Below are 71,408 nucleotides of genomic sequence, written 5' to 3' on the forward strand. Positions count from 1 at the left end.
AGCAAGCGAGACGGGAGACGGGAGACGGAGAATGAGTTCAAGTGGAATTTATGTCCACTTGGGGCCAGTGCCGAGCACGAAGCACGGCAAAAGTAGGGGCACTTTCATACTGTCCGACAATCGTTACACATTTCTGTTTTAATTGCAAAATGCAGGCGCGCAACATTCGCAAAGTATTTTTCGTTCGCATAACTTTTGTCACAACAATTTCTGCTCTCCCCGAAACAAAGCAAAAAAACTTTACTCAAAAAAAAAATAATAAGCAAATAAAATACATTTGATATAAAGATAATGAGTTATGGGAATTTAACGAATGTATAGTTTTATTAAAATAAACTTGTGTAATGAAAAAACGAAACAATTCTTCTGAAAAATTCATTAAATTGTTCCATAATAAATGCCAAGCATGTTCTGGTCTCTTACAAAAAAACTACCTCTTTTTATACCTTTTTGGTACTTTTATTTTAAATTTAAAATATGTAAGTGCCAGTTGATTTTTTAATCAATTTCTGATTCGTAAAAAGGAAGAGGAAAAAAAAACCATGTGTCTGTAAACGCAAAATAAACATAAGAAAAATGGTTTTGATTTAAATTCCTTATAAATAATAAAGAAAAATAAATTTTATTTATAAATTAATGGTTTTTTTTGGCTGTGCATTTTGTGTGGTCAAGCTTTAATAAGTAACCTTAAGACCTTTGATTTTGTTAAAAGTCTAAAAACGCAAGAAAATACTATTCATCTGTGCTTAATAAACAAATACATAATAAGTAAATAAAAAATAAATTAAAATCTTGAGTAAGACCAAAAATAGGTCGAAATTTGAAATGAAAATAATATATTATTGGAGCAATAGAGAATTAAATCATGTTGTAGCTTCATAATTGATTTTTTTCTGGCATTACTTTCAGTGTGTTTTTATTTCCACTTCTTCGAACTTATCACTTTGGACATAAAATTAAGTGCTTAACTTCTGATAAATTAAAGCGATATTCTGGCTTCTTTCGTTGTCCCACGGGAGGAACTTTGTGCTTTTTTGTGCCCGGGCCAAGCCAACAACTATCGATTGGGCTCCTCTCATTTCTTATTAATGCCGCAAAGAGCCGAAATTCTTTCTCAAAATTAATAACAATAATCGTGAGAGCCGGGCAGCATGGGCAGCAAATCAAATTGAGTAAACTTGCGGTCTCAGGGGGCTTGGGTTGGTTTGGGTTGGTTTGGGTTGGAATGGGGTATTATGGAAACCACAGAATGTATAGACTTTGCTTTTACTTTGTAGCTGGATTTTATTTTGTATATTTTTATTTATTTTTTTTTTTTTAGACTTTTTTTTTCGATTTAGCCCCACTCCGTTTGGTTGTTTGCATTCTGCCATAAATCATTAAAAGCACATCAAGAGGGAGTCCGGGGGTGGGTGGCTGGTGGCTGGGGGCTGAAGGCCATGGCCATGGCGAAATGGGAATGGAAGTGGAAGTGGGAGTGGGAGTGGGTGGCACCGCGAACGGGAGCCTCTCCAAGGACCAAGGACCAAGTCGAGCAATATTCAACAATTTATTTATGTTTACGCACCACAAACAATTGAGAGTATGCTGGAAAATGCTTTCTCCTTGCCACCGCTTTTCTCCACCCCCCCCCCACACTTTCTTTTTACCCCACTCAACCTCCTTTGTGGCTGTTTGACTTGGTCAGGGGCAAAATGGTTTAGAGGGATGTCCTCGCTCGGAGACATAGGACATATTCTATTATTATTTATTTGTTTTGCTTACACGGCAAAAGTTTATGCGACACGGGGGTCAATATTATACAAAGGTAAACACATATTTGCCATATTAAATGTTTCCATTTGATGGAGGAGTGCAGGCTTAAAGACACATCTACCGTATACATATATATTTATAGTTTCAGAGTGAAATTTAATTGTATTATTTATGTGGACGCAAAATAATTCCATTAGGGCAATGTTGAAGTTTGCTTTTATGGCTGGACCATGGCAGTTCTTGTCAAGGTCCACTCTAACAGCCCTTAAATAATACAACGAGTGGAGACTTTATTATGTGATTTTATGTGGCTATTTGACCAACAATAATTGTATTGATTGCCTGAAGTTTCACTGGAAATGGAACTTTCAACTTTCATCAAAGAAGACGCAGCCGATAATCCGCTTTGGCATTAAACGGATTTCCCAGTAAATGTTTAATTAGACAAACAAATCAATTCTGAGAAATGAGAACTGAGAACTGAGAGCTGGAGCAGAGCACCCACATCCGCCATTTTGTCGAGCCGGAAGCCGTGTGGTTCGTATTCCGTATTCCGTATCTCGATGCTCAATCCAAATCCGGATCCGGGTGCGTAGCAGGTGATGCCTTTGTAGCTGCATTAATTGCCGCACAATTCTGTTAAATAAACAATTAATTAATGGCAGTGGGAGTGGGAGTGACCGAGCATTATGAATGATAAATCATGCATGTTTCTCTGCTGATTATTTCCCAATGATTCTATGAATATTTAATCCCCTTTTGTTTCGCCTCCATTTATGTTCATTTCTCCGTTGCAATCGCGCAGTGCCAGTTAATAACAAAAAAAAAAATGCGTAAAAATATTTAACAAAATGTTTTGTTCTTTGCGTTAATTATTCCCGCAAAACTTGTTTTGCTGCGGTAAACTGTCCATCTGGCTTTCGAATAATCGGTAATTGGCGATACTCAAAAACAGCGTATCATCTGTTTGGCTCTATTATTGGGGCGGCTAATGACAATGCCATCGGTTAAATTTCGGCTTTGCATACGCTATAACACAATTATTTGTCTGCTAACAATTATTTGTTTGGCTGGAAAAGGTGTCAAACGACTTTCATTCAATATCAATTTATATCAAAAGGAAGTAGTGACAATCGCACCTTTATTTCAAATTTTGTAACAAAAAAATCATTGTTTATTGAACTACAGATATATATATGTTTTCAAAATTTGAAGAAGCTTAAATATTTTGTGAGAATATTTAGGCAAGGCCTTTTTTTAGATTATTATAATTTAAAGAAAAGTTATTTAAATCTAAATGTAATCTTTTATTTCGACATCAATTATTGTGGCCTTCAGCCATAGTCGGATCTTGACAACTTTCGTTCCGTTACTTGTTAGAAGTTTTCACTGCACTTTCACTGGCGCCCAGTTTTATGCAACACTTTGGCCACCCCTCTGGCCTCTCTTTCCCTCCCACCGCAGGCTATCTCGCTCGCTCTTCTCTGGCGCTGTTGTTATGTTGTTGTGCGCAGTGTTATCAAAGCTAATTAGTTTTGCACATTTCGCACCGAGGGGAAAATTGGGAGCCGGAATAAAAATTGACAGGGGCGTAGGTCGAGCGGGGGTCGGATAATCGTGTGGGTGCGGCTAGAGCATTCCTTTCCAGCTTTTTCATATGGCTGATGGGCAAACTCACATCGAAACCAAATGCAATTTAATGCGAAATTCTATTCAATCAAAAACTTGATGTCAAATCCGACTTTATAAGCCCATCAACACCCAGCCACCCAGCCACCCAACCACCCCCTCAAAACAGCATTGTGTGCCATTAAACAAAGCAAACTGACGGGGCTGTATGGGATAAGCCAGGTTAAATATTACCTAGAGCCTTTGTTCCCGGAGCAGCACTCTGTTTGGCTCGGACAATGCGGCATGAATGCACAGCTCGAGGATACCTGGAATTGCACTGGACCACTTTCAGGAAAGGAGCTGTTCCCAGTTCCCAGTTCCCAGTTCCCTGTTCCCAGAGAAACAGCTTAGTTCCAGACGCGTTTGTGGCTTTGTTGGAGGACAGTAAGCAGCTTATACGGCTCCACTTTTTCCACCCACACTGCCACGCTCCTCATGCCGTCTGTGCCAGCTGCATTTTAATTACCTGACAACATTTAATTAACAGCCCGAAAGATGGGACCACTTCGAGGTAAGCATTTCGAAGTTTGTAGTACCCTTTGTCTGCAAAAACGCCCACTCAAAAAGTTAATTTAATTTCAAGTATCACGCTAAGTTATTAAAGGCAATTAAATACAGTGTTTAGGTCTAGTATATGCAAAGATGGCAAGTATTTAAAATTTATACTAATTGTGGGTTTTAAAGGTTATATGAGATTTCATTCCTCCCAATCCGTGTATAAATTCAAATTAAATTACCAAGTCTTTGAAGTTATTTCTTTAATTTTGTATTTGTTTTATTAAACCATCTCGAAGCTGATGAGTCGTCAAAATACCCAGCTATAGGGTATCTAAATCGAATGGGACAGACTGAAAGAGAGAATAAAAACCATCGGAGCATTTCGTAGTACTTTTTTCTGTGAAATTAAAATTGTATTTTAGCCATAATCTGTGCAATTCAATGAGCACCATGCGAATTCAATTGAATTCAATTTGATTCAATTGGAAGCAAAGCAAGAGCAGACCGAACACGGCCGGAGTATGGAGGTTAGACCGGAGCAGGAGCAGGAGCAGGAGCAAAACAGGAGGAGCCAAAGCTGTCAGGACTCACTCAATGGCCAACGAATTTGTATGGTTCCATAAAAGAGGAGACTACACACACACACACACACACACACACACACACACACACAGAGATATAGAGTGGGCGGTAATGGGCAGTGGGCGTAACAGTTTACAGTTTTACAGCTCGATTTTTTCTTGCCATCTATTCAGTTTTATTTTCTTTTTCTTTTTCTTTTTTTTTCGTTTGCCCCCACAGTTTTTTTTTTGCAAATTTTCTGGCATTTCCACTTGGTTCACTTCGGTTCGATTCGATTAGGAGTAAACGCTTCACCCCCCCAGCTTACACTTTGGATGTGAATCTTGAATCCCTCTTGGTCTGCTGCAAATGCATTTATGTTTTAATTCGCTCAACCGACTTTGTAGGTGAAGGCGACGGCGGTGTGGGCGGTGTGTGCGGTGTGGGCGGTGTGGGCGGTATGGGCATGGTCATAGAGGCGGAGGCGAAGGTGCCTCCACTGCCGTCATGTGCTGCAATTCAGTTAAGTTTTGATTGCTATTTTCGCTTCGCTTCCTGCCCGGCAGCTCGGCTTTTGCCGCAATCACAATGTTGCCAGCGGCAGCAAATGTGTGACATTTCCCGTTCCGCTTGCCGCGTTAATGTATTATGCAACAACACACATACACATCCTGAGCAACTTTTCAGTTGTAAATTGCCAAATAACAAAGAAAAAGAAAAAAATGCAAAACTACAAGGCGTTGGGCGATAACAATGTTATCAAAAAACAACCTCAACGGGGGGGCGGAGCAAAAAATCAAAACCCAAAAGCGGAAGCTTCATTTTGTAAGGGGAAGGCCATGACCATGCCCATGACCATGACCATGACCATGACCATGACTATGACCATGACCGATTCCGAGTACTTGCCCAAGGCCACATCCATATCCTGGCCGCATTTTCGTTGCATGTCATAAACAAGCTTGTCACGAATCTGCAAAACAGACGGCAAAAGAGGCAGGAAGGATGTGGCAACAAGTATAGAGTTTCGAGAACATTTAAAATTGCGCACAGGAAATGGTCACTCGGAATGCCCTAAATGCTTAACGTGCAGACTGATTTCACCAGCTTATGGTCCCTCTGTGGTCAGAATAATTGGTTATTTAAGGTTTTAAGTCGAAACGAGTCGATGCCATAATGTCGAATTAAAGGATTTCCATTTGTGGGTGCATGTTTTTTCCACTAACCAAAGTGCCAACGAACCTTTACTTGCATATATTCCTTTTCCTTTCCCTTCCTTTCCTTCCCGAATGAAATCCTCAACGAAGTTAAAGTGCCACCGGAGCCACCACAACGTATTATCGAATGGGGGGAAGAGAGGGGCTGTGGGTCAGACATGTGTGCACTTCCGTTGCCAGGTGCAACTGCTGCTAACTGCAAGACTACATGTCAAAGTCAGTCAAGAAAGCCGCAATCATGGTGCTGCTCTGCGGAATCTACATAAGCCTGAACAAGGAGTCCTTTGACTACTTCAGCAGCTCAAGACCGTCAGATTGAACCTGTGGATACCCTTTCGAAATATTTACTTTTGTGTACTTTTATGGTTTTAAAGCTTAAATGGAATATTATGGAAACTAAAAGCTTGAGAAAGTTACTATACTCCCCGAAAGATGATGTTCTGAAAAGCAAAACAAGAAAAAAGTAATGCTGGAAGTTGCACGACGCATTTTTCCTCGAGCATTTGAAACTCAACGCGAATGTGGCTCTGAATCTGGAAGTTTTGGTGATGTGGACACTGGACGCTGAACGCTGAATGCTGAATGCCATATGCGGTTTAACCCCTGACCTTTGGCTTTTCAAATGTCCACCTCAGTCGGCACCTCGTTGGTGGAAAATCTATTATTGTCTCTTCAGAAATGGAAAACATATATAATATATGTATGTATTTAACATATATACTTAACGCCACTTCAGCGGGAAAACTCAAAGGCATGTAAAGTGGCTGCGATATATATTGTATGTAGTAAGCAGCAGAAATTATCCACACTCCGGCGGGGATAAACTTGTCCCATGACAATAAAATGCAATTGGCAGGGAAATGCTAAACGTTAATGCCCATTAATATGCAATGTTGCATTAAGCGAGTGCTGACTATGCTGATGGATATCCCTTTGCTGCTCTGCCAGTGCAAAGTGCTTTGTAAACTTTTTTGTGCAAGTCCATTAAACAAAGCTAAGCTGAAATTGAGCGTGGCGCCCAACCAGGGACACTGAAGAGGTGGACACATTGGGACACAGTCGCTGCGTCAATCTGTCAGTCTGTCAATCGGTCGCTGCTCTCGACACGGCATCTCGATCTGGGTTGGCCATGTCCATCGTCCGTCCTCCCTCGTCCGTCGTCCGTCGTCCGTCTGGTCGGAGCCAAGTCAATCAATCACCCACAAAATTGGGTGGCATGCTGGTGACTGAGTGGCGTTGAAAATGTGTGGCAACTCAAATCAACTAACCAAATACACACATCACACGAGCGCAAGAGAAATAGAGAAATAGAGTCGCTGGTTGGAGAATCAATTGAAATTCCATTTTATTTGCCCTAAAAATACGGTACTTTTCCGACGAAGTCGAAGTCGAAGACGAAGTCAAAGTCCTCAGTTTTTGCAGGATGCATGATCAAAGCCGAACCTGTCTTGATTCCACAAAGGAAGTTAATGTACATGGGAGGTGTACTCACCATCATCAATTGTAGTTGTGGTGCTCGCATTCTAGTTCCTGGAATTTCCCATCCGGCTATACGTTGGCCACATTTACTGGGCACTGGGCCACAATGCCTAATATAGATGACCGGTGAGACCGCAAAATGGGCGGGGGGTCCTTGCAGGACCAAAAATGTCAAAAAGGACATGCAATAAAGGAAAATTGAAGCAAGCTGACTGCATGGCGCACAAAATGAACCCTGTTTGATTGTGCTGCATTGGAAAACCGAGTTTTCCGGGGTGTGGGAGGGGAGGGGGGGCACGGATAACCAGAGCTGAGCTTAATTGAAAATTTAGAGGATTAAGAGAATTTATAGCACTTTTTTTTTTCGAATAATGAGTAATGAGCTTCCATTGGTTTTATAATTTGTTTTTTATTTCACTAATTAGTTTGCTCACTACAAGTTCAAGTAGCTTTTCAGCCACCTCAGCTGGGGAAAATAAAAGCGTGAAACGCTTTGCGGAAGTATAATTGGCGGGGGGAATTGGTAAGGGGTTGGTCCTGTCAGTGGCATAGACAGGCTAATTAGCTTCCACACAAAGCCGCAACTTTGGTGTTGATTGCCAATTTACAAGCTTAATGAACTTGCGACTCAGAACTCGGGACTCGGAACGCGGGACTCGGGACTCGGGACTTTGGACTTGCTACTTTGTGCTGCCCAAGTTGCAGCGATTGGTGGTCGTGGATGGCCATTCACTATGCAAGTGGGCGTGGCCTAATCAAATCAAATTTGCGTTTGTTAAAGGCTAAGATGCTTGAGATGATCTCGCCTCCGATTGGCATCCAAACAAAACAAATACACTACAATATAAAACAGCGAATCAATATTGAAATTGTCTAAAAGTTGGCACAATATCATCATTAGTCGCAGGATCTGAAGGGCTTCAAAGTTGACAAAAAAGTTGACATTACTCCTGGCAACGCAGCTGAGGTTTCGGCTTAAGCACCGTCGCCATTAGTCTACGTGTATGCAATGTTAAAAAATTAAACAGTAAAATGAAATAAATGGCTATTAAATCGAAAAATGTATGTTTCATATTTAAATTGCATTTAAAATCATAATGTTAATTACAATGCATAATATATATCATGATTTAACATTAAAATATTACAGCCAATGTGGAAAATCTTAGTCTTAAAATGGGCTCAGTTATTAAATACTATTTTGAAAATTATCAAAAGACTTTACAACAAAAAATTAAATAGTTCCACATTTAAAATAACCGAAAAACCCAATTGTCCACAAGTAAAAGCGAAAGTGTAAAACGTTCCACGTTTTTTACCAGTGTAGCCATCAGCGTCCGCCCTGCGAAAAACAAACTCCTGTGGCATTTGAGTTATGGCGAAATTTCATTTCAACTTTTGAATAATTTTATGCTTATTATGGCAGGGCCGTCCCTAAAAGGGGTTTGTTGGGCTTGTGGGAGTAAGGGGGGAGTTGAGGGGGTTGAGGGGGCTGAGGGGGTTGAGAGCAGTCATCTCCAGCGAAGCGAAAAGTCCCTGGACAGTGGCTTTAATTACTTTGATGCATGATTTTGCTGCCATTTGCAATTTGTAGACGGGGATAATGAGCAGGAAGAGCGAAACATTGCCCCGGCTTTATTTAACCTGCCACACAGAGAAGGGCACACGGCAAGGATTCGCACATGAGCTGGTCCGTTGGACGTAATACAGAATACCGGAATACCGGAATACACTTCGGGCTCGCGGGCACATGCGGTGTAACTGGAAATTTGAGTGCGGGACGCGGAAAAGCGCTCGAATTACTCATACACTATTAAAGACGAAACTATTTATTTGGTGTGCAAAGTGGTTTCTGGGTTTTCCCATTCCTAACTAATTTTTTGGCATATTCGTCCTTGTAATTTAATCCTATTTGAAATGTTGTTTTTCAAAGGCTTTAATTGAAGAATAAATACTGATGTAAGTCTTAATCCTATGAAGCTATTAGTTTGGTGGGCAGCATGGTTCCTGGAATATCGTTTTCCTCGTATATTTTTTGAAAATTTCCCCCTTGTGACTTAAACCCTTTTATGAATGCTGTTTTTCAAAGAATTTGGCTTATTTTTGGCATATTCGTCCTTGTTATTTAATCCTGTTTGAAAATATTGCTCTTCAAAGGGTTTAGCAGAAGCATAAATACTGATTTATGGCTTAGGTCTATGAAGTTTATTTTTTCTTGAGTACTACACACTTTTCAAAACTAAGCTATTCCTTGTAATTTAAACCTATTTATCAATATTGTTCTTCAAAGGTTTAAATTGAAGAATAAATAATGATTTAAAGCTTAAGTCTATGAAGCTATTACTTTGGTGGGCAGAGTAATTCCTGGAATATCGTTTTCCTGGTTTATTTATTAAAATTTTCCTCCTTGTGAATAAAACCTTTTAATAAATATTGTTCTTCAAAGAATTTAATTGAAGGATAAATACTTATTTAAAGCATTAAGTCTAGGAGCAAGGTTTTGGTTGAATATATTTTGCTTTTTAAATAATTATTATTAATAACAATTATTTTATGATTATTAAACACTTTTGGAATTGTTACTCTTTAAATACGTTAATTGAAGAACAAAAATTGACTTAAAGCTCATGTCAGCATAGTGCAGCATAGTTTCTGTTGAGTATGTGCTTATCAAACAATTATTATCCGAGCACTTGCATTAAGAGCATACAGAAACTTGATTGTTTCTCCGCATTTTAAGTATTGCGTTCAAGTATCGTTTATTGGGCATCTGGCTTGTTCTCGATTGCAGCAACGACACTTCAAAGGACAGAGCACCGAGCCGTGAACACCGGAGGAGGAGTCGGGAGCAGATTGTCCAGACCCCGAAGACAGTCGGTAGCGAATTCCCCGCTGGCGAGCAATTGAGCAATTCTGAAAAATGGGTAAGTGACAGGCCGACGAGCCACTAATGAACCACTCAAGCGAACCGTACACCTCTCGTGGCCCGACGCCAAACGGGCATTTTAAACCTGAGTGTCAACACATCTTTTTATACCTCTTGGAAGGCAGAAGAAAATGTGATAGTCGGAAACAGTACAAATTAAAGATGGGAAATATTAAAGTTTACAAAAATAAACTCTTTAACTATGAGTTCCCAAAACGTTGTTTGAAAACTATCAGATATTTATGGGACACCGCTAAATATTAAAATATATACTTATTTAATATCCATTGAATGCCATTTAATATGCACTTGATCTTCCTAAAAAAAACCAGGTCATTTTATATATATTAACAATTTTATGTTTAATTTAGGACCTGTTTTTTTTCGAACGGAATAATTGAATATAAATCACTGAACTTCATAAGTTTGAGTACAAAATAACCTTAATTTTTTTGGGTGTTTAATAAACCCCATATATTTAAAAAAAAGTTTTCAAATGAAAGCTAGGAAATGTATGTTGGGATATGACTTACTGTATATTCTGTACTCCGCAGATGCGCTACGCTTCCGGGGCTCCCCCTTTGCCCGCTTCACGGGCCAGTCGACCGGACCGGGTCATCCCCGCCCACCGCCACACCCCCAGCATCCACAGCATCCGCAGCATCCACAGCGGCCACAGCCGATGGGATCGCATGGGATCGGCGCCCCCGAGCCGCTCATTGTGGTGGAGGAGTCCAATCTGCCGGAGGAGCAGGATGACAGCTCCGAGCCGACGGTGTCGAATCGCGGCAGCCTGGACATCGACTCGCCCGTCAATCCGTACCTCCTGTCGCCGTGGCGTGATCCTCGCGAGGCCCGCAAGCACTCGCTGCCGTCGCAGCAGGTGACCGATGGGATCACCGCCAGCCAGGTGCGCCGCCTCTCGGAGCGGGGCGGCGAGGGGTCCGGACCCACGCCCAAGGAGGCCGCCTTCCTGGCCACCCTCTCGCAGGCCCCGGCGCCCACCGGACGCCGCCACTCGGTGGTGACCATCTCCAAGGTGCCCACCACCATATTCGGACGCTCCCGTCGCGAGTCCGTCGCCGCCTATCCCAACAGCAATGGGTGAGTACACTTCAATTTTCTTTGGAAGAAAAACCATAATGATTCTTAAAGAAGTGGTTTCTTTTCCAAAAGAAATTACCTTCTTCTTCAGTTAAATTAATCAAAAATGATTAAAAAATCAAGAGGCAAAAGTGATCTGAAGTATAATCCTAAAAGAATTCAAAAATTCATTTACAAACGAATCAAATCGATATGATAATTAATTCAAGGAATGTTTAAAACCCTTAAAACGTAACTATTCGTTACTAAAGAACACAGAAGTTTCTGATAAACAATTCCGAAAGGAACAGCCTAAAGTCAAAAATTCTTTTCTTTTTAAATTAATTTAAAATTGTTGAAAAATCATGAGACTAAAAATGAGGAAAAATATAATTCTAAATTAATTCAAGAACTAGACAAATACTTCAATGAATATTCTAAACCCTTAAAGATTCGTCACTAACGAACACAAAAAATGAAACAAAAAAGAAAATCTACTAAAAAAAATTATGTAAAAATTAGTAAATTAATTAATTTTAAGGAATAAACTTTTAAACATGTTTTTTTTTCCAAAGCTCCAGAAATGCAAAATGCCTTACACGTTTAAGCCCAGCGTTGTATCTGAACTTAAAAGCGCGTTTTTGAAGCTGTTAAATTGATTTCTTCAACATGTTTTAAATTGTTTACATCTCATGTTAAAGTGATCTAGATGATTGCCATATTAATTTATTTGTCTGTGCTCCGTGGAACACCTAGACTGATTAGTAAATAATTAACTTAATGTTGTTGAAAGCAATGGAGCTAATCAAAGGAGTGCCCCCAGGCAGATGATACCTGGAACTTGATAACGCTCGACCTTTGACCAGTTCCGTGCTACCCCACACTGGCCATAGCATTTTTTTTTTTTTTGGTTTTTATCCCCTCCCCCAATTTCAGGAGCAGTCGGGTGTTGAATTCGCGGCGCGAGAGCAACACAGGACCCCCGTCGACAGATCCCATCGGGAGCATCCACAATCTGCAGCTGGACATCATGGACGACATCTACTTGCAGTCGCGCAAGGCGCGCTTGAAGCTCTGGACCTCCTCCAACGAGAAGGTGTGCGAGGTGCAGACGGTGGACGAGGCGGGCACCGGTCAGCCGGGCAGACGCTTCACCAATCGCCGCTACTCGGAGTGTCCACAGCCGGGCCTGGCCAGCTCCTTTCGCCGCTCCTCCGAGTTGCCTCACCAGCAGCAGCAGCAACAGCAGCAACAGCAGCAACAGCAACAGCAGAGCTCGATTCGTGCCTCCACGCGTCGCAAGAAATCAGGTAGTGGCATGGGTTTACTGGGCAGTCGCACGGACATTGCCGGCATATTCAGTTCGCTGACCAGCTCCGCCATGGACATGCATCGTCCGGAGCCGGAGGGTCGCGATGGTGGCAGCTCCAGTGCCAGTTCCAGTGCCACGGCCACGGCTAGCAGTCCCTTTCTTAGCCAGACTTTTCAGGCGGCCGCTCGTGGCAGGGCCACCAGTGCCACCCCCACACCAACAGCTCAAAGTGGCTTGCAGGTAGCTGGAGGAGGAGCCGCCGGAGGAGGAGGAGGAGGAGGAGGAGGAGGAAGCTCTGCCGGCCTGCTCGATCCCAATGCCGGACGGTCAACGCGTTCGAACAGCTTCGATGTGTCCCTGCTGAACAATGCCAAGCAGCTGGTGAGCGATGTGCAGGACAATAGCTCGGCCACCCTGTCCGGATGGTTTGCCAAGCGGCACACGCCGTTGGCCAGGAAAAAGAGTGTGCGCAGCAAGAGCTCGGCGGTGGCCCTGTCCAAGGATGTGCTGGAGCGGCTGCAGAAGAAGGACCCACTGGGTGGGGATTCGGGCAAGCCGAAGCTGAAGCCGCGCAGCAAACAGAAGACCTGGGCGGAGTCCACCAAGGCCACTGTGGATGCCACCATCTTGGGCACCGCCATCGAGGGTTTCCTGCGCAAGAGCTCCAATGCCAGCATGGCAGGCACGGGATCGTTGGGCGGCGGCGGCGGCGGCGGTGGCGGCGGCAGTGGTGCCTCCACATCGTCGGCTGCCCGTGGTGCCACGCCCAAGGCAAGCGGCGGCGGCGGCGGCGGCAAGGAGGCGGGCAGCGGCAGCGGCAGTCCCGCCCACGGGGCACGTCGCAATCGAGGCGCCGCCGCCGGCAGTTCCGCTCAATCGCAGGCCGGCCGCGCCGTCCGCTCCACGCTCAACTGGTTCGGCAAGGCCGACGAGGACGACTCCAAGGACACGTGCGACGCCTCGCTCTGCGCCACGCTCAAGGACCTGTTCGTCAAATAGGTCGGGGGCCGCAGAGGCAAGTAAAGCAATGGGTCGAGTCCCGGCTACAGCAGCACAACGGTGAGTGGGCACTGGCAGTCTGTTCGATTTATATTTCATTTATTTTATCTTGTTAGTTATTATTTATTTCTCATCTGGCCAATAATTATCTTACAGTTTTCCATTAATTTTCAAATTATTTTTATACCCTTGCAGAGGGTATTATAATTTCAGTCAGAAGTTTGCAACGCAGTGAAGGAGACGTTTCCGACCCTATAAAGTATATATATTCTTGATCAGCATCACTAGTAGAGTCGATCTAGCCATGTCCGTCTGTCCGTCTGTCCGTCCGTTTATATGCAAACTAGTCTCTCAGTTTTAAAGCTATCTGCATGAAACTTTCCCAAAAGTTGTCTTTCTATTGCAGGTAGTATATAAGTCGGAACGAGCCGGATCGGACGACTATAGCATATAGCTCCCATAGGAACAATCGGAAAAATAAATGAAAAAAAATTATAACTTTTCTGTTTTTTATTTTTTTGTTTAGTTCTTCGACATTTAGTAATGGTTAAATATTTCCGATTTACGGATTAAATTTCATCAAAGTCGGACGACTATATCATATAGCTCTCATAGGAACAATCGGAAAAATAAATGAAAAAAATTATAACTTTTCTGTTTTTAATTTTTTGTTTAGTTCTTCGACATATAGCAATGGTTAAATATTTCAGAATTATGGTTTAAATTTTATCAAAATCGGACGTCTATATCATATAGCTCCCTTAGAAATAATAAAAATATATAAAATAACTATCAAATAATTGAGCTGCAAATCATCATAGCTTCAATGTTTTTAAACATATACGAAAGTAAATCATAATTTTAATGTTTTCAAAAATGTTTAATTCTTGCAATAGCTGCAAGGGTATATGAACTTCGGCTTGCCGAAGTTTGCTTTCTTTCTTGTTATTTTATTTTCTTCCAAATCTATTAGTTTTTGCTTAAAGTCCCAGTCCTAGTTTTTCAGTATTTTTCCTTTTTTTCAGCTGTGAGTCCTCTTTTCGCCAAGTAACAAACAAAAAACATCTAAAATAGTCCTACAATTTTTGTTGATTCCAATTTTTCTAAAAATTGAAACCTGTCGGTTATACTTTTTTATTAACCTAATGTTTTAGAATCCTTCGCATAATTTGTTTAATAAAAAAAAGGTTTCGAAATTAAATTTTAATTTTATATATCTGGCAATTCCAAAGCATTTTATTAAAGCAACTCGTTCTAAATAAACCAAACGAATTATCGACCGATTTCAAACAGGCCCTAGACATACATTATTCTTTTAATTTAAGCTCAGTAAAATGAATAGCTTACAGCTTACCCTTGTATATGTCGTTCTCTGTGCACTTTTAGCCAGCTACTTGCACCTCTGAGATCCAGAAATCCTTATCGAAATTCGAAAACTAAAACGAACGAAGTTGAAGGCTTACACAACCCAGTGAACAATAAGCACACCAGAAGCAGCAGAAGCAGCAGCAGTAAATCACCATTGAAATCATCCCATAACATGGAAACAAAAGCCAAGTGGCAGATTAAAAGCACAGCAAAAAGTCTTGCTTTCGTACACGAGGAGATGCAAATAATTTATGAAAATCAATAACATAATCACAGCACTTTCATAACTCGCAAACAATACATATATACATACATATATAATAATTGACAAGCAAAGGCTTCACAAAACACGTCCGTTAAATCGAACACTTAAAAGCATTGCAATGCAAGAGTAACAATTGCACTGACGGTAACTGAATGAGAAATTAGAACTGCGAAGTAAACCGTATACCTAGCATATTGGAACAATAACAGAGCAGAAGCTATCGATACCTGACAGATTGAACAGATTCGATACATTTGATACTACTACTACCCACAGACGCTAACAATAAGAGAGCCGTAAATGAAGGATCAAATGGAGAAATAAGTACTTAACAGCATTACACAGTGACCTACTGTACCTGAGCAACAAAAAAACAAAGTAATCCACACAAATGCGAAGTGGCGAGAATATGAGAATACGAAACAAGAGCAGCATAAAGCAGTAATCAAAGCACCGGTATCGAATCCGATTAACGGTGAACAATACAAGAGTACAAGAGAGCAACTTTTAACGGTACAAGTAACTTTACGCATAACGGTAATAATGGTAAGTGCGAGAGCGAATGCGAAACGATAAGCGATAAAAACAGTGATCGATAGGCAGATAGTTAAGCGATAACGATAGAGATTAAGGCAACGCTGCAGGGGTGTCAGGAATTGGAATTGTGGAGAAACAGATATCAGGTGGATTCGGTGGAATCGGTGGGAAATGTGAAATAAGTGAAAGTAGGACACAAGACCTCACCCCATCGACCGGACGGGACAGACCTCATATAGCTAAAGATACATATACAGATACCGATAAATATATACCACATATAGATATATATTCTCATATATTTGCATACCATTTGTAACCGAGAGCCGAGAAGGTGATGGGATAAGACGGAGAACGGAAGGCAGAGAATATACAAATATTTTTCTACGTGCAGAGCAATTTAAGCGGGTCTCAGCGAATGGGTAAATCCCGGCATAAAGATGTAAAGGAAGAGTTGTTTACGCATTGCCGATATGGCAACGCAACTACCAGTTTATGGTGAACAGAGTTTTTTTTTTTTTGTGCCCACTGCAGTTGGTACATCTTGAAGGAATACACAGACATATGAGGCAACCGTGTGGCAGATGCACAAATCGGTCGTTATATATCGAGTAACGATGAGTAACAAACAAACAATCGGGTGAATCAGGGCAAAAGAGGATGCTCCAACGGTTGCCACAATCATATCACAATAAATACACACACACAATGAAATCAGCACGGCTACGTGCATATAGACGCGTTACAATATACGAATATATACACACATATATATATATATATATCTTCGGAGAATAAGAAAATAAATGTCTACTGACTCAAGAGTTTTAATCAATGTCAACCACACAATAAATGTAATTTGTATGTACAATCTGAGCTTACTCGAGGCAAAAATCACCAAATCGCAATTCGCAATTTGCAAATCACAACACAAACAGTAAATGCCAAACTAAATCGAGTCGAGCTGAATCGAAAATCGAATATAAATTAATGTTCGCGTTGAATATTTAATGTTAAACGTAAAATAATACGAAAGCGAAAGCAGAAAAACGAAAAAGCTGAAAAGTAGCTGGGGAAGTTTCCCGGGAAGAAGTTTGAAAATCAATTAACGAAGAAATTCAAATTGGAAGTTCGCAATTGCAGACATTGGCAAACAGGGGGGGCGATAGCATAAGAGATAGGGAGAGAAAAATGAGTGTAAATGAACAAACAAACAAACAAGCAAAGAAAGAAAAAAACAAACAAACAAACAATCAGTCAATATTGCAATCAATCAAGTGTGTTTCTATAGGCGGCATTTGGCATTGTCAATTTGTCAATTTGATCAAAGGCAACCAATGGCGTTGATGAAGGGCAATATTACTGCCTAGGGCATGGATTTATTGGAATGGACTGCAATGTAGTTCTGAGACTACTTAATATACAAACAATAACCATTCGCGTATGTTTAACGATTATCCATCTATCAATAATTGTATCTCAATGTGCCCGAAAAATGTGTTTTAGACTTCGATTTCCATGTGCGTGTGTCTCAAGGAGGTAACCCAAAGTTAACTTTCACTTTCAGTGTGTTATATAGTGCTAATATTGATCTATATCTATACAAGCATATGCATATACAACAATATCTACACATAATAATATATATAGATATATATTAAAACTATTTACAAGTGCGATCCTTCTTGGTCGCAGCTAACTAAAGTTGTCCACGTTTTGCTCATCATCCTAACTGTTGTTCTATATCGTTGCAATTACCGATCTAAATACTATGTAACAATAAATGTGTACAAAACGGGGGAGGGGGAAATATAGGGGATCTGGGAAATCTAAATCTATCTAAATGCTACAAATTCCCAGATAGAAGGCCAAACAATGCAACTCTCAAGTTCTATTTGTCCTATTTTTGATAGTTGTATATATACCGAATATACAATACATACATATGTGCATACCATATACACACAAATGCTATACGGATGCAATTTTTTTTCGATTGATTTAGCATTGAATGTGCATAGGTTTATCACTACAATATGCATATTCGTATTTATATGTGTACCCACAGAGATAATAATGCATCCAAGGAACACACACGCCCCGAGAAAATAATCAGCGACAAGTTTGGAAACACTTTAGTAGAGTGAATTTGGATTGACTGTACTCGTAGAATGCAGAATGCAGATGCCTTGTTGCTGATTATTGCCAGGGAGTGCCATTGTCATTGTTGTTGACGTTGTTGATGTCGTGCGATTGTAATTACCGTTGTTCAATTGTTGTTAATGTTTATCCACGTGCATGTGCTTCTCTCTGTGTGTGTGTGTGTGTGTGTGTGTGTGTTGTGTGTGCGTGTGTGTGTGTGTGTGTAAGACGCAAGACTTCATACGAACATACAAGCATACGAGCGGTTACCACCGACTACAGTACTTTAGTAGTGTTAACTGGCGCCCAACGTAATACATTTACTCCTATTTATACACACATCTCTCTTATTGTGTGGTATCCGGTATAATAGTAACATAGTGTGTACCTCGATTCGAGCGATCTATGATTTGGATTAATGTATTTCTTTTTCGGGCTTTTAATGGGTCTATATCTATACAGCACCCAAGGGGGAAAAGTGGGGAAAAGTGGGCAAAACTACGCATAATCTAGTGAGTAAAGAGGCAGGTTTAGTAGTGGAGAATGGCACGTAACAGCTGACATTGCATATATAACTTAGCTATATATCTGTGTAAATAACGGAAGGAATCTTCGGAATACGTTTGTACATAATTATGCGTATGCTAGCAAGGGGATAGCGAACGAGAAGTAGTCTTTTTTTAAAGCCAAAATCCAAATGCAACCGAATGTAAAACAATCAATTGATGACACATAATGTAAACGAAACGAAAAGAAAAAAAAACCAAGTTAAAAACAATACAACTAAACTAAAAATGCGAGTGGACGAACGAAAGGGCAACAAGTACTTATATATATATATATATATATATATATATATAAATATGTGTATGCTCCTTAAAAGGCCAACCTTTCCGGCCAAGCTCCCACCTCCCACTTTCCACCACCCACCATTCAAGGCGAAAGGAGTTCGAGAGGCGAGAGGAGAGAGGAGCGAGGAGCCAAAATCGGAGGGGCTGGAGGATGTGCACCAGGCGAGAGTACTTTACCACACATACAATACCCAATATACAGCTAAAAATATACACCCATATACATCTATATATACATATGGAATATATATATATATACGGAAATAAATAGTTTATGTGTACAGATTGCCTCTGATTTCATTTTTGAAGGGGTTTTGTGAGTCTATCTGCCCTTGATTGATGGCAACACAAGAGGGAGGGGTAGCGGGGCATTGGCATCGGTATCGTCATCGGCATCGGCATCGCGGGAATCTGCCAAGTGAACCAGTGAGAGACCAGCCCACTAGACCACCGACTTCAGCCCAGCGGCAGCCAGTCATAAATCAAAGATCCTTTGGACCCCACTCATCTCTCTGCTTCGTCTCGCCAGTATGCAGCGCCTCGAAGTATGCAACGCAAATTCGGCAGGATGGATGGCCACCAGGTGGGCAAACCAAAGGGCCAAAACCCAGGGCACAGGGGGCACAGGGGGCACAAGGGGACTAAGGGGACTAAGGGGACTAAGGGGACCGGCAGGCATTAAATGTTAATGCGCTTTATGCAACGCTTGACTGGCCAAACAGCCAGCGGGGCCCAACATCAGCACCAGCATCAGCATTTCAGCATTTCAGGATTTCAGCATTCGCCTCCCCAGCCAAGTGGACCCGCAACTTCAAGGAGCCCTCGAACATGTAAATACCCTACAAATGCTTACAAATTTGCGGCACTTCGGCACTGGCATAACTTTAAATGCATTATATTTATAAAATTGAAACCATTTTTATTTCATTATCATGATCTAGCCCCCCTTTTAAAATATGACAATAATTTATTAAGTATTCCTGGGTATTTTATTTTTAAGCAATGGTAAGTAATTTTAAGATCTAGTAACTAGCGTTACCATTAGAAAATTCAGTGTTTTACTTTGGTTTTAGAGTAAGTATATATATTTTTGACCATTTTAAGGATGAATGGGTGCCGATCCTTTTGCTTATGGTTAAAATTTCTAAGAATTTGTGTTTTTTATTTTATTTTTTGTTAATTTGTTAAAGTCATATATACTAAATACTAATATATACTAATATTGAAAGTATTGGAATTGTTTCGGAAAATAGTGCATTATTTTATTGTTTTTTTTTATAAAATATAAGTTTGAGATGAGCTCCCAAATATATGTATAAAATGTTATAATTTAAACTCAACGATTATTTCTTATATATTATAATTAATTTCAAATAAAAATCATATAATAAATAACTCGAAGAAGCTTTGTGTGATAGAGTAAAGTTCATTTGCTACTTCGCATATATAGATGTTGAAGTTAATGTAGTGGCAAGTTCAAGGAATAAGGAATTTAAAAAGCTTTTATTTCCAAATGTGATTCGTAGTCCAGTTCGATTTGGCATGCCTTCAGGCAGGGTGTTTTCGGTGGGTGGTGGATGGCAGGTGGGTGGCAGGTGGGTTTGAGCTGCAGAAGCCTACTAGCCAAATCTGGCCACATGTCAAGCGGAAATTCAAAAGCTGCATGCGAACGTATCAACGCGATTGAGGGACGTAGGCTGAAAAGTGCAAATCAGGAGGGCTAACAGGTATTGAAAGGTATAGCCCACAACTGTTAGTGGCTAATTAGCTATCCAGCTTCCATTGTCATCGCATTGTTGCCATGCGACTCCACAAAAGGGCAAAAACAGTGGACTTATTAGCATGGATGAGTTAGCCTCACAAGCTTTTCAAAGCTTCGGTTTATTAAAAAGGACAATCTGATGTTTTTTTAATATTTAATTCTTTTTTTTTTTTAAATACACTTATTTTTTTAAATTATTTTTCAGAAAAAGGCTTTGAATTGTGTATTGTTGATTTGAAACCCAATTTTTCCTAAACCATAGCCGAGTTTTAAACCATGTACTTCGAAGCAAGATGTCAAACCCATGATGTACCATAGACATGAACCTTAGCACAGTCGTGTCCTAGATAACTGGCTTCCATACAAAGCTATTTGGATTGGCATGCATAGAAAATCTAATTGCTGTCATTTCTTATTAGTAAAACATTAAATAGATTAATTGCATAGAAAAGCTCATGGGAGTTTTCCAAGATTTATTTTGTCAGAATAAATAACTATAGCAGTCTAGTTAATAGTGGGAATTCTGAAAAGAAAGGAGTAGGTGTATAGGGCGGAATTGTGGGTGCTTGTGGGCGGCTGAGCAATTGTGTTTTCATTAGTAAAATATGCCGCAGTTTCTCTGCTGCGACCTTCGCTGCCTTTTCAGCTCCTCCACTCCAGCTGTCGATTCTGTTCGATTCTGTTCGCTTTGTCTCAGTTTATTTTCATCGTTCAACCTCGCCGGTTCAGCTGCGTCCGTTGTTTTTCAGTCGCCTAATTAAGCCCTTACCTGTGTTCAGATCGACTGCTTTTTCGGGGATTTTCGGTGAATTTATTTCGGTCCGTAATTAACGTGGGCTTACCTGTCCGCCCGCGGCAATAGCATTAATAGCGTGACGCCGTCGTCAAAGTTGCCCTCCCAGCAAAAAAGGTGAGTAAACAATGCGAATGGGAAACCGCTTCGAAGATCGCCAATTGCCATAAAAACATGGGTGTTAGACGAAGAGAGAATGAGCGCATGTGAAAGCAGCAATCATCAGAGAGAAAGAGAGAATAAAACTTAACGGGGGCATTCTGGAATATTTTAGCCAGTTAAACGTGATTTTGAATAGAATAGAATTTTACAATGATGATTACTTTGATAGCTCCCAGAAATTTACATTCATAGAAGTTGAACGTGAGAAAATGTAAAAACATTTCAGCTGAAAAGGGCTTGAATAAACTTATTTCCAAAAATAACTATCAGTTAAATTAAATAAAAGTGAATCGAGTTTCTTACCCCATTTGCTTTACATTTTTACTAAGCCTCTAATATAGTCAACAAATTCGTGTTATGGAATATACAAAACAACAGTTAAATATTAAGAACTTTTTTAAAAACAAACTTCTTAGAATTCGTTCTTGCAAATATAGTCTAATATAGCTTTTTAGCAAGTATTTGTAAATTTGTTAAAATAACATATAATTTTACTTTTGGGTAAAAAGAAGTGCCTACTAAAAACTAACTTAAACCCTTTATAATCATTGTTTCCTTAAAAATTGAAGATATTTTTAGCTTTTACTTAATTTTTTAAAAATTTTGGCTAAGTTTAGAGAAAGATGAAAGTTTGCGGGAATGACCCAAGGTCCATTGACTAGTTGCCATCCCCTTTCTTGCAGAGTTCCACAAATAAATCAAGCCAACAAAAAGAATGTGGGAAAAGGAAGAAGAGGGGATCATGCAGACAAGTGAAATGGCAGCATCTCGCTGGGTACTTTGGTTTTCGATCAGAGTCATTTTGGGCGGGACGCGACTGTTAGTGGAGGCGCCTAAAAGCAGGCCACATAAATGTTCCCAGCTTTTTAAAAACTTATTTGGTGAAAGCTTTTCGCCCAAATATTGCCTACTTTTGTGCTTGGAGGGAAACTCAGTGCTTGCATATTATCCAGTTCGTTTGTGACCTTGATCTATTGATAACCCTGTTTGTTTATTTATTGCAGCTCCCTGCCGTTTTCTATTCAACCACTTTGCGTATCTAAACTGAGGTGAGTTCTAAATGAAGTTGTATATGATTAAGTTGTATGTATATATACGTATACTTAATATGGCGTATACTTAATGTGCCCGCTCAATGGCAGCCAGGTAACAAGGCAACAGGAACCAGGTTCAGGGAACCCCAGTGCGTCACAAGTCGCACCTCGGTGACTTGTGAAAGAGGGCCAGTGCCAAAAATAGCCACTTCTCTCACTACTCTGTCCGATCCGAGCCCCTTGTTTAACAATTGTTTGGCTAGGCGGTACAACGACGACGTCGACAACGACGACTACGACGGCCCAAGTGCTTCCCACAGCTCTTCATTCATAATATAATGCGCTGGGCAAACAAGTGAGTGTGCCCCGGACCCCAGATTCGAGATGCGAGGTTCGAGATGCGAGATGCGAGATTTAAAACCCGAGATCCAATATCAAAATCCGAAATGGCCTGAATGGGAGATGACGCGTCGAGACAGAAAGCTAGATGGCTAGAGACCTGGAGACCTGGAGAGCTCGGAAAGCTAGAGCTTCTAAACACAAATGCAAATACAGAGCAACGGCAATCGGTGATTTACCCATCGCCATCGATCAAGCTGCCCAGCGTGTCTGTGGTCAGTTTGGCCCACTGCCAAGCGACAGGTGGCGACTATCTGGTACAAAATCGGGGTATTTCCACCCTGAGATTCAGAGTTCTGCATTTACATCACCGCCCGTTTCAGTCGGTCAAGGGTAGATGATCGCCATCGAAAGTAGGCAATTAGTCTGTAAATACTCTGATTCACTCACAATTAACTAGAACTAGCTACCAGAATCCGACCATAAATCAGTAAAATGATCTAGAAGCTTGTATTGAAGGAATTTATTATGTTAAACGGGAATTCCTTTTTGTTTTATAAAATATATATAAATTAAGTCGTAAGTTGCAGAAAAAATTGATAGGGATGTATTTTTTCTATCGCCTACTGTTACTTTGAATAGCTACTTATGCTACAGTGGCACTTTAATTCAACAGTATATGTACATTATTACATACTTATTTCTTAGCTAAGGTGAACAGTCAACCAATAAAAATCTACCTATTGGCCAAAAGCCAAAGTACCTATAGCTGCTTTCCCCTTTCGTCTTTTAATAAATATAATAAATAAAACTATAAATTTCGAGACACCTATGGATGCGTTAAAACGGTTTTCAAACTAATCGTGCAAAAAAATCTTTAACGATTTTTGTGACACAGTGACCCAATCTTGATAATAATTCTGATTCATCGAAATTGTACAGACTTTCCCCATGTTTTATTTGGCCATTTTCCGAGCGGAAGTAATACCCCTGAGCTTTCATAGCTTCTGAAAACTGAATTATTTATGGAGCTTTGCCTGAAATAAATAAATATAGAAGTCATAACCAAATTGCTTTGATAAAAAACTGTGGCAGCGTCATCCGCTGTGGCGTGTGCCGTAAAAAGCCGATAAGCGATATTTGCCATACATGGTAATGAGGATCCGCAGACTGGCTGGACCTTATTAGCGATCGCAAATGAATGCTGATAGGGCTGAGCGATATTTCCGTCACTGTAACCCAGTGTATTTTGTTCTTGTTTTGATTTATTATTATTTATTTTTGAGGCCATAAACTATTTAGTACGATGCACGTCACTGTGGAAGCACTCATCAATGGACGGTCATTTCTAAAAAGGGAAAGGCAAATAGGAACTGGGAGATAGCGGAACTTCCTCGGCGGATGACGCTGCAAATTTGCAAATTAGCTAAGGCTGAGATTTTTGTGCGTGGCCAGAGTTAGCACCTCCTCGAGTGCGATAATTAACAGTCAACAACAACAGTTGGGGTGAAATAAAAGCAACTCTGGCTTGTGGCGGGGGAAAGAGTGAAAAGCCCTCGAATATTTTTCCCAAGCTCCAGTTCCATAAAAAAGCAATTGGGTAAAAACTGAATCGTGGAATTCGCAACGGAAGTTCCTGCTCCCAATAGGATCCATGTTGATAAGCTGGGATCACGATCTGCGTAAGTTTGGCGAAAACCCCGTCAGAACTTCAATGAGTAACTCATTGGCCCTTGGGATTGTTAATGTGATGTGGGCGATGTGATGTGATGCGATGTGATCGGCATAGAAGAGACAATCTGTCTGGTGTCTCTTATACTGCTACTACTCCGACTGAAGTCCACATTGGCCAAGTCAAGTCAAGTCCACATTGGCCAAGTCAAGTCGTTTCCATTCAGTGTTCGGTGCGCGCACGTGCCAAGCGATCGATCGGAAATGCCTACGGACCAACGCGTCACTTCCATGGCAAGTGGCACTCAATCGCCTCAAAAATCGCAAGCTTAGTAAATAACACAGCAACCACAGAAACGCGAGATATTTAAAAAGTCAACAAAGTAAACGCAACTCTTTGATTTCCATTGAAAAGAGCATCCTTCATAAAGTTGCCTTGATGGATTCTGAATAGGTCTTCAAATATAAAATAATGTTGCTCCTCAGTGATTCAGAATCTTCGGATCTTGAGCCCTTGTAATTTCATTACCAAATGAAACCACTTTATCTGCTAAAATTCCAAGAACCAAGGGGAAAAGTGGCTAAGTGTTGCACTTAGTAAATATGTTTTAAAGCTTAAAAGAAACATTTTATATGTGTCTGTAATTACAATAAGATGTTTATAAAAAGTATCTAAAAGAAACGGCGTGTTTTGGGTTACTAAGCAGCTATATATGCCAGTAAAAGACATGGCTTTAATTGCTTAGAACCAAATAAACCCCATTACATAGTGTAGGGTGCAAGAATTCAATGTGACATCCGTTTTGGGCCATGAAGCGTGTGTGCATAAATTACATATGGGCAACTCACTTTCTGCAAGACAGGAAGAAAACAAAACGTCAATAGCAAGTGCAATCACTACTACTATTACTAAACAGGGAATAGCGATTCCCAGTCTGAGTCAGAGTCGGCTACTTCTTGATCAATAGGCCATTCCAAAGAATAAGTCTCTGTGAATTTTTTTTTTTATTTTATTTTATTTTTTTTTTTTTTTTTATCGAATTTCAGTTAGCACGCGTCAAAATGGCTTGTCGTCATCGATCGTTCACTGATGCTGTTGCCGCTGTGGTTGTTGTTGTTGTTGTTGTTGTTGTTGTTACCGCACTTGTCGTTGTGGCTGCTGTTTTGTGTACCCACCACTCGCGTGTGTGTGCGTAAACCGTACAGCGTACAGCGTACAGAGTATAGAAAGAAAAAAAAAGTAAGCTCGGCCACGCGCTGCGCCGCTCGTGCGGCTTCGGCTGCTGATAGCGCCGGATGGCGGTCCGGTTCCTACTTAAGCAGCGGGAGTGTGCCCCAACTCCTCATTAACCGTAAGATCTCGCAGAGCAAAGACGCCAGCTCTTCAGCTCACTAAGCTTCAGCTAAAAAGACCAAAATCAAATAAAATAAACTCAAAAAGCCCCAATTCATAAACGAGTTTGAAATCGCGATCGCGAGTGCTGATCAATAAGTAATAAGTCACATAAGTCTGAAAATGGCCACCGGTACAATTGCCATCACGGAGCCCTGCTCCGCGGAGCGTCTGCAGCAGAGTCCTGCGACAAAGTCCTGCCCCCAGCAACCCACCATCTCCATCAGCCCACTGTGTAAGTGTCGAGTCCGCATCTCCGCAACTCTGAATCACGTCCGCAATAAAACCGCTATATATCTGCCCGGTATCTTCGTTTATCCATATCTATATCTGTATCTATATCTGTGTCACCGCTTGGCAAACAGGGAAGCGCGTCTAGCCTCAAATAAGTTTACGGCAAACAGAAACTACCAAATCAAATGTGAGGTGATATAATGATTGGATTTCTAGAGGTTGTCTATTTAGATCTAAAGCTTTCAAAGCCTCTGCCTCTATTGTAATCTTAAATGCCTTACTACAATTCGATTCTTCTTTTAAAAACTAAGTTCTTTCTGTTAAGTTTATTTTTGACCTACCAATCTGAGATTTATTTACGATATATATGATTTTCTCTTTACTTTTACTCGGCCTTACTGACTTTCTATATTTTTTCTTACAGCTCCTGCCAAGTGCTGGCTCCTCGGGGTCCTGCTGCTACTCACAATTGCCGCCAGCTGGCCAACGGGGACATTCGCCGCACCGCGAAGGGCTCGAGGACTCTCACTGATCCTGCCGCATCGCCATCACCACCACCAGCACGCGAGGTCTACACCTTCGGAGCCCCCAAGACACGAGCCCAATTTGATAACGAACAAGACTGAGGGCAGGCCCTTTTGCAAGGACATGAATTACTCAGCGGAAAAGCGGTTGGAGCAACTCGAGTTGGCTCGCCAAGTGGCCAGTAACACCAAGAAGGCCGTCATCTGCCTGACCAATGAATACGTAAGTGCATCCATCAATGTCTTGGGGGACACCAGAAATGCTAAGTTTTCTCTTACCCATTCACCAGTTGTCACAGTACGAAATTAACAAAACCATTGCCCAAAGAATGCACAGTTTACATTTTCACGATCTGAGCCTGGAGCATCCGCTGCAATCTGAAGTGAAAAAGGTTGCCTTCAACAAGCAAACGGAGGAGTTCTCCTACACGGGCACTGTGGCCGATGTCACCAACGAGCTGCCCGCCATCATCGAGACCCTGCTCGTCTTGCAGAACCTCTTCGATCAGATTGAGTTCAAGCACCAAAAGTGGCACTGCTACTTCTATCACTTCATGGACTTCTTCAGGCACAACATCCAGGAAGCGCTGAATGTGACCAACACGGAGCAAACGTGCAATCCCAGGGATGTGCATTACAATAGGGGCCACTTGGACCTGCCGTTCGTCTCGGCCGTGGAGACCATTAAGGTGCTGACCATCGTGGAATACAAGTACGAGCAGCTGCTCAACCAGAGTTAAGTACACTAATCCACCGATCCGCAAAAAGCCATACCAAAAAGAATCGCCTCTAATCACCCACTGCAATCTCAAAACCATCGTATTTCGTATCCAGTTTCGAAGACCCTTTTATTTATTATAACTTATTGACCCCAGCCCCCGCACATCCATTCGTATTTATATCGCTTTCGCATCCTATTTATATACATATGTCACCATACTCATGCAACGCATTCACCGCCTCGCAGGCTCGATAATTTATGAAAACTATAAATTAAGTGGATTTTTTTTATACTATTATGTTATTACTATAAATAAATTATTATATTATATAATGGAATCAGGGCTTTGTATAATATATACAACACAACCACTTGTGAATCAAAGATATTTAAAATGCTTTCCACAAACATAAGTTGGGTTAATAAACAATATACATTTTTAAAATCTCTAAAAACTAAAATCAAGAGTTTTTAAATATTGCCATGAGTATGATAGCATGTTTTTTGCTATTCCCTAAACGGAGTTTTAAAATGTAAAATATTTTTCTAAAAGTAATATAATTTATAGAGTCTATGGGGGAGTTCTAACACAACCAATGACTAAAGAATTAAATAAGCAATTATATTGGATCACTTTTATAGTATTTCCCAGTCAATATGGAATTTTGGGGCCCCAACCCAACATGTCAGTAGCACTCCCCCCCATCGGAAATACTGGGAAAATGTGTGAGAATTCCATTTTCGGTCGGACTCGTCACCTGTGCCCTGGCCCACCCCATCATCATCATGGGGCGTTTACGTTTATAGCTCGTGCCAGGGGCACGTTCCGCTAGATATACGAGGTTTTTCACTCGCTCCCCGTGGGCTTGTGGGTTTTGAGAAAACCCCAAGTAGCGCAATCTAATGGTTGGTGACTCATGGACCATTAAGCAAATGTCGGGCAATCGTCGCGTGATCTCTTCGTGTGGCGAAGGTATAGGTATCTGTTCGTATCTATAGTATCTGTATCTGTATCTGTTTTTGGTCTTGGTTTTGGCAGGGGTATTGTGTTGCCTTCGAGGAGGGACAAATTTTACCGTTGCCACTTCGCTGGCTTCTCCTTTTTTATTTTTGGTTTTTTTTTTGAAATTTTTTTTTTTTTTAGTAGGGTGTAATAGGATCTGATCGGTTAGAAGCGATCAAAGATGGGGCAACGCTGAGCTGTTCAAGTTTCGCGTGGCAATGGCGTCAGTCCCCCAAAAACCGGCGTAGCTGTAAATTCCCAGCTAGCTGCGCCGCGTTGAGTCAGCGGCAGAGCATTTGGCTCAGCTGCAGCGGATTTTATGAATGAAAATTCACTCCACTTCATTTCATTCCGTTTCCAATCGAGACAACCTGTTCACCGTTCTCGCTCTCACTCTCTTTCTCTCTGGCAAACTGACGACCGGACAACCTGTTGCCCACTGCTCTTTCACTCTTTCACTCGAGTGTACCGCCACCGCTCTCTATCTCTCTCGCTGGCGCTTCTCTCTATCTTTCTCTTGGTGTCTCTAGGGCACACATTGCCATTGGCCAAACAGCTTCGTGGTCGTTCGTCTTCGGAGTGACTCTCAGCGGGCGGTGGGCCAATCAGCGCCCTCTCCGATGGAGCTGTGCGCTGGGTCAGGCACGCCCCCCTCCCCCGCAAAGCCGGTCTAGATTTAATTAAAAGGGGCAGAACAACGGAACATTTCAACGTACAAATTAAATGAGTCCCTTTTTGGTTTTGGTTTCCATTGCTTTGACCAAGATTTTTAACTTAACTGGCGCCCAACGTAGTACATGTAGAAGGATTGCTACGTATTGTATGTGTATATTAACTGTAAATCATGGCGTTGTTGCGAATCAGAGTTAATGCTTGCTCTTTGTTCTGGTTCTCTCTCTCTCTTGCGTTCTCATCGCTCTCATTCCTCTCTCAGCGAGTTTTGAGGGTTGAAGCGGATCGCGGGTTGCGAGCAGAGTCATTCAAATGCCAGCAGTGATCGCGAGTGGGATTAAAATAATATAAACTATAAATTAATCGCTTTGTAGGTGTTTTACTTCAGGGAGATATTCATATCCCTACAATGTCAGAAATGGGCTGATCTCGAGCCAATTCAATAAAAACAAAAGAAAAATGGATATTAACAATGCATCAATTGCACAATTAATGAGGTGGCTGAGTGTTAAAGTTATCCAACCACGGTTGAAAAAAATTTCATTGGAAACGCGCACTTATGTACTTGGAATCAAATAACGGCGATGACGAAAATGAGGACAAGTTTGAAGTTGATGATTGCGAAGAAGCGACGGAGGCAAAAAGAACAGCAAAGACGGAGGCGAAGATAACGGGAAAGACGGAGGCGAAAATAACGAAAAAGACGGAGGCCACAGAAACGGCGAAGACGGAGGCGAAAATAACGGTGAAGACGAAGGCTACGTAGAAGAAAATTATGTTCCAAACCCATTTGTACCATAGACATGAACCTCATCACAGTCTTGTCTTAAATAACTGGCTTCCATACAAAGCTATTTGGATTGGCATGCATGGAAGATCTTTTTGCTGTCATTTCTTTTTGGTAAAACATTAAATATATCATTTGCATAGAACAAGCTCGTGGAAGTTTTCCAAGTTTTTTTTTCATTTGCATAGAACAAGTTTTCCACATTTTTTTGTCAGAATATAAACCAGTGTAAGACGAAGAGAGAATGAGCGCATGGGAAATCAGCACACATCTGAGGGAAAGAGAGAGTAAAGCTTGACGGGGGGATTCTAGAATATTTTAGCCGGTTAAACGAGATTTTGTTTAGAATTTTACAGTTATGATTATTATGATAGCTCCCAAAAAGTTACGTTAATAAAAGTTGTACGTAACTTCGATACTTCTCTTTTCGACCAGAGGAATTTTGGGCGGGACGCGACTGTTAGCGTAGGTGCCTAAAAGCAGGCCACATAAATTTTCCCAGCTTTTTAATAGCTTCTTTGCTGAAAGCTTTTCGCCCATACATTGCCTACTTTTGGGGTAAGCTTGTGCTTGGAGGGAAACTCAGTGCTTGCATATTATCCAGTTCGTTTGTGACCTTGATCTATTGATATCCCTGTTTGTTTATTTATTGCAGCTCCCTGCCGTTTTCTATTCAACCACTTTGCGTATCTAAACTGAGGTGAGTTCTAAATGAAGTTGTATATGATTAAGTTGTATGTATATATACGTATACTTAATATGGCGTATACTTAATGTGCCCGCTCAATGGCAGCCAGGTAACAAGGCAACAGGAACCAGGTTCAGGGAACCCCAGTGCGTCACAAGTCGCACCTCGGTGACTTGTGAAAGAGGGCCAGTGCCAAAAATAGCCACTTCTCTCACTACTCTGTCCGATCCGAGCCCCTTGTTTAACAATTGTTTGGCTAGGCGGTACAACGACGACGTCGACAACGACGACTACGACGGCCCAAGTGCTTCCCACAGCGTTCCATTCATAATATAATGCGCTGGGCAAACAAGTGAGTGTGCCCTGAACCCCAGATTCGAGATGCGAGGTTCGAGATGCGAGATGCGAGATTTAAAACCCGAGATCCAATATCAAAATCCGAAATGGCCTGAATGGGAGATGACGCGTCGAGCCGGAATTACACACTTATTTCTTAGCTAAAGTAAACAACAAACTCTGAGCAAATTTAATCCAAAACATATACAAAAATCTACAAATTGGCCAAAAGTAAAAGTAGCTATGGTGGCTTTTCCAATGCCATTTTGCTTTCATAGCTCCTTATTTATGGAGCTTTGCCTGAAATAAATAAATATAGAAGTCATAACCAAATTGCTTTGATAAAAAACTGTGGCAGCGTCATCCGCTGTGGCGTGTGCCGTAAAAAGCCGATAAGCGATATTTGCCATACATGGTAATGAGGATCCGCAGACTGGCTGGACCTTATTAGCGATCGCAAATGAATGCTGATAGGGCTGAGCGATATTTCCGTCACTGTAACCCAGTGTATTTTGTTCTTGTTTTGATTTATTATTATTTATTTTTGAGGCCATAAACTATTTAGTACGATGCACGTCACTGTGGAAGCACTCATCAATGGACGGTCATTTCTAAAAAGGGAAAGGCAAATAGGAACTGGGAGATAGCGGAACTTCCTCGGCGGATGACGCTGCAAATTTGCAAATTAGCTAAGGCTGAGATTTTTGTGCGTGGCCAGAGTTAGCACCTCCTCGAGTGCGATAATTAACAGTCAACAACAACAGTTGGGGTGAAATAAAAGCAACTCTGGCTTGTGGCGGGGGAAAGAGTGAAAAGCCCTCGAATATTTTTCCCAAGCTCCAGTTCCATAAAAAGCAATTGGGTAAAAACTGAATCGTGGAATTCGCAACGGAAGTTCCTGCTCCCAATAGGATCCATGTTGATAAGCTGGGATCACGATCTGCGTAAGTTTGGCGAAAACCCCGTCAGAACTTCAATGAGTAACTCATTGGCCCTTGGGATTGTTAATGTGATGTGGGCGATGTGATGTGATGCGATGTGATCGGCATAGAAGAGACAATCTGTCTGGTGTCTCTTATACTGCTACTACTCCGACTGAAGTCCACATTGGCCAAGTCAAGTCAAGTCCACATTGGCCAAGTCAAGTCGTTTCCATTCAGTGTTCGGTGCGCGCACGTGCCAAGCGATCGATCGGAAATGCCTACGGACCAACGCGTCACTTCCATGGCAAGTGGCACTCAATCGCCTCAAAAATCGCAAGCTTAGTAAATAACACAGCAACCACAGAAACGCGAGATATTTAAAAAGTCAACAAAGTAAACGCAACTCTTTGATTTCCATTGAAAAGAGCATCCTTCATAAAGTTGCCTTGATGGATTCTGAATAGGTCTTCAAATATAAAATAATGTTGCTCCTCAGTGATTCAGAATCTTCGGATCTTGAGCCCTTGTAATTTCATTACCAAATGAAACCACTTTATCTGCTAAAATTCCAAGAACCAAGGGGAAAAGTGGCTAAGTGTTGCACTTAGTAAATATGTTTTAAAGCTTAAAAGAAACATTTTATATGTGTCTGTAATTACAATAAGATGTTTATAAAAAGTATCTAAAAGAAACGGCGTGTTTTGGGTTACTAAGCAGCTATATATGCCAGTAAAAGACATGGCTTTAATTGCTTAGAACCAAATAAACCCCATTACATAGTGTAGGGTGCAAGAATTCAATGTGACATCCGTTTTGGGCCATGAAGCGTGTGTGCATAAATTACATATGGGCAACTCACTTTCTGCAAGACAGGAAGAAAACAAAACGTCAATAGCAAGTGCAATCACTACTACTATTACTAAACAGGGAATAGCGATTCCCAGTCTGAGTCAGAGTCGGCTACTTCTTGATCAATAGGCCATTTTTTTTTTATCGAATTTCAGTTAGCACGCGTCAAAAAGGCTTGTCGTCATCGATCGTTCACTGATGCTGTTGCCGCTGTGGTTGTTGTTGTTGTTGTTGTTGTTGTTACCGCACTTGTCGTTGTGGCTGCTGTTTTGTGTACCCACCACTCGCGTGTGTGTGCGTAAACCGTACAGCGTACAGCGTACAGAGTATAGAAAGAAAAAAAAAGTAAGCTCGGCCACGCGCTGCGCCGCTCGTGCGGCTTCGGCTGCTGATAGCGCCGGATGGCGGTCCGGTTCCTACTTAAGCAGCGGGAGTGTGCCCCAACTCCTCATTAACCGTAAGATCTCGCAGAGCAAAGACGCCAGCTCTTCAGCTCACTAAGCTTCAGCTAAAAAGACCAAAATCAAATAAAATAAACTCAAAAAGCCCCAATTCATAAACGAGTTTGAAATCGCGATCGCGAGTGCTGATCAATAAGTAATAAGTCACATAAGTCTGAAAATGGCCACCGGTACAATTGCCATCACGGAGCCCTGCTCCGCGGAGCGTCTGCAGCAGAGTCCTGCGACAAAGTCCTGCCCCCAGCAACCCACCATCTCCATCAGCCCACTGTGTAAGTGTCGAGTCCGCATCTCCGCAACTCTGAATCACGTCCGCAATAAAACCGCTATATATCTGCCCGGTATCTTCGTTTATCCATATCTATATCTGTATCTATATCTGTGTCACCGCTTGGCAAACAGGGAAGCGCGTCTAGCCTCAAATAAGTTTACGGCAAACAGAAACTACCAAATCAAATGTGGAAGTGATTGGATTTCAAGAGACGGTCTATTTAAGTGCTGTACTAGATCGAAAACTTTCAAAGCCTCTGCCTTTATTGTGATCTTAAATGTCGTTTTTAATTGTAAAAATTGCCTTGTTACAATTCATTCTTGTTTTAAAAACTAAGTATTTCTGTTAAGTTTATTTTTGACCTATCAATCTGAGATATACTCTATATGATTTTCTCTTTACTTTGACTCGGCCTTACTGACTTACTTTATAATATTTTCTCTTACAGCTCCTGCCAAGTGCTGGCTCCTCGGGGTCCTGCTGCTACTCACAATTGCCGCCAGCTGGCCAAAGGGGACATTCGCCGCACCGCGAAGGGCTCGAGGACTCTCACTGAGGTCTACACCTTCGGAGCCCCCAAGACACGAGCCCAATTTGATAACGAACAAGACTGAGGGCAGGCCCTTTTGCAAGGATATGAATTACTCAGCGGAAAAGCGGTTGGAGCAACTCGAGTCGGCTCGCCAAGTGGCCAGTAACACCAAGAAGGCCGTCATCTGCCTGACCAATGAATACGTAAGTGCATCCATCAATGTCTTGGGGGACACCAGAAATGCTAAGTTTTCTCTTACCCATTCACCAGTTGTCACAGTACGAAGTTAATGAAACCTTTGCCCAAAAAATGGAAAGTTTAAATTTTCGTAAACTGGGACTGGAGCATCCGCTGCACTCGGAAGTGAAGAAGGTTGCCTTCAACAAGCAAACGGAGGAGTTCTCCTACACGGGCACTGTGGCCGATGTCACCAACGAGCTGCCCGCCATCATCGAGACCCTGCTCGTCTTGCAGAACCTCTTCGATCAGATTAAGTTCAAGCATCAAATGTGGCACTGCTACTTCTATCACTTCATGGACTTCTTCAGGGATAACATCCATAAAGCGCTGAATGTGACCAACACGGAGAAAACGTGCAATCCCAGAGATGTGCATTACAATAGGGGCCACTTGGAGCTGCCGTTCGTCTCGGCCGTGGAGACCATTAAGGTGCTGACCATCGTGGAATACAAGTACGAGCAGCTGCTCAACCAGAGTTAAGTACACTAATCCACCGATCCGCTGGCCAAATGCCACCGCAAAAAGCCATACCAAAAAGAATCGCCTCTGCAATCTGCGATCTGAAATCTCAAAACAATCGTATTTCGTATCCAGTTTCGAAGACCCTTTTATTTATTATAACTTATTCGTATTTATATCGCTTTCGTATTCTATATATATACATATATACCCATACCCATGCAACGCATTCACCGCCTCGCAGGCTCGATAATTTATGAAAACTATAAATTAAGTTTATTTTTTGTATGCTATTATCATATATTATTACTACAAATAAATTATAACGATTGAGCGCAATTTTAAAATGGATTTAAATGGAATCATGGCTTTTTAAAATTTATATAACACAATCACTTGCAAATCAAAGATATTTAAACCGTTTTCCACAAACATAAAATCTCTAAAAACAAAAAGCAAGAGTTTTTAAATATTCTCATGAGTATGAATGTGTTTATACATATTTAGCATGTTTTTGGCTATTCCCTAACCAGAGTTTCAAAATGTATAATAGGGAGGAGTTCTAACACAACCAATGACTAAAGAATTCCATTTTCGGTCGGACTCGTCACCTGTGCCCTGGCCCACCCCATCATCATCATCATCATCATGGGGCGTTTACGTTTATAGCTCGTGCCAGGGGCACGTTCCGCTAGATATACGAGGTTTTTCACTCGCTCCCCGTGGGCTTGTGGGTTTTGAGAAAACCCCAAGTAGCGCAATCTAATGGTTGGTGACTCATGGACCATTAAGCAAATGTCGGGCAATCGTCGCGTGATCTCTTCGTGTGGCGAAGGTATAGGTATCTGTTCGTATCTATAGTATCTGTATCTGTATCTGTTTTTGGTCTTGGTTTTGGCAGGGGTATTGTGTTGCCTTCGAGGAGGGACAAATTTTACCGTTGCCACTTCGCTGGCTTCTCCTTTTTTATTTTTGGTTTTTTTTTTTGAAATTTTTTTTTTTTTTTAGTAGGGTGTAATAGGATCTGATCGGTTAGAAGCGATCAAAGATGGGGCAACGCTGAGCTGTTCAAGTTTCGCGTGGCAATGGCGTCAGTCCCCCAAAAACCGGCGTAGCTGTAAATTCCCAGCTAGCTGCGCCGCGTTGAGTCAGCGGCAGAGCATTTGGCTCAGCTGCAGCGGATTTTATGAATGAAATTCACTCCACTTCATTTCATTCCGTTTCCAATCGAGACAACCTGTTCACCGTTCTCGCTCTCACTCTCTTTCTCTCTGGCAAACTGACGACCGGACAACCTGTTGCCCACTGCTCTTTCACTCTTTCACTCGAGTGTACCGCCACCGCTCTCTATCTCTCTCGCTGGCGCTTCTCTCTATCTTCTCTTGGTGTCTCTAGGGCACACATTGCCATTGGCCAAACAGCTTCGTGGTCGTTCGTCTTCGGAGTGACTCTCAGCGGGCGGTGGGCCAATCAGCGCCCTCTCCGATGGAGCTGTGCCACCCACACAAGCGCTGGGCAGGCACGCCCCCCTCCCCCGCAAGACGGTCTAGATTTAATAAATAGGTGCAGAACAACGGAACATTTCAACGTGCAAATTAAATGAGTCCCTTTTTGGTTTCCATTGCTTTGATCAAGCTTTTTAATTAAGCTCACCGCGCAAAGGCATAATATTTATAAAAGGTGTTATTGATAAGAGTAAAGGAAACATTTCTGCTTCTAAAAAGGATCTATATTCCTGGGTCAATGTCTGTTTGCTTAGTTAAACACTTACTAGACTCTTAGATTTAAGGCAATTTGGATAGAAAACTGTAGTATACATCTTATTTTGGCTAAATTTCAAACAAAAATCTCTCAAAAGATTTGTTTATTTTAAAGAATCTTGAAGAGCGCAGACTCTAAAAAATCTTTTTTTCTATATTAATTAAGAAAGTCGTAATGGTCATTAAATTTCCAATCAATTTGCATTCACAGTTAAAAATGTTTATTTTGAATAAAATTTCGCAAAAAATAACATGTAACTAAACCGTTATGAAAAATGCGAAATATGTTTTTTGTTTAAGTTAAAGTTTAGGTTAGAGGCTTCACAAAACAGTCAGTCTTTAGTCTGTGCGTCTTATTTTGCCAAGCTACATAAAGTGTTCTTATTTTTTTAATGAAGAAAATAAAAAATTTGGCTAAACTTTTTTTTCAAAATCGATCAGGAATGCAATATTTGCTTATCTAATCATATCAAATGGTGTAATTCCAAGGCTGTGTGGTAAAAACAAAAGCAAGAATAAAAAGTAAGTCAAACCTACAACTTAATTTCTTTATAGATTAACCCTTTACCGAACCTATAATTTAAATGTTAGCTCATCCTTGTTTGGACCATACCAATCTTTGATTTCACTTCAAAGGTGTACAGCCGACTGAAGATTTCCTCAATCAAACCCATCCATACGAGATTAAGGTCCATGGCGAATGCCAATTGCAACGGCAATTGAGGATCGGACGAGCGGCGGAAACAAATAAAGACATAAACAAACAAACAAACAAACAAGCAAGCAAATCGACTAACTAACCGTTTAAGTTACCGTTTCGGATGTGAGAATTGCCGTTGGAGATCTTGATAAAGCGAGCGATTTTACGCATAATCAAAAAACATCAAAACAACTGGGCCCCGAACGTGAACGAGAAACTCACACCTCCTTCTACGACTACACCTCCTCAAAATAAAGGAGGGTTTGCTAGGTAGGCGGTTCGGATCGGGTCCTGCCAAAGGGACAGGAGCTAAGCAGCGTGTAATGACGGATGGTTCTCCTCTGTATCCGTATCTCTGTATTTGTATCTGCATCTGTATCTGTATTTGTATCTGTTTCTGTTGCTGTTTCTGTTGCTGTTTCTGTTGGTTAACCTTCCTGCTCGAGGTCGAGGCGAGGTGTTCGCTGTGGCAATTAAAGCGTATCCTTAGCATTCGCTACGCCGCTAAAAAATTACACCATGACAGGACACAATGTATTCAATGCCAAAAGGCCGACAGGACCTCACAGGACAGCTCAATTTTGTAGCAAAATATTTTTGTTGTCCAGAACGAATCGCAAGTAAAACAGAAAGTCGGCAAAGGAGTTGCAAGCGGGGGAGTGGGTATGGTGTATGGTATAGGGGGTAGGGGGTAGGGGGTAGGGGGTTGTGCCTCCCGCGGGGCATTCTGTGTGTGTGTGTACCGACAGCAGCAGCAGGAGCTCATCAATGCAATAATCGTGTCCATCTAGGGTATATCTCTATATATTTATCCAAATACCCACTAGATGAAGTTGTTGCTTCGGGTGCGAATTGTCTGGGATTCAATGTGTGTTTGTTTTTTTTTTTTTTGTTTTTTTTGTTTTTTTTTTTTTTTTGATTTTTTGTTGAGCCGACTTGCCGCCCGTTTCCCAAAGGAGGCACAAAAGGTGTGCTGCTGCCACCTTGATATATGTGCGAGTCCCTCTCCGTGGGTTGTGGGTCCTCCGACGAGTCCTCTGAGTCCTGTGAGTCCTGTGAGTCCTGCCCCGCGGCAAAATCAAGGCGAGTGGCCCCGCTGCGCGACACGGCTGCTTCCTGCAGCAGTTGCTGTTGCTGTTGCTGTTGCTGCACTTACGGTTAGACGCAAGGACGAACTGTCCGTTGTCCTTTGGTCCTTGGTCCTTGGCTATCTGGGCATCTACAGCTGTTTTGGGCTGCCGAAACAATGCGGCCATAATTTCGTATGCGCTGCCCACAAAAACAAATGCGGCGCAACTCTCGATTTAATTAGCCCGTCAATTGTGCAAGCCATCGGAAAATGAAAATGAAAAAGGCAAAAAGGGGAGGCCTAGGTACCGGGAGTCGGGAATCTGGAGTACCTGGCCCACTGGGCGGGCGTCTATAAGGTTTTACAGACAGAGATGATTTGCAACAGTCCAAAGTCAAATATCCTCACAGCAAATCCTAAAAAACAAAAACTAAAGTTTTTCAAAATTAATAAATCAAATAAAACACATCAATTTTACTAAGGCATAAGTACATAAGTAGAATTTGATTTGGAATTCAATATTTTCTTATTATCAAAATTGATATAAAGAAAATTAAGTAATTGAAAATTATAGCTTGTTCTTAAAGGCAAAGGCAAGGTATAGTGTTTATTGGTCTTAAATATAATCTTTTTTTTAATTCACACTGTATTATTGAAATGGTTTAAAAAATGCACAACTGGTTGTTATGCATATATTCATTTGCAATAAACATTTAACCAATTGAGCAGATATTTAACCTGCATAAAATATTATATTGATAAGAATTTGTAGAATGCATTTACATATATGGGAAATTTGTGTGTTCAGCCAATAAACATCCAACCAATTTTATATGTGGATCGTTTTGGAGCAGATATTTAACATGGCTTAGCGAAATGTGACGTTGTCTTGGTAAAATATTATATATTTATAAGAATTTATATAATGCATTAAAGTGGCATAAATAATTGGTTGCTCATTATTTATTATATTATTTTTGGATTGGTTTCGGTTTCGAAAATGTATATTTTACCTGAATTAGCGAAAATGTTGGGCTATGTTGGTAAATTCTGTACTGATAAGAATTTACAAATTTATTTTTGTGGGGGAAATGCACAATTGATTAAATGTCAACTTATTTAACAACCATTGAGTAAACGATATTTGGTTTAGAATTGTATATTTATAAGAATAGATCAAATTTAAGTGTAGAAAATTCACAATTGGTTACATATCAACCTAATTATCTGTGTGGATAGTTCTCGAAGAGATATTTTACCTGGATTAGCGAAAATGTGGTGCGTTTTGTTGGTCATTTCCGTTGGTCGCTTTCTGGTCTCAGGACTTTTTCGGAGGGGTGAGCCCATGGCCGGGTCCATGTTCAAGGTCAGCGTGAGAGTGAGAGGGGAAGAGGGAAAACCTGGTTACCAAGCGGTAAGAACGGGACAGAACCAGGTAGGCAGCGCCTTTTTGGGGCACCAGGTAGCCTCTCTCTCTCCTCAGCTCGCTCGCTCGCGCTCTCTCTCTCTCCATCTCCATCTCCATCTAGCTCTCCCGCTCTCGCTTTGAGTGAGTGGCGCCGATTGGGCCAGCGGTAAATGCCAGTCGCAATGGCGACCAGGCCGCAGCCCTGGCTGGCCTGCAGGAGCAAGAGGGATGGCGAGAGGAAAGCCGGTTGGCAGGCTAACAGGCTGGTAGGCTGGTAGGCTGGTAGGCAAGGCTATCCAGGTAGGCAAACGAATATACGTTCGCAGGTGGCCCAGAGGATATATGATCGGCGGGAGCGGGACAGCCTGTGTCTGTGTTTGAGCCTTAGCCTGGCCTGCCGATCTTCGGATTTGGATTCGGATTCGGATCGTATCGGATCGTATCGGCGGTTTTCTTCTGGACCATGGCGTACCGCTCGGCAATCGTGGCAGCGGCTTCGGGCAGCGACGCCGGCAGAGACGGCCGCCGCTCAGCTCGCCTCAGTTTCCATTTCAGTTTCGGTTTCGGCCTTTTGGCGCTGCTCATCGGGTCGGTAAAACGCTCTGGCCTGCAGCCTCTCAGCGAAGAAAGCTGGTCAAATCCAGTGCGACTTTGGGTTCAGTTCGGTTTCACACTCGGACGCGAGCAGAAGTGTCCGCGAATCAGTCTCAAAAACATCTATAACCAAAGCCCAAAGAACACACACACACACAGTCTGGAAAATAGATCGTCAAGTGCCTCATAACTATATTTTTTTTGCGAGTGTGGTGTTGCAAGTGCCGAAAAATCGAAAAAAAAAAAAAAATTAAACGAATCTCGATCGCCAATTTGGATTAACTCACACGGACGAAACACGAAAAATCATCGGGGATTCCGCGAGGATCCTGGCCGACTTTACTTTTCATCTATAATGCGGTGTGTGTATTATTTTTGATTTGAACAGAACTCAAGAGCAGACTCAAGTGGAGAGTGGAGAAAGGATGCGCCAAAGGATATATCAGCAAGACATCATTCTCCACTCTTCAACTGATTAATTGACGATCAACGATCTAGGGATTAATGCCAGCAACTGCAACATAAGAATTAAAGAACAATTATACAATAATTTCAATTAAATTATAGAAAGTTTGTCTGCTTATAAAGCTGAAAACAACTATATTTCACTATTTAAATAATAACTGAAAACGATCTTCAGTTGCGCAGTTTAAGCAAGATTAGATAATCATAAAGTGTGCGTCACTTAAAAATTTCAAATTTCAAAATTTGCCAAAAATCCAAAATTAGACCTGAAAGTAGCCGGTCTTTTGCGCTTGAAGACACTTGAAGTAGTGACATATTCGCGATCAGAGATTTTCGCTCTGATCCTTTAGCATTCGCTCAGGCTACTCTCGAGTTAATTGTCTAAATTAACAAGTTTTCCCCGCCCCCACATACACATATATTGCCCTGGAAAAGACAAAAAACCAACGAAAAGCGAACAAAAAAAGCAGCAAAACCAAAGGCAGAGAAAATGTAAAAAAAAAAGCGAACCAAATTGTCCAGACTGTTGTACGGATGCAGTTGCAGCACTCGCATCGAATATCTGTCCCGTCACCACTGACCACCTATTAAGTATAACGTAGTAGCACCAAGAACTCACCAGGAACCCACCAGGAAGGAGATTGGGATTCGTTGATCGTGATCGTTAATCGTCTCGCGTTGTTCTGCTCTGAAAATCAGCTTAGTTGATTGACTTTTGCATTCTCGATACTCATTGTGTGTCTATATTTCTTCCCTCCACCACCTTTCTGCCCTTGTCCCACCCATTGTATGCCCTGTTTCGTCATCCTCGGACTTGGACACGGATCTGAGCAGTTGGTTGGCAGTGCGCTGCGACCAGAGCTAAAGGCAGCACCACGGCACCACCAGGCAACGCAAACGGAAACGGAAAGGGTAACGGAAGGGGGAACGCAATCGCCAGCGGAAGTGAAAGCGTCTACCATGCGATGGCTCCTGCCCGTCCGCTGCTCCTGCTCCTGCTCGCCCACCTCCTCCTCCTCCTGCCCCACTTGGCGCATGGAAGGAGCACCACCAGCAGTGGTGGCCTCACCGTGATCACCACCGCCAGTACCGCCATTACCGCCAGTATCGCCACCACCTCCAGCCACTCCACGCAGCCCCAAGCAATCGCGGCCATTTCAAGTCCGCGCAAGCGCCACCGGAAGCGGAACAGCAATTGGATCGACTATCGTAACTTTGATGAGAACACCACGGCCCTCGAATGGGCCAATCCCTGCGGGGGCAACTACCATCCATCGGCGGGGGATCGATTCAATCGCCAGCGTCCCAGGCAGGTCAGTTGGCCAGACCCCCTTAACACTGCACTCAAATAAACGGGAGAGTGCCCTTTGACCCCATCTAACCCAATGTCGTTTCTTTTCCTTCCATCCGTCCATAGAGCTTCAATCAGCTGAAGCGACACGCCTTCCGGGAGTACCGCAGCTTAAACAGCAGCCAGGATTCGGCCATCGACATCCGCAACATGACCATGTGGTCGCTACACACGCACAACTACAAGTTCCTGCCCAAGCTCAAGCCCAATTCCACGGTAAGTTCGCAACAGAAGCTATAAATCCACAAACTTTGTTTTCTATATAAAATGGCTCAAAACCTTATTGTATTTTAAAAATGATCAAACTCCATCAGAATATTTGCTATACTATTAAATTTAGTTCTGAAAAACATACTATAGGGCTTTATAGTTAATTAGTTTTTTCATTTTGTTCTTAAATGTTTTATCTTGGTTTGAATTAAGTCAAACTTATAAAAAGGTTTAGATTTCTTGGTTTTTTTTTTTAATTTATATAATTTATTTATTAATTATAAACTTAAATGCATAACTAGGTTTCACGTAATTGTCAAATACATAAAGGTTCAGATATCTTGTGATGTGAAATATTTTTAAATTCTAGATTTTCTTTAATGGATTTCATTTCCGAACACTTTAATTAGTTGGCTAGATTTCTTAGGTTTTTATTTATTAGTAGCTTACCAGTCAATTCTTTGAACACGATCTGCAATGTTTGGCTATAACTTTTTAACGAACTACTCATAGAATATATCCCCACCGCTAAAACCCCATTTTGTGCCCATTAACTTATCGACTTCTGCAACTTCTTTTTTATTTTGTTAACCAACAGATTGCCCTGAAGCGCTGGTACCGCAACATGCAAACGTACGTGGCCAGCTTCGCGTATCTGCGGCGGCAGCAGATCCGCTGGGACCAGCGGTCTATCACCCGCGAGTCGAGTACCGCCCGCGAGCTGCGCGAGCTGCTTTTGAGCTCGCGGCGCATTCTTTGCGAACTGGAGACGGCCGTCAACCAGACGCAGAGTCCGCGCCAGAAGCAGCGGCGCAGTGGTGGAGCGGCGGCTACGGCGGCGGCAGCGGTGGTGGTGGTGACCTCAACTCCGCCGGTGGTGGCTCATCTGCCGCAGATCTCGCGCCTCGAGATGAACAAGCGTTTGAAGCTGCGCTCCAAGGCGGGTGGTGGCTCCGATTGGGTGGCTCCTCGTCCTTTCCAAAGCATCCGCTTTGGCTGCTTCCATGGGCGAGGCGGACTCCATTGACATGCGGTTCGTGAAGCACCACTACTACGACTTCCTGCGCACCATGTACCAGCTGCTGCGGCGCGATGGCAAGCGCGTTAAGAGTCGTCCGCGGAAGCAGCACAAGAGCAGGAACAAGAAGTCCAAGAAGCAGCAGAGGAAGCAGGAGCTGGCGGAGCAATTGGCAGAGCAGCGCTGGCGGAGCTCGACCATGAACGGCAAGGAGTTCAACGAGGTGTCCAAGCCAGGTGCAGTTGGTATGGGAATGGGTATCCAATCTCCAGCTGGCAGACGCGGCAAGCGACAGTCGAAACGCGTGCGGCGCACGTGAAATTCGGGTTACAACAAAAACCTGCCTCCTCCCCCTGCCCCCTCTCATCATATATATACCCCTGTCCTGCCCCCCTTCCTTAACAAAAACGTCCCGCCCCCCCCCCTCTTAATTTAACCGTTTATCGATCTATCGTAGCATAAGTAAATTATTTGATTGCCAGCACAGACTATTTTCCCGATTTTATTGAGAGTATTACAGACACACATTCCGTATTTATTGAAGCTGACGACAGAGGAGCCTAGTTATAGCGAACCCCTGTAAAACCCGCAAATGCAGTTGCCGTTCTAGTCACATAAGAGCAACCGCCAACCCACTGGAAAGTATTATTACCACCCATTACCCCCCCAGCCACCCCATTGAATACTATGTGACCCCCCTAATTAGTTAAGCCATCCTCTGTATTAAGACTAGATCCTAAGGCACACACTCTTTTTTTTCGTAGGCTAACTTGTGTTTGACATCTGTGATATAGTGCTTGACTAGTTCGTATTTAACCTAATTGTATATATAGCTTGGGGCTACTGCATCCATGCTTTCCTAGGCCTAAGCTTGCCCTTAGAAATCGATTTTCGTATTTATAGAACCGACCGATATATGACTAAGACAGCAGCGAAATAAAGCGAACAATAAAATGAATCAAATCTGAAAATAAATCGTGATTGTTATGTATTAATGGGCAAATGTGGCACAAAGGGCAAAATGTGCAAATTTATGCGAATACTTGCAATGGATTACATATTCAATTGCGGTTTCAAATCTCGGTTACAATTAATTTTTATTACTTGTAGTGCTTCGTTAGAATTTCGTGTTCTTTGATTCTGAAAGGCTGCTTTTGATTCAAATCTATATACATGGATTAAAAGTATTAATTTATTAAAACGACAAGAAAATGTGTGTTTTACATTTATTAAGTCCGAATCCTAAAGTGATTTGCCTTCAAAGATTATCCCTTTAGAGGCAATTACTTATTTAGAGTCTTTAAAATAAATCAATTGTTCAATTGTTACTCAAAGAAAAGGTGATTATAAGATTGGTTAAAATGATTAATTTAAATCATGTCTTATTTTTAAAAGGATAAAGTTTTAAGCGATCAGAAATTAGCGGATCCTTAAATGATTTGCCTTCAAAGATGCTTTAAAATAGCATTTTACATTATTCTAGAAATAATAAAAGGTTAATAAAGGTTAATTAAACCATATCTTATTCAAAAAGTATATCGTTTTTTTAACGATCTCAAAATCGGTATCTCATCTTAATTAAGTGAATTGCCTTCAAAGATGCTATTACTAATTTGTGTGATGTGCAATTTGTTGAAATGGTAAGTATTTTATATGGAAAATTGTTGTAACCCAAACAAAAGTTAATTTATATGATTTGTTAATGTGGTTAATTTAAAGGCATTTCTTTAAGTGGCAATCCCACAGAGTGTGGCTTAAAGTATCGAGTATTTCATTTGGTCAATAGTTTCGAGCGCATTGTATATCTCCTGGCCTCTTGGATTCTCTTGACACACTTTCTGGGGACTTTGGCTGGCTGCCATTCCCCTTCGACGGCCCGTCTTTATGGCTCCTCCGTGGGTCATGGGTTTTATGATCTCCAGCGGCGTCAAACTATTAGCACGCCAGGCCCAGCTCCACCAGCGATCCACCGGCGATCCACCAGTGATCCCCACCTGTTCCTTTTACCTGGCCCAGAACAGAAGGGCCAACAGAAAGCAATGAATGGACTGTGATCAATGGCATCACGCACTCAATGAAAGTTCGCGCCAAGTGCAGCACTATAAAGCTGATCACCAAGCCGATCATCATCATCAGTGGCAAATCTGAGTGGATCTGTGGTGCTGGAATGCTGCGATAAGCTGATACTTATCCCCGGGGTTAACTAAAACACGGTTACACTTGTCTTGAGTCGGGAATCGGGAATCGAGTTGTATTTGGCAGGACGAGTAGCAAATCCTCGCTTTGTTTTAAGCGGATTTAGGCAAATTTACTTTTTAATGCCTTGGCTTATTGCCAAGCTCCGTTTAGGGCGCTTAGTGGCAACTTATGGCCAAGTCCAGACGGATTATTAGCACTCAGCGAACGGAAGCAGAGTGTCCTTTAGTCTACTGTTTTGTATTCTATGGTATCCTGAAAGGACACTGTTGCTATTGCTGTTGACATGCAAATGGATTAGCACGAGACGCTGAACATTTCGGCATGCATTATAATGCCGACTAAGCCGTTTATTGATTGCAATCGATCGAAGGAAGTCCTCCAGACTCTAAGCCCGGTTCTCGAATTCGAGTTTTTCTAGCCATCGACCATCGACCATCGACCATCGAGTCCATAGTCCAGTGTCAAGTGTCCCCGTTTTTGGCCTGCACTCTGAGCCCTTTTGGGAAAGTAGGTGTTGTTATGTTTTTAGCTGTCATAAATATTGTAAAACTCGGTAAATATTTAAACAGCGTGCACAATAAAGGCAAATGCCAAAGAGGCTCGACAGACGGGTATCCCAATATCCCAATATCCCAACATTTCGGATTCGGACTCGAGTTCGGAGATTCTGGCTTTGTTTTTCTGGCCTGGTCATAACGGTGACTACCTGCTGCTGCTGAAATTTGAATATGTATGTGCCGCCGCCGCCGCCGCCGCTTGGCCGAAAAAAGATTAACAACATTTAATAACCCATCATTGCGCCGTCCCGTTCCCACACACCCACACCCACACACACACACACACACATGCATTGTGTCGACAATTTTGCAAGATAACTGCATTTGTGCAGTCCTTTGTGCCGGGCCACTTTTTGCCATTGTCCTGCCATTTTGCGCTCCTCTTTTTTTTTTCTTTCTTGCGACCTCACAAATTCCCAATTTCTTTTTGTGTTTTTTATTGTCCTGCGGCACCTTCCAGGAATCCCGTCCTGCGGCGGCCTTCGACTGCCACAAAACTGCGTCCGCTCGTGAACGGACAGGATATCTGTGCATCTATTTGGCTATTTCTATTGCCATTCCCACACCTTTGGCAACTCAACGCTCAATCGAACCACTGACGATGGCAACTCAATTAGGGTATCGCCTAAAATTACATGGTTATGAGTGCTGTGATAAATCCAATCAACAGACTGGCTGCTGGGAATGGTAGTTATTGAGTGTTCAGCCTTTAAAGTACTACTTTAATCGTAAGATTGCTATATTAATAGGTTATTTACTAAGCCATATTTAAGCACTATTTTAATTCTTGTCTTTCGAGCATTCTTTCTTTTATAAAAGATTTCCAAAAAAGTACTGAATAACATTTAAATTATATAATTAAACATTAGTGTTAAGTTGTCTTCGCAATTGACAACTTAACACTAACAACTTAATTCATAATTTTCTAATTAATTTATAAGTAAAAATAAGTAAGAGCACTAGGATACTAATAAAGTATACTAATCAAGGTATTTTTAAATTGAAATTGAAAACTAACAAGCACTTAAGCATAATGTAAAACTATTAAGATCCCTGCAAGTCTGCCATATACGCAACAATAAATAATCAATTGGGCATATGCCAATTGAATCTATTAATTACCGACCATTTCAATCTGCCTTTCAACGGCAATCCTAATTGATTCGTACGACAACTGAAATTTGTCGTTTCCCATAAACACTTTCCATAAACACGACTCTTAATTGAAGATTATTAAGCGCTTTCAATTCGTATGCCGACTGCACATCCATTTTTTAACATCGCCACTGGGATCGAACCCTCTACCCCCCCCGTAGTCAATCCTACGGGGGATCCCCCCACCCACTATCAATTAGCCATGAGCCATGAGCCATCACAATTGAAATTCGATTTGTTTACAAAACGATTCAATTAATTTGTCAAATTGACCGCGTGATTTGCATTTCAAAGCGTTCGCATTTCAATATTTTTTATGTTTATTATTTTTATCGGCGCTGCCACTGCCGTTGTCGCTGTCGCTTTATTATTGTTGTTATTATACTCTCTCAGAGGGTATTATGTTTTTCAGTAAAAACATTTCCGATTAAATAAGTATGTATGTTTATTTTCAGGGGATCGACTTCTCTCTCCGTTTCAAAACTATCTGGTTCTTTCCATTGCAGGAAGTATATAAGTCGGAACCGGCCGGATCGATTAAATATATATCATATAGCTACAATAGAAAAAATCGGACGAAATAAATGAACAAAAATATAACTTGGTTTTTATTTATTTTATAGTGAGATTTAATAAACATATAGTTGTTTTATAAAATACCTTATTTTTGTTATAACAGAAAGGGTATATAAACATTGGCTTGCCAAAGATTGCCTCCTCTTGTGTTATTATTATGATTTTTTACATTTGGTTATTATTTACGTTTGCATAGCCGGCCGGCTTGAGCCCGGGTCGTTTGTTGTTGTTATTGGTGGACGACTCGATGGCAATATTGACAAGCGGCCAGCGAATTTTTCCCCATTTTTTTTTCACGCTGTTTGTTTACAAGCGCTTAAGCGCATATGGTTCCCCCGAAAACGCCGTCGATGGATGTGAAAATGATGTTTTGACAACAGAAGCTAATGGCTTCAGAGCAGCCTCAATTGATTGTTGTAATTGAAAAACATGAATCGTAGGAATTTTAATTGTTAAAATATGAACAAAATCAAATCAAAAATCAAAATCGAATATAATTTGCCTAGTATGTCAAGGTAATAAGTTAATAAATTAAATGCATTGTAAAACAATATATGTATCGCAGGATTTTTATTCCTTAAAATATGAAACATGATATGATTATTAAAGATATTTAAATATAATTAGCATATTATGTAAAGGTTAATAGTTGATAAGTTAATAAATTATATGCCAATATATACAGTGTATTTTTTATTGTACTTCTCACACATGCGAAGTTCTTTCTGGGGGCTCCAATGGAAGTCCCTAAATTGCGTCGTTTGCCCCGCTCCTAACGCCTTGCCAGCGAGTCTTAATTATATAATTTGTGCGCTTGTCTGGTTGGACATATCTTGTTTTTATTAGCATACATTTTAATGGCCATTTATGTAATCTCATAGAGTGCGGCCGCATAAATCTCGCCGGCGGGTTCTCAGACAGTTAAGACCCGGGGCCTGAAGTCTGGTCCCAGGCGGGCCTAAAATATACAAAAAAAAAAAAAAAATAATGGAAAATATAAGAAAAAAATTTTGCGTATGACTTAATAACATGTCGTTGAACTGTCGCCGGCAGCGCAGCTTTTTGCCTGCGGTTTATGGGCTTGCTAGGCTGTGGATTTTTATTTCATTTCATTTTTGAGCCAAGTTAAGTTGAGCACCTCGACAAACGCTTTTTAATTGTTTTAATTTTTTTCACTTTGCTGCTTACCCACTTCAACCCCCCCCCCCCCCCCAAAAAAAAAAAAAAAACCCCCCTTCCATCCAACACCCTTGTGCACATTGAACTTGAGCCGACGACGGCAAAGAAATAAAAGCAACTCAAAAGAGCGAACAGCGCAGCACAAAATTTTAATTACCATGAGTAATATTTTATTACACTTTGACACTGAAAGAAAACTTCACAAGAAGTGGTGAACCCAAGAACAAAGCGAACAAAAAACGAAAAACGACAAAAAAAGCAGTAGCCATAAACAAGTCGAATAGGAAATACCCTAATATCAGGCAATTCTCGGCCAGCAAAGGCAATCGATCAAATAGATGTGCTGTAGTACGATATCGCCTGAGATTTTCATATCCCTAGCGCTACGGGGAGCTTCAGTTCACTGGGATTGCCGGGGAGGGGGTGGAGAAGGGCAATCATCGTTATTAGATACCGCTTCTAAAGAATATATATAGACACACACAAATCACATAATAAAATGTGCAACAAATTCGTAAATCTCCGCTAGCAGAAAAATGACATGGAAAAAACAAAAAAAAAAAAAAAAAAAAAGGAAAACGAGAACGAAAAGGGAGCGCAACAGCAACGTTTGGCAACTAACTTAAGTAGCGGTAGCAAAAGGCTACTAACATGTTTATGCTACTTTTATGAGGCGGCAATAAATCGAACCAAGTACGAAAATAAAAATGAAAATAAAACTGGAAATGAAAATGAAAAAGGCAAGGGCCCAGTTTGCTCTGTTCTTCTGTAGCAGGATCGCCGGCACTCGGCACTCGGCACTCACACACAATGACTTCATCGATTTATAGCGGTCACGAGTGCGGACTGTTGGTCTGGACTGGCTTCTCGGTTTTGGTTTTTGGTTTTTGGTTTTGGTCTTTGGTTTTAGGGCTTTCAGTTATTCAGTTTTTCAGTTTTGGTTATTGCCATAGACCTGAGCATGGAAATGGACATGGGCGACTTGCGCTGCTGCTGCTGCTGCTGCTGCTGTTGCCTTTTATGATGATATTGTTTTGCATTTCGCACACACACAGGACTCTCAGCGGTGGCAGCCACTGTGGGTCGTTCTTGTTGGTGGTGCGACGATGGTGCGTGCATGGATTAAGTCTAGGATGCAGTGGGTTTCCTGGAAGCCACGGAATAACTCGCGACGCGTACGCGCTCATCCTGCCATGCGTTTTATGGTTTGTCGTCATAATCACCGGCACAGCATCTCGCGGTGCCGCGTCCCTTTTTCACTTTTCCACTTTTCCACTTTTCCAACCCCTCCCCCTCGGTTTACCCTTACCCTCGGTCCGCCGCTGGTCCGGTGATCCGCTCGCTGCGCCAGTGACACACTCACCCTCCAAAAAAAAAAAAAAAAAAAAAACGAAAAGCAATGCGACTGTCACTTGATTTATGCAACCTGGCGAACGTGACTCGCCGGCGGAGCCGCCTCATCCTCCTTGGAGGAGATCCCTTGTGGGTGCCTCGTTTGTTTTTGTTAGACATAACGGGGCAGTCAATAAGCTTTTTTATTTCGCATTAATTTCGATTCGACTGCCGGGTTCAAGTGACAAATAACCAGGCGCAGGCAGGTTCTTATTCATAAACTCTGAAAAATTATCAGGCAAACCCATTTATACACTTTTCGTTATAATTTAGCAACACATGGAAATACTAAAGAGCATATTATCATAACTACTTTTTCTGGTATAAGGAAATCTTAAATTAGGAATTAATTGAAAATCTATTTGATATACTATAACTAATTTTTGTTGCCAAGAATAAATTCAAATTGATCAAGAATGTAATATTGAAATACAAATAAAATTAATTAAATACGAGTATTAATTTGCTATTTATTTAAATTATTTTAGATTAATAGTTATTTAAAACACAATACAATTTGATAAAGATATTATATTACAAAAAAATTGATTAAAGTTAATTGAGCAAAGTTAGAGTTAATTAATTGGAAATTCATAACTAAGAAAAACTAGACTTGTCACAAAGAATTAGCTATATCTACTTACAAGTAACCAAATCATAACCCATAAAGGACCTGAAAACGATATGAATTGTGGTATTATCATGGCTATCATTCATTGTTCAATCCATTTGTTGCCACCAATTGGTTGGCCCTGTCTTCAGGTGAGGAATTTCATGGCTGATTGAATGCACACACACTCATCTCATCTCACTCAAAAGTCACACTGATAAAAAAATTATAGAAAGTTCAAGTATTTTAGTTTTTAGCATTGAAATTTATCCAAAGCGGTTTTTAGTTATTTTAAATATGGATATATTCCTTTTTTGTGTATATATAGAACAAAAAACAATGTGGAATACATTTTAATGTCTGATATATATCATTTAATATTGAAAACATATTAAACTTAAATTTAATTCATATAAATCAAACCCATTTAAAATGAAATATATTCATGCAATTGAGTCTGCATTGTATTTAATATAATCTTTGCACATTTCATTAAAATATGTTATATGTCATTTTGAATTCAATTGCCATATATTTATTCTTTCAATTTCATTTTTTTGTTGTCAGTGCACAAGGGAGACATTAATCACAAATCAAAACGGCTACAAATAGAGCAGCGCGTCAGAGTCAGAGATTGGTATTGAGATTCGGATACAGACTGCTGATTCCTTTGGTCCCCCCTTCTCAAAATCCCATGCTGCTCAAACAAGGCGCAACACTTGACAATGACACAAAGCGTCAACTTTGGCGGCAACAACACCGAGCACCGAACACCGAACACCGAGCACCGAACACCGCTGCACTTGCTGCGCCCATGGACGGGGATTTTGGATGGAAATGGAAATGGAGATGGAGATGGGATCGGGAATGGGAATGGGAATGCCCTGAACTGGGCGCAACTTTAGGCCAGATCAAAGCAAGAGTGCCTCAATAATGATAATCATCGCGATCATGATGAGCGACTGTCGTCTTAACAGATCTTCTGCTGCACAAATTCTGACAAGTAAAATAATAAATTTTTCTATATCATCTCGCGCAGGGAGCCGTCGCTATAGCCATCTCCCTCGATCCATGGCAATGTGGGAGACACATTTAATACAATTTTCTGATTTCCAGAGTCTTTTTGTTTTGTACCCTTTTTGAAGGACCCTCAATCAACCCAATCTCCATCTGCGGCTAACCAGGGAAAAGCGGGGCCATATGAAAAAGTGGGGGGCGGGGTAACTGTCGGCACTTGGTGAAAATATTTGTTGTACGCCTCGTTGAACTTGGTATTTTTTTTAATTTTTTTTTGTTTTTTTTTTTTTATTTTCTGTGGGCAAGGGCGGCTTAAGCGGGACTTGACTGTCGGGGATTAGCCGTTGGATTTGGACAAAAACTGGTGTAGGAAATGAAATGCCCAAGGCGGTTTTTTTTAGATTTTTGGCCATATCACGCATACGCCACCGTCTTAACTATATTAGATCCTTTAGCCCATTTACTTTTGCTCTCGCATGAGAGTTCAATAACAAGATCGTAACGCCCGCACGCGTGTGTTTGCTATTGTTGGGCCTCAAAAGGAGGGAAAGAGAGGGCTAGAGAGACGTTAGAGCGAGACAGAGTGACGGGCGGAGAGGTGAGGCCCGAGCGGAACTGATCAAAGTCATTCAAACATGAATGAAGTTCATTAAAAACTGATCAAATCTGTTGGGCGAGAACAATGCAAACAAGACAAGAGCGGCGGAGAAATGCTGATACAACAGCCACGGAGGGGGGTGGGGGGTGGTAAGAAAAGGGGAGGGGCGAGAAGTAGGAGTACAAAACGCTGGGAAAGAAGCAATAAGTAAAGGCGACAAAAGAAAGAAAGAAAGAAAGACACACACATACACACACACACACACACACACACACACGCTCGCAAACAATCACAACGTGAAAAAGAAAGAAAGAAAGAAAGATAGAAATAAGCAGCTGTGCAGCAGTGACAATTTCTCACTCTCTCTCTTTCGGCCCAACTATCTGCCTCTCTCTCTCGCCCACTCCACTGCCATCTCGCTCACGCCATGTGTGGCAATGTCCTGGATTCGATGCGATTCAATTCAATTCAATTGCTTGTCCCGAGTTTGTCCCTTCTCTTTACACGGCCCTTACAAATGATGACATTTCCTGATATTTGTTTCGCTCCTCCACCAACAAAGGACATCGAATGTCCTCGAAAGGAGCAAGGACAACAACAAACACCTGATCGACAATGGGAGTCGAACACCGTGTTGCTGCCACAACGGAAGTGTTAACGGTGCAGGATTTGTGCATGTCCCATGTCCCATGTCCCATGTCCCGCTAAGGCCAAACATAATAACATTGTGCCGTTGAGGGAAAAAGGGGAAAGGGGAAAGGCAAGCGGAAATTGAGTGGTACTACATACTATGTACATAAATCTGGCATATCGATTAGAAAAGATCCCAAAAGCAGTACCTATAACTGTTTATTCAAAGCAATTGATTAAGTTCGTCTTAATAAATAATAATAATATATTAATCAAAATGCTTGCTAACTTTTATGGCTGCCTTAAAGTTAATTGCATAAATTCATCTACTTTACGGCATCATAAAAATAAGAATGGTAAATATAAGCATTTTAGACTTCTTAAGAGTAAGTCAGTCTCTTATGACTTATTTGTAATGATTTTTAAACATCATCATCATGAAATAATAAATTAATAATGACATACACTTTTTGATGTTATATTTGTGAGAGGCTCCAAAAAACAGCTATATATATACATATATATATATATATATATAGATTGCACTTAATTTATTACAGTTTATAAAAAAACCCTATTATACATTATACCTTTTTTCAAAGTGACAACTAGATTAGTCACTTGCCATTAGCAATAGCCGTGCGTAATGTGATGGAGTAGTAAACATAATAATTGTTGTCCCTAAACAGATACAAAATGTGAATAATTTCCAAATACAAATTCAGCCCTCTCCCCGTTGCGCATACGCCATGTGGGGGCTGTTTTGAAAGGTTTTGAAAGAAAGAATGAACGTTTCAATTTGCGGCCCATGCAATTGGCAACGCTCGGGCCGAATTTGACCACCGACGGTCGACCAAACAGCCGCCAACAAGGGCAAATGGGTAAATGGGCAAATGCGTAAATGGACAAGTAGACAAATGGACAAATGGACAAATGGACATGTGGGCAGGTGGGCAAGGTGAGCGGAGAAGTTGGCTCAGTGGGAGCTAATTGATGCATTGAACAACCGACGGACTGCAACTGGTGGCTGGGTGGTCCGCCTACAAGATGCTGATGCTGATGCTGATGCTGAAGATGAAGATGAAGATGAGGTCGCTGGGATGCGGAGACACTTTGTCGTTGGATTGCCAATTGCAGAGACTCGAAACACCGAGACTTAGGGGCGGCAGCAGGGGCGTGCCCGGCTCACAGCTGGCCTCAGTTTTTAGCTTGAGTCTCAGTCTCAGTCGCAGTCGCAGTCTCAGTCCCAGTTTTAGCCTCAGTTTGCTTGTGTAAATATTTCCCCGTCTTATTTGTGCCACACAGCACACACAAAGTTGGTCCGCCTCCCTGCCGCGAACAGACGTTCGATGGTCGATGGTCGGTGGTCGGGGGTTTGGGCCAAAAGATATTGTTTTAACACATTAGCAGCGCAATGCAACAAATAATTTCCATAAACTGCTGCGCCGAGCCTCTCTGTCTCTGTCCTTCTAAATGGAGCGACAACAACACGGCAATAGAGACAAAACAACACAGCCAACAAAAGTAAATTTCAATGCACGAAAGAGATATGTCACAGGAAGAAAATATTAGTCTTTGTCATTAGGCAAAACAAAAAAAAAAAAAAAAAAATATAAAATGGGTAAAAAAAAAAAACGAAAAGAAAAGAGGAGATCGGAGGGAAAATCAAGAGAGGAAACTGGGAGGGGCAGGGGCAGGGGCAGGGGAAGGGGCAGGGGAAGGGTTTAGAGGGGCAACCTTAAGTACATGAATGGGTTGTGGCGCGATTATGATCGTCGTCGTTGCCGCCGCGATGATGATGTTTGCCCACCAACAACGACCGTACTGACTGTTGTTGTTGTTGTTGTTGTTATTGTTGTTGCCACATATTCACATGATTTAAGCCCGGTCCCAACACGAAATGTTTCCCATCATAAAAGAGGTCCCAGTCCCAGTCCGCATCGCAGTCGCAGTTTCAGTCACAAAGTCCAAAAGCCAAGCGTTCAGAGCGGAGAAAAACCTAAAAGACTCCGAAAGACTGAACAACTGAACAACTGAAAAACTGAACAACTGAACAACTGAAAGCCTTAAAAAGAGTGTCTTTCGGGCCGTAAGCAAACGAAATTAAAAACGCTTCAAATGCTTGGCTTGAGCAAGCAACTCACTAGCCCATTTGGATCGGAAATGCCCTCAGCGGTATGGGGACTTTTCTTTTCCCCAATCGTACACCGCAGGGAAATAGCAGGGCAAAGCCCAAACAATTGGCGAACAATCGCGAATGCATATAAATTTATCCATTAGCGATACATTAACTTCTGGGTTGAAAGTAGGAGGGAAATACCCCACAAAAAGCCATTAAAATTGGGATTTTGTCGTTAGCTACATGCATGCCACAATTATAACAAAACCCCCAAATAATGTTATTTATTTAAAACTAAGAAAATTAATGATTCACAAAACACACACTATTTAAGTCTTAAAACTAAAAATGTATTTAAATCACAAATCACGCCATTAAAATAATACATATATTATTTTTTTTATAATTTTTATAGTCCGCTTAAAGGCCATTTAAGCATAACAAACGTGAGGAGTTGAAAAACCTTCAGCTATGTATTTAAATAGCTACCTTTGCTTAGTAATTATAAGTATTTACCAAACATTCGGCATACTTTATGATTACAAGAGCTTAATGAATCATGGCAGTAAGTTCATAAAAAGCTGTCTTCATAAAATACAATTACCGCTTTAAAGTCTAGTCAAATTTAAAATTGTCTTAGGCTTGTGCCACACTCGTATTTAATTTGTACTTACCGACTTGTCGCCTTCAAAATATACGCGTTCAAGTGTGCTATCTGATTTCCGCTTAAATTTCTATTTAGATTAGATTAGGTGGGGCGAAAAGTTTCCCAGGCCCGCGGGTCAGAGTTAAAGCTAATGTTTTTGGATTCCGGGAAGTCTTGGGCTGTCTAGCCATTTCCCAATAAATTTACCTATAAATCGCTCATTTCCAATTGTATAAGACGCCAACCGAAAATGCAAAAAGACTTTATTCTGTTTTTGATTTTGCGGAAATTCCAATCTTATCTGCCCCCACCACCACCACCATACTAAAAAAAAAACGGCCAAGGTCGCCAAACATTTCCAGAGTGCCAAAGAGGCGCCCTCATCTCACCTCCAGACTCAAGTCTCATCCCCAGCTGAAAAATACATTCAACCATCCAACCATCTGAAGCTCAAGTCGCACATTTAATTCTTCGGAGAAAAACGACAGAGTTTCTCGCAATTTTGTGATAAATTCATTGAATTTTTTTCGTGCGCCGAAAAAGTAAAACAACCAGAGGCCAACAACTCAGGTAGCGACTTGAAAAACACCCTGGCAGATAATTAAATCTATAAAATGTAGTTATATGGTATTTACCCTGTTTAGCTCTAAGTATTTGATCATTGGTAATTAAATACAAGTTATTTTCTTTAAAAACTTGTAAATTTATGGCTCATATTTGATTTTCCCATTTTTCCAGGGTATTGAAATCGGGTTGCAAATAATAATAATAATTTTATCATTGCCCATTAAATAACATGAGTGTATTAGATTTACTTAAAATGACTTATAATTATTATGCTGCCGTAAATAACTTAAATATCTAATTAACATATTTAAATGGAACTTCAATAATATTAGCTATAAATTATAGTTGCGAGGTATATTCTTTTTTTATTTCTTAATATTTTTACTTTGATAATTAAATATGATGGGTGCTTTGTTTTTCGTAAAATAATAATAAAAGTAATAATAATAATAAAGATTTACATTTTTGCTAAATGTGAGGTATATTCTTGGTTTGTTCCTTAATATTTTCTGATTGCTTACTAACTATAATGGAAGTTTTTGTTTTTCCTAAATTTGCTGATAAATATTTGGCTGCCGTAAATGACTTAAATATCTGACTGGGATGGATATACCTTTTTGCCAGGGTATCCAAATCGGAGCGCAAATAAACTCGCTTGCAGCGGTGACGCCGAGCAACAACAACAACAACTTTTGTTGCCTGGTTATTGACTCAGTGATATGGCAACAAAAACAGCGACTCCAAAAACAACAACAACAACAACAACTAGAACAACTACAACTGTAGAACATACAACAACACGAAACGGTGACGACACAAATGCCCCAAAGGAGCTCATTCAGTCGGCTTGCAGTTTCAACCGGCATATCACAAATGTTTATTGGCAATAGTTCCTGGCCCGACTTATCAGTGACGTCAGAGGGCGCTGAGCTGGCAAAACGTAAGCAAGGAGATGGGGGAGGGGGGTTTTCAAAGTGAGTTCATAAACAAGACGAGCGGAAAAACGAGCTATAAATAAACGCAAAATTGATGTTGGCGTAAGATGCTTAACATTTTCATTGACTCAAGACGGGACCGTCTTGGCCATGGACCGTAGCTGGCGATTGCCGACTGGCGACTCGGATCTGGGATCTGGGATGATGATGGAAGGCCCCGGGACTCATCCTCATTCTCATCCTCATTCTCATTCTCATCGCCAACCCCATCCCCATCCCAAGTCCGGTGTCAGAGTCTGTCATCCCCGTTGATTTGTGTCGAGGAAGCAAGTGCTCCAAGTCGCCATCGCCATCGCCAGCACAAAGAGGGAGCTGCTTGGGAGCTGATCTTCACGATCATGCTCATCCCGCGGGTAGCACACTCAGCGAAAATCCATGGACTCAGCCAGGCTAAGCAGGGGAAAATTATCCTAACTCCCGTAAATCTCACCTTGACTTTATTATAATATATAGCTCATACACCCAAACAAATTTTAACTATTGTTACATGAATTTCAAGCTAGTGCGTATGACAAATTTCTCAATAAGATAAGGCCTTAGACAACAGTTTAAGACTCTGCGGTATAGAAATGAAAATAAATATGTTGTGTTATATATTTTTTATAAAATACTTATACTTCAATACTTGTCTGTAGTTTATTTTCAAGACTCTCTTATTAAAACGTAACTTTCAGTTGTTTGTTTGGGTGTAGGAATGCTATACTTCAAAATCGAGCTAGACTCTTTTCATTTATTTTTAAAAGACTTGCGCTAAAGAAAACTAAATAAATAAATATTATAAAGCGAATATTTAAATGAAAGTGTATTGTTAATAAACCTCTTTATTTAAGAGGTAACTCTTTTCAAGACTCATTTAAATTGTAAGTGTTTTAATTGAAAAGTTAAATAAAGTTTGATAGTAATAGGTATCACCAAATCTGAACAAATATAGTCAGGTATTGGAATGCTATACTTTCCAAGATTTTGCTTGTGTAGTACGACAGCTATATGTTATTATTTTGCATCTTTCTTGGAACAATTGTTAAAATTTCTACAACATAAAATAGATAATGTAAAACACAAAATTTAAGAGCTATAAGTACTGCATAGAAATTCACATTTAATTGGGTATCTTTTTTGTAATAATAATATAGTAATTAAAATATAAATATTTCAAAACTCACCCCTTTTGGTGCAATTTCTCGCCGTGCAGCCGGACAATCATGACGAACTGGAACGCCTGGAACTGGCGCGCTTAGATGGATAGCCCCGGAGATTTATCATCAAGACAAAGTAGTCGCAAGGATCTGAAACAGTCAGCCACTCAAGGGGCACAATTAAAGCCGCTCCGCTTCGCTTGCCATCTCACCATCCCGCCATCTCGCCATCTCGCCATCTCACCAGCCTGCCATCTCGCTCTATCTCCGGGAGTGTTGAAAAGTAAGGAAGCTTTAAAAAATTACCGCCCAGTGGCCGCTCGGTTCTCTGGGTTCGCTCGGCAACGGGGCTGTTTATAAAGCGCTGTAAAAATTTGCCAAACCAACACCACACAGTTTGGGCCCTTGACCATCAGCCTTAGCTCCATCTCCATCTCCATCTTCATCTTCACCTCCATCTTCATCTTCATCTTCATCTTCAGCTCTAAACTCCAAACTCCAGCTCCAAACTCCAACTCCAACTCCATCTCCATCTTCAGCAGCAACTCGATGTCCGTTCTTTGCCAGCGGCAAACTTGGGCGCACACTCCCGAATACGGGGGTATAACTGCGGGTTAAGGGGGATGATAACTGTGGGTCAGAGGGAGGGGGGGGGGGTGGTTGGCATTAAAGGAGAGATCTGTGGCGCGGACCTTATAGAGCGAGCATCGCCGGGGCAGAGTCACTCATGTCATGACAGCAAACGAGCGAGCGGCAGACTTATGACTGAGTAATTGCTGGTGATATTTATGCGAGGAAGCGTCCGACTTTTGCGGTGCGTCTCTGTCGACCGCTCTACACCCCCCTCAATGCCCCTCCCCTCCAGCGCTGCTGCTTATTATCGCTTGCCCCACAACGCGTTCACTGCGGCATATTGATTAGCAGAAAATCAGTCGATAAGCTGCCAAAGTTATGACGTACCGCATGTGTTTGTTCATTGTACAATGAATGAGTAACCCAAACAGGACGTCACCACACACAACAATTTACGCATTTATAAACTGCAAAGATTATAAAGATATTTGCATTTCATTCATAATAAAAATGCCAGCTCAAAGGGCAAATATTTTTATGACTCTTTGGGGGTAGAAGGAATAAAGTTTTTCCAAAAAAGTTTTTTAATTGTAATTTGGGGTTTGTTTTATTCAACCATTAATTACTCAGAAAATTTGCTATATATTTATGAACACAAATGATCGCCATCGTTTATACTTTTATTTTTTAATTATATTATAGAGCTGTATTCGCTTTACAAAAAGGTTAAATAGTTGTGCTAAATGGCATTTAAAATTGTTTTTTTTTTGTGTTTATAACAATGTTATTAAATGTATTCATTATTGTGACTTCCATTTTAATCGTTTTAAAAATAAATAAAGTCAATTTTTGTACTTTCTGTAGGAGATCTGGGGATTCGTTGGATTGGCTCTTCTTTTTGGGGCTGACTTCTGCTTGCAGCGTTGTGGGGCACATGCACACACTTGCAGTTGGATGTTGCTGCCGTGCATGTTGCTGTTGTGATGTTGCTGCTGATGTTGCTGCTCGCATAACATCACATACCGCAAAGCAGTGTGTTTGCTGTCTCTCGGAATGTAAATCATTCGCTAAGTACGCTTGATTTAGGCGACCATCGCACTACATTCTTCGGCGAGGACGGAGTCGTCTGAGGAGGGGTCTCCGTGGATTGGGGAAAGACTGGGCCTGTGAGACTCAGTCTGGAACTGGGACTAAGACTGTGAGGCTGTGAGGCTGTGAGGCTGTGATGCTGTGAGCCTGCCTGACAGATGGCTGGTCGTCCGTCCGCGCTTTTTGGCGGCGCAATGCAGATACACGAGCACTTTCCAGCCAGCCAACCAGCCAGCCAACCAGCCAGCCAGCGTCTCAAACTGACGAGCTGACGACGAAAGCAATACGCCATACATAACTCATCGCACATAATGAGACTGCAATAATTCACATGCTCTGCATGCTCTCTTTCTTTCTCCGCCTTTCTACCCGTCTCACTCTCACTCTATCTCTATCTCTCACTGGCCCTAATCCCCATATCACCCGGCTCACAGATACTGAGATTCTAGGCCCAGACTTTGGCCCAGACGACTGCCCACACGCAGAAAAAAGTGCGACTTATTTAAGTAAGCACACTGTTTGCGAATTTCAAGATAACTTCTAACAGAACTATAGATACTTTTTTTTAATTTTTTAATAATTTTAAAAATTTCTTTATATTTTATTAACTTATCATTGACAATTTAGAGAGAATTTACAAAACAGAACTACAGATAATTACTGGTTAGATCTAAATAAAAAAAAAACTACAGATACTTTTTAATGATCTCCAATAAATTTGCACATTTAAAATATCCTGAAGATTAATTTATTGGTTATTTAACACTGATCAGTGAATATATTTTGACCAAATACAAGGGCAGTTGCTTAAAAAATTGTATTCAAGAAAGAAAAACCATTTATAGAAAAGTTTTCTATCGTAATTTTGTTTAGGGATTATCAAATTTGGGTAAGTACATAATAATGACTAAAACCTTAGATGAATAAAATGTTTTAAAAAATCCAGAAGCCATTTATAAGAATTTCATTTATTATTTAATGTGTTTTTGTGTTAGTTCAATAATAGTTTTGTGGTGATTGGTTAATAAACATACATTTAACTTGGAGTCAACGCATTTAAAGGCTATCCAAGGTCCTTGGTTGTTGTTTTCAGTGCTTCCTCAAAGGCAGAAGCTTCGGCCACTCCTCCTCCAGCCCCGTTTATCTTTCCGATTCAGCTGCAGGTTCACGATCAGGTTGTGGCGATCGCATTCGCAATCGCAATCGCATTCGGAGTCGGAGTTGTCCGTCCGCAAGTGGAAATCTTCATGCACTCCTAGTTTTCTGTAATTAAGTGTAATGAGCGTAATTGCTAATGTGTAGCACGGATCTCCGAAGATCTCTCTCTTTCTCTTACTCTTTCTCTTTCTCCATGTGCAATGCCATGCCACATAGCCACCTCCATCTCGCCGCAGATTTAGTTATAGCACAGAGCCGAGCAGCCCCATTCCGGGCCAAAAACCCGCTGGAGATCGAGGATCGTGATCTCGGCAAAGTGAAATTAAAATGTATGACAAAGTGCGTGCAATAATTCGTGCAAGTTTAATGAGCGGAGCCGCAATGCGATGGACATCGTCTAATTGCACTAGATATGGATATTTTAATTGAATGAGAACGCTGTCATATTAGTGGCCAGCAATTAGTCCGATTTGTCCATCGCCGGACGACGGGCCACACTTGGTCAGTCGCATCTGACCGATCCTTTGCTTGCCTTTTCTGCAAGCCGTCTCCTCCCTGGATTTGTTAATCAAATATTGTCTCGATCCGGTGCACAGTGGGAAAATATGTTTAACATAGGGTCAGGAAATAAAAAATGTGGTCAAGCCTATTGAAAAGTTAGGCAGCTAAAAATAAAGTGTTTTGACATATTAAGAAATCATTTATGAGAAAATCATTTATAAGTCAATGTATGTTGATCTTGTTATGTCTCTTGGCCTTATTTTGTTAGCTTTATTTTCTTCTACTGAGCTATGTTCAAAATATTGCCACGAAATTATAATTTCTGTGAAATCTATTTAAAAATGTAGAGGCCTGGGAGCTTTTAAAGGTGTTGTTCTTTTGATTAACCACTAATAACATACCTTGAATGGTGACCGAAAAACAAATATAATGAAATCCTTTTTTTAAATGGTATACCTCTAGAATATATATGTATTAGTATGTATTTTTAATAAGATTAATTTGATAACAACTTTAAAACTCAAATAAACTATTACTGTATTTAGCCCTTTTATGGCGTACTGAAGAAAGAAAGTTGATCACTTGAAGTGCGATATGAAGGGGGTATAACACATTTATGTGTTATCACATTTTAATATCGACTTCCCTGTCTTAATATGCAGAACACATTTTTTCTGACTGCATACAGTTGCCGTTTCCCCTCGGATCGATCGGCTGGGATCGGATCGGGCCCAGACTAGCTCCATAATGGGCAACCAATTAACTGCAGTCCAGTCGCGTTCGGTTTAATGAACTGTCCAGGATTACATGAGCACTCGAATAGTCGAACAGTCGAACAGTCGAACAGTCCAACAATCGGGCATTCAAGCATTCGAGCATTCGAGCACCTGAGGACGGATGCGAGTGCAACTGCAACAGCAACTGCAACTGCAGCGATATCAGTTAACAAGATCGACACCGCATTCCACATCCCTTAAGGAGGTGGAGGAGTCGACATGGCGGGATTCCGATTCCGATTCCGATTCCATATTCAAATATTTGACCATCGCATTCGCCTGTGAAGTTTTTGTCCTGTGCCCCTTTTGTCCCGAAAGGGGTTCCGTCAATATTTGACGGGCCACTTGTGAATTGTGACCTCTTCGCCCCTTTTTGCCGGCGTGTGTGTGTTCCCATTGAGTGATTGCCTTCGTGTTTGACTGATTGACTTGCGTCTCCTCTCCCCTCCCCTTCCCATCCTTACTCTACCCTACCACCCCCCTCCATTCGCTTGTCCGTACTGTTTGCGCCCTGATCCTGTCCAGCGATAAGCTGGCTCCGCACCGACACCCCGCCCCCTTTGCCAGGACCTCGCAGGCACACGCTCATCAATTTATGCTCCTTCTCTGATTCAACATCAGATGCAAAATATGTGCACCTGGAAAAAATACGACAACCCTTGGTACTGTCTATCACTAAAAAGGCCATTAATAAATAAATTAAAAAGGTAAGAGATCAAAATTAAAACATTGAATCGGAGGTCAAAATTAAAACATCTTTAATGTCAAACATTGAAATTGAATTTAATTCATGTAAATGTATATTTTGTAAAGATTTAAATTAATTAATAATACAAATATAAAAGAAATACCCAAAATACTGATAGTAATGTGCATTTTTTAAAAGCGCTATAAGGAATAGCTTCTTTAATTTAGATTAATATTAAAAGTGAGATTACATAATTAGTAAAAAGAATATGTTGTTCTTTTATTTATATTTATTTAACACATGACAGAAAATATTTATTAGTTTTTGATAACATTATGTTTCATGTTTATCATTTTATTTAATTGATTATTTTTCAAAACTGGACCTAAACTGACACACATTTCGCCAGAGTGTACATTGCGTCGCCCAGTTCTCGAGTAGTTGTTCCCTTTTCGTGTCCCGAAAGTCTGGCGCCAATGTGGCCATTAATTATATCAATTCCATTGTCGCAACGCTCATCAAAATCGGCATCTGAATCGCCAGCGTTGCGCTGGAATTTTTTTCGGGTCTTCTCACCTGGGTGGTGAACCACCTTTTTCGCACGGATTGAAAACTGAAGTCATGGATCGAGCAGGAGCAACTGTTTCCCAAATAGCCGCAAAAGGTCAAGAGCTGATGTGGCATTCATTGACAATTAAAAACGCCAGCCCATTGTCCGGCACTGATCACTTCATTGTGCGATTGTCCAGCTGCCCCTTGTACCGCTCCCCTCCCCCCTCTCACTGTACCGCTTTTGTCCCGCTGGCAGGCGATTCAATTGTCGTTTGTTGCCCGTTTGCAGAGTGGGCGCGTCACCTTTGATCTCGGGCTCGATCTCGATCTCGATCTAGCTCGATCGATAGATCCCTCGGTGGTTCTTTCATAATTTGTGTCACTTTATGTTTTGCGGCCCTGGCTCGAGTGCTGTTTTTCCGTCAGACAATTGAATCCCATTTCGCAATTGAAAACACCTTTCGACCATATTAAGCGGAAAATCGGGGGGTTGCATGAAAACGCCAAAAAAATAATAAAAGAAGTAAAACACACACATGCACACTAAACAAAAATGTGCATGAAAAGGCCGCTTCATTGTTAAGTGATCGTAATTTATTTGGGCCAAGGCGCCGCTTAGACGGCTTCAGACTGGACCATGTCCTTTTGGTCAGATGGCTATTGAATGGCCCGATTTTTGGGCCTAAAGACAGAGAAAGTTAAAGGGATTACAGCTGGCCAAAGGCAGTCAAATGTTTTAAAAGAATGAGTTATGTTACTCTTCTTGGATTTAATGTTGAAGAGCGATGTTAATATAATTTTAGAAATGCATATATGATTTTTTTAATGATCATACTGACAAAGAAATGCACACTTGGTTTTTCATCTGATATTTTCTGACAATTAATGATTAATTTAATGCGTTTTCTTGGCATAACTTTTGTTAGAGGAAAAAAACTGATTGTTAACGTGATCATACAGACAAATGAAGAAATGCACAACTGATTTTTGAAATGATTTTTAAAAGAAGAGGAATAAATTTAAGATGTTTCCTTGGCTTACTTTCTGTTAGAGAAAAATAACTTTCCATGGATTTGAAGAGCTTCTTGGAAATGTCACACTTTTTCTCCTCCAGCACTTTTGCATTGGCCTTCTCTGTCAAATTGGGTTTTTCACAGCCGTCAGCAAGTCGAGCTCAACCTCCAATTTTGCAGCTCGACAATTATGTTTACAATAAGATCGCTTCTTGAGGAAATTGTATTTCGATTGCCCAAGAGCAGCTGGCCAGCTTTTGATTCCGTGAACGGAGAAACTGCTGAGTTGTGGCCGGAGATTTCAACACCTCAGTGGAGAGCAGTCTTCCCCCAATCCCCTCTCTGACCCCTCCCAGAGAATCTTCCGTATTGCGAAGAGATTCCCACAGGCGGACGAATTGGATTCGATGATCCAGCAATTATTGCAGTTTCGTGGGAGAGTCGCGAATTGAAAACTCCACGCGAATCGTTTTACAAACGGAACTATTGTATGTAGATACTGGACACTGGACACACGCCTTGGTGGGCGGGCTACCCCCTGCCGCCCCCTCGCCGCATCATCTTTTGGACCTTGGGAACATTTAGGGAACATAAATGTAACGCCATTATCTGAGGAAATCAGCAGCGGAAAACATAACTCAAAAATACACACGGCAAATACCAGTTAAATATAAAATAAGAGGGAAAACAAGAAAAACACAAATGAAATAAGATATTTTAAATTAATTGCCGCCGCGTTGAAGACTGCTGAAGACCAAGACAAGAAACAGTTCCCTGCACGTGACTTGTGACGGGAACAGCAGTCGGACACAAAATATCCAGATTCAAAACTGAACAGAAAACAGAAACAAAACAAAATAAACATTTAGATTAGATCAGTGGCAGGCGCAAAAGTTCATTCAGCAGGAGCCAGGTGAGGAGAGGGTCCAAAGGGGGGTATCAATGGTCTCGACTTCAGGGATACCTTGTTCTTTTTTTTATTAATAAAACAAGAATTATAATTTTCAAAAATTCACCATTCAGATTAATTTAATAGCTTGCTTAAAAATAATCTAGGCAACGAATATTTATAAGTAGCATGCTGATCAAAATATCTTTTTGTTATTTTACTACTAAATTTCTAAATTAAGTAGCTACTAATTACATTTATAAAATATTATTATATACATTTAATCATTTAAAACTCAAAATACTTTTTTTTTATTTTTGTTTTTGATTTTTGCATGCAATTGTTAAACTCTTGACCAAGATGCCAAGCTTTCTATTGAAACAATTAAAAATCAAAATAAATTCTCTACATAATTGAATTTACAACCCATACTTCTTAAAATCGACCAACGAAAAAACCTTTACCACTAGCCACTAATTGCTATAAGTACCTAACTTTAAGATCCCACAAAACCGACCGATAACGCATATGCCCAGACAAATAAAGGGTTTCCGGACTGCGTTGGCCGAAGGAATTTCAACATTTCTCATAGAAAGACATAATTTTCAATTTAATAAAGGTCAGGCCAATAAAAACCTATCAAAACTGAAGATGGATGCGCGCTACGTGCACCTGAAAGGGACAAAAGGGTTGACGTTGACGCTAACCGCATGCAAAGCGGCGAAAGAGAGAGGGGTGTACTGTATTGGAGAGGGATGGCGATGGCCCTAGCGAGGCGAAAGGCCATGAATGGGATCGCATAGTTGCATGTGCGCCTGCCCCATTCGGATTTCGGATTTCGGATCTCGGATCTCGAACCTGGCCATGATCCATGATCCATGATCCGAGATCCAAGATCCAAGATCCCAGTGATCTTGGCCAGTGATCACACGGAGAGGCTGCCGCAGGGAGAGGACACAATAAAATCAGTGCGATAACCATCTTTACTGGGGACGGGAATATGGTAAGGGGATTGGTAAGGGGATTGGTTAGGGGATTGGTAAGGGGAATGGTAATGCATCCCTCTCTGTCGCTGTATCTTTGGCACATTAAATTGTTGAATCAGTCAAGTCACCGAGCAGAAGAAAAGGAGTCGGCTGGCCAGACAAATCGGAGCACGTACACCGAGTCCGAAATTAATGACAATTGCTGATTGTGTGCGATAAAGCCGATTCGGGTACTCTGGCAAACCGCAGAGGAGAATGAGAACGAGAACGAGAACATCAACATCAACATCAAAAATCCAGGGATCAGTGAAGGTGCGCGCGTAGATTCCGGCATGGCGATAAGCCCGGGAGAATTGGAGATTTGTTGAGGGGAGAACAGTGTACGGAGAACAGCGAACAGAGAATCGGAGACGGGAGAATCAAGAGCGGCGACAAACATTTCTTGTCGTTAAATCTCGTGTGTGCATTATTGCAGCTGACAAAGGGACAAAGGCATACGAAAAAAAAGGTGACCCAGAGGAGAGAATTATTATATGGCTCATAAAATATTTGAACAAGTCTATAAATGCCGCGTAATTCTGCTGCAATTAAAGCCACGGCGACGATCGTAAAAGGAAATTGTTTGGATACTTTAATGTCTCTCTTTTACCTTTGGGCTCTCCATCCAAAAAAAAAAAAAAATACGGGGCGTATGCGCAATTTCGGTGGGAATATATTTAATCCCGGGTGTAATTGATATGATGGCGCCATCAGCGCCATCGACCACCCAGCAGTAAAACTCTCGATACGTGTGTTTTTTCAATTGTTTTTTATATTGGATTCCTATAAAGTTAATACCTACACAAAGCTAAATTACATAGAGGTGTATATAATCGTACATAACATATATATCGGTGTATATAGTCGGGGGAGATATATAGCTTTAATCAACTACTATCACAGCATCGTAATACAAGGCATATTATATCATAGCATACCTAGAATCTAGCGGAATGTTCGGCAGATTGTTGGCGAGAGTTGTCATAATAAATAATACAATGGGACTTACAGCTAAGCAAAAAAAAACTAAAAATACATATACTTTCGTCTTTAGATATACTATATATTGATATCATTCGCATTTTGTGTTTTGTTTTGATTTGATTGTTCTTTTATAGTTATTCGGTTTTTCATAGCCTGGGATTCCTCGTGATTTTTGATTCGTCGTGACTGGTGTTTATGGTGTTGCGTGAGTAATAAATAGAGGATGTTTAATAAATTAAGGATGTCTGATGGAATGAGCCTCGTTTTTGTTGTTCTGTTTTTGTTTGTGGAATGGAGGTTTGCACCGGTTGTCTTGAGCTTGAGCTCGAGCTTGTCTTGGCTTAGCTCTGGTTCTGGCTGCCAATTGGCATGCCAATGGCCAACTGGATGGGCTTCTTTTTGCACAGCTGCTTCCGCTGATTGTCGAGAATCTTGCGGATGCTCTTCAGGTACTGGACGAACTCCATTTTGACGAAGAGTGCGTCCACCTGCAGGTCATTGGTGGCGGGGGGCGGGGCCACGTTCTCGCCGCGGGCGGCCAAGGTCGCCTGGTGATTTAGCTGCACCACCGGCGTCTTGAACTGCTGCAGCCGCTTCTCCATCAGCTTGAGCGGTATGATCTTATAGGTGAGCAGTGGCGAGGTCTGTCGCTTCTTCTGCCGCTGATGACGGCCCTTGGAGCCGTAGAGCAGATTGGTCAGATTGATGGCCCCCTCCACGCTGCACAGCACGCGCCTCGCCGCAACGCGCATCCGCTGCAGTTCGTCGGACAGCACGCTCTCCGCCTGCAAATTGGCGTAGTCCCAGTGCATCTTGGCGTGCCGCAAATAGCTAAAGGCGCCCACATAAAACTGCAGGTCCCGGTGCACATGGCGCAGGTTCAGCTGGAATGGGCGAATAAAATAAAGGGAATCCGTTTAGTTGGCTTCATCAGGACATAAATAATAATAATAATAATAATTATAATAATAAAAATAAGAATGTGATGTTAGTTAAACCGAGTTTCGAAGCCACTAGGTTTGCTTATCTCTCTTTAATAAATTAGATTAGAAATGTTATGACAAGGTATAACATTTCAATTTTCAAGCAACATTTTTCAAGAATTTTATACAAAAACCCATCTGTTTGTTTGCGTTTTCAGATATTTGACATTTAAAGGATTTCTTCCGATTGTATTTTAAATAAAATAAATTCGATCTATATTAAATGCCTAATATATTCATCATGATTTAAGATCACAGTCACGTCCTTTGGCTTTTGTTTTGGTTCTAATATTTTCCAAGCAATCGGTTGTTGTTGATAAAATTAAAAACCCCTAATAATTGTCTTAGTTCTCGCAATAAAAATCTCATTAAGGAATTGTAAAATCAAGGTATTACAAGTCACGAAACTCTGGATATGTGAACGTGCTACGTGCCCACTATCTATATGGCATATATTTGGCGGTACTATGCCATATAGCCCTACCTATAGTTCGATTGTTTAGGGTTGAGTGAACCCGCGTTGGCTGCGCTGCTGCGTTGACTTCGCACCCCCTCCTCCCCCGAGACAAAAACTTTATCTGCCCGGCGGCTGAAAGTGAAAATCGAGCCGAACGCTCGGCGCTCTCTCGTAACTGTTTTTTTCTTTTTTTTTTCGAGGTCTCGGCTGCGCTTCGGCTGCTCGCTCGTGACGTATTCGTCGTGTCTTCGTTTATTCATTCATGCCGCTCGCGACTCGCCCTCTCTCGCTCGCTCTCGCTTCGGTTTTGGGGGAATCCACGGCTCGGCTGGCATGAATCACATATCACGTATACGTATTTGTATAGCCCCCTTGCCATCCAGTACCATCCCCGTAGCGCCTAACAAACGGCAGTGTGTCATTTGCAATAAATAAGCGTAGAAAACTGCTCAAACATATCAACGTTCAACTTTTTCCTTCAAACTATCGACGCTTTTGAATATGCCAATAAGCGAGTGTGCGAGTGTGCGAGTGTGTGAGTGTCGCCGTGACGTAAAAAGGCCACCGCCGCTCGCTTCTCAGTATCGCAACCTATAAATAGAGTGCTTCTATCAGTCCGTGGTTTGGCACCTCGTCATAGGATTGGATGGGTTCGAATCGAGTTCCGTTCTGGGCTCTGTTCCGCCTGGGGATGGATGTCAACAATTAGTTGGCGCAATTGGCATTGACGTAGCCGATATTGGCCAAATATTGACAAGCCACACATCCCAAACGGCAAGTTTGCAGCTTGGTACAGAGCGAGAAACGATTTTACTTTAAAGTCTATTAGCTAATATAAATTTAAAAATTTTTTCTTAAAAAATATATTTGTTGTTCATTAATTTTAACTTTAAACCTTTTTTTTCATGAATCAAAACCTTAAAATTTTACTTTTCATTTATATGTTTCTACACTTTATTTTAAAGTTTATGAACTAAAATCTATTATAAAATTAAGTCCTCAAAGGAAATGATTTTTTGTTAAGCCTTTTATTTTGTATTTAAAAACCGCAAGGCTTACACCTTTTATTTGTCAAAGCGAACAGAGTGAAAAAGTTTTTATAGAACGGGTTTTTTTAATGTAAAATCTATTATAAAATTAAGTCTTAAAATAAAACGATTTTTTTCTATTTTTTCCTAGGGTTAAGCCTTTTATATATCATTTACATACTCAAAGGCTTAAGCCTTTTATTTCAATTTAATTACCCCTGATTTCTTGAAGTGTGGTCTCAGTTTCAGGTACTTTTCCCCACCTATGACGACAATTAAGAAATTTCAGCGAAAGCCAAACTTTGCTCATCGCCCTGAATAGACGATTGAGTGGATCGGCAAATGAGTGTCTGAATGGAGCGATTGGTGACTGACTATGATGGCGTTGGCTAAGTTTAGCAGAACGGGTAATAAGAAAATACTCCAAACTGGGAGTCGACCTTTGAGACATTTGTACCCCGAATGCCACACTTGGCTGACTTGCGGTGAGTCGGCTGTTTTCGTGGTCAAGGTGTTGGCTTTATGCCGCCCCCCACAATAAAAGCGTTTATGAGTGTGCCAAGTGAACTACCCTCATCTGGTTATCTGCAGATAATTCTGTCTTGCACGAAACTTTCCCAGACATCTCCAAATTAGCACGTTGATGGAACTAGAGTCGAACCAAACCGATCTCGATCGATCCACCCCCTCAACGGATGTCGATCCTCGCCTAGATGTGGGCTAAACCCTTTTTCGGGGTACGGTTTTGGTTCGGTTCGGCTTGGTTTGGTGTCATGTGGTCACGTCGTATTGACTTGAACCCGCCGTTGGCTACGATAAGCCGGCTCCACGATTAGTCAATTTTTCCGCAAATACTGGCTCCCACATTCCTAAGCCTACCCACTTGCCCCACGTGCCCCACCTAACCGAACCGTCGAACATTATTCACTGGCTTATCGAACACCTCGGGTTTTTCCTCAGCTGGGCTTGCTCATTTCCCATGCCAGGGCGAAACTATTTCCGAATTCCCAGTCGTTTGTTACACACATCGGTTAAATGAAATTGTGTGGTCACTGCAGACTCTCGACTTCATGATTTTCCTCTATCCATCAGCACAATAGTATATAATTCAGATATCGATGGCGAATCCAATTGAAAGTTTCATTAGCTCCCGGTTTGTTGTTGTTTACTTGTCAAAAGTGTAAATAAAATGTGACGCTTGAATTTTTATTGTTTGTGCAACG

General features: G+C 41.3%; 5 protein-coding genes across 8 annotated transcripts in view; 4 read left to right on the forward strand and 1 right to left on the reverse strand.

The window, feature by feature from the left end:
• Positions 1-9,969: 9,969 nt before the first annotated feature.
• On the forward strand, positions 9,970-18,877 carry LOC128265802 (pneumococcal serine-rich repeat protein). The gene is made up of 4 exons (XM_053002024.1): positions 9,970-10,105; positions 10,662-11,211; positions 12,127-13,561; positions 14,888-18,877. Exons 1-3 carry the CDS (start codon positions 10,102-10,104, stop codon positions 13,499-13,501), a joined length of 1,929 nt encoding a protein of 642 aa, XP_052857984.1. The 5' UTR covers positions 9,970-10,101; the 3' UTR covers positions 13,502-13,561; positions 14,888-18,877.
• Positions 18,878-21,047: 2,170 nt separating this feature from the next.
• On the forward strand, positions 21,048-27,655 carry LOC128265796 (uncharacterized). Of its 2 annotated transcripts, XM_053002011.1 has the most exons (4): positions 21,048-21,336; positions 22,386-22,430; positions 26,477-26,799; positions 26,867-27,654. In XM_053002011.1, the coding sequence occupies exons 3-4, from the start codon at positions 26,701-26,703 to the stop codon at positions 27,314-27,316; spliced, it is 549 nt and encodes a 182-aa protein (XP_052857971.1). In that variant the 5' UTR covers positions 21,048-21,336; positions 22,386-22,430; positions 26,477-26,700; the 3' UTR covers positions 27,317-27,654. The 2 variants fall into 2 exon arrangements, with proteins under 2 accessions (XP_052857971.1, XP_052857970.1); XM_053002010.1 differs by lacking the exons at positions 21,048-21,336; positions 22,386-22,430 and adding an exon at positions 25,798-26,053 and having other exon boundaries at positions 26,867-27,655.
• A 1,568-nt stretch (positions 27,656-29,223) lies between these two features.
• On the forward strand, positions 29,224-34,749 carry LOC128265798 (uncharacterized). 2 transcript variants are annotated; one of them, XM_053002014.1, is made up of 3 exons: positions 29,224-30,459; positions 33,736-34,022; positions 34,090-34,749. In XM_053002014.1, the coding sequence occupies exons 2-3, from the start codon at positions 33,924-33,926 to the stop codon at positions 34,537-34,539; spliced, it is 549 nt and encodes a 182-aa protein (XP_052857974.1). In that variant the 5' UTR covers positions 29,224-30,459; positions 33,736-33,923; the 3' UTR covers positions 34,540-34,749. The 2 variants fall into 2 exon arrangements, with proteins under 2 accessions (XP_052857974.1, XP_052857973.1); XM_053002013.1 differs by lacking the exon at positions 29,224-30,459 and adding an exon at positions 33,035-33,288.
• A 5,313-nt stretch (positions 34,750-40,062) lies between these two features.
• Positions 40,063-44,037, forward strand: LOC128265795 (uncharacterized). 2 transcript variants are annotated; one of them, XM_053002009.1, is made up of 5 exons: positions 40,063-40,411; positions 41,349-41,827; positions 41,932-42,081; positions 42,674-43,025; positions 43,060-44,037. In XM_053002009.1, the coding sequence occupies exons 1-5, from the start codon at positions 40,405-40,407 to the stop codon at positions 43,410-43,412; spliced, it is 1,341 nt and encodes a 446-aa protein (XP_052857969.1). In that variant the 5' UTR covers positions 40,063-40,404; the 3' UTR covers positions 43,413-44,037. The 2 variants fall into 2 exon arrangements, with proteins under 2 accessions (XP_052857969.1, XP_052857967.1); XM_053002007.1 differs by lacking the exon at positions 40,063-40,411 and adding an exon at positions 40,736-41,006 and having other exon boundaries at positions 41,061-41,827; positions 41,934-42,081; positions 42,674-43,243.
• A 23,472-nt stretch (positions 44,038-67,509) lies between these two features.
• Positions 67,510-71,408, reverse strand: part of LOC128265797 (uncharacterized) — a 7,159-nt gene continuing 3,260 nt past the window's right edge. Inside the window, exon 4 of the mRNA XM_053002012.1 lies at positions 67,510-68,601. Within this exon, the coding sequence (XP_052857972.1) occupies positions 68,059-68,601 (543 nt within the window). The 3' untranslated portion in view covers positions 67,510-68,058. The remainder of the gene's footprint in view (positions 68,602-71,408) is intronic.

This window comes from Drosophila gunungcola, unplaced genomic scaffold (genome assembly GCF_025200985.1).
Source record: "Drosophila gunungcola strain Sukarami unplaced genomic scaffold, Dgunungcola_SK_2 000157F, whole genome shotgun sequence".
NCBI lineage: Eukaryota > Metazoa > Arthropoda > Insecta > Diptera > Drosophilidae > Drosophila > Drosophila gunungcola.

Coding starts and splice junctions, on each gene's coding strand:
- LOC128265796 (XM_053002010.1), top strand. CDS start 25,942: ATGGCCACCGGTACAATTGCCATCACGGAGCCCTGCTCCGCGGAGCGT. Junction 26,054..26,476: donor CATCTCCATCAGCCCACTGT/GTAAGTGTCGAG, acceptor TTTTTCTTACAG/CTCCTGCCAAGTGCTGGCTC. Junction 26,800..26,866: donor TCTGCCTGACCAATGAATAC/GTAAGTGCATCC, acceptor CCCATTCACCAG/TTGTCACAGTACGAAATTAA.
- LOC128265798 (XM_053002013.1), top strand. CDS start 33,177: ATGGCCACCGGTACAATTGCCATCACGGAGCCCTGCTCCGCGGAGCGT. Junction 33,289..33,735: donor CATCTCCATCAGCCCACTGT/GTAAGTGTCGAG, acceptor TTTCTCTTACAG/CTCCTGCCAAGTGCTGGCTC. Junction 34,023..34,089: donor TCTGCCTGACCAATGAATAC/GTAAGTGCATCC, acceptor CCCATTCACCAG/TTGTCACAGTACGAAGTTAA.
- LOC128265802 (XM_053002024.1), top strand. Junction 11,212..12,126: donor GCCTATCCCAACAGCAATGG/GTGAGTACACTT, acceptor CCCCAATTTCAG/GAGCAGTCGGGTGTTGAATT.
- LOC128265795 (XM_053002009.1), top strand. Junction 41,828..41,931: donor ATCGCCAGCGTCCCAGGCAG/GTCAGTTGGCCA, acceptor ATCCGTCCATAG/AGCTTCAATCAGCTGAAGCG. Junction 43,026..43,059: donor GCGCTCCAAGGCGGGTGGTG/GCTCCGATTGGG, acceptor TCCTTTCCAAAG/CATCCGCTTTGGCTGCTTCC.